Source organism: Polyodon spathula, chromosome 6 (genome assembly GCF_017654505.1).
Source record: "Polyodon spathula isolate WHYD16114869_AA chromosome 6, ASM1765450v1, whole genome shotgun sequence".
Classification (NCBI taxonomy): domain Eukaryota; kingdom Metazoa; phylum Chordata; class Actinopteri; order Acipenseriformes; family Polyodontidae; genus Polyodon; species Polyodon spathula.
This window is the reverse complement of record NC_054539.1, coordinates 7,742,109-7,792,704: the sequence shown is the minus strand read 5'-3', so window position 1 is coordinate 7,792,704 and position 50,596 is coordinate 7,742,109. Positions and strand designations below refer to the sequence as shown.

The 50,596-nt window shown below is 38.4% G+C and overlaps 1 protein-coding gene across 3 annotated transcripts; it reads right to left on the bottom strand.

The window, feature by feature from the left end:
• Nucleotides 1-5,354: 5,354 nt before the first annotated feature.
• Nucleotides 5,355-40,929, bottom strand: LOC121316755 (ras guanyl-releasing protein 3-like). 3 transcript variants are annotated; one of them, XM_041251910.1, is made up of 17 exons: nt 40,718-40,925; nt 24,090-24,281; nt 23,548-23,650; nt 23,148-23,210; nt 21,986-22,117; nt 21,265-21,412; nt 20,410-20,583; nt 19,490-19,606; nt 18,405-18,680; nt 16,423-16,503; nt 15,660-15,773; nt 14,889-15,004; nt 13,953-14,100; nt 12,607-12,643; nt 10,352-10,501; nt 9,127-9,482; nt 5,355-8,560 (listed from the first exon to the last, which is right to left on the bottom strand). In XM_041251910.1, exons 2-17 carry the CDS (start codon nt 24,157-24,159, stop codon nt 8,552-8,554), a joined length of 2,094 nt encoding a protein of 697 aa, XP_041107844.1. In that variant the 5' UTR covers nt 24,160-24,281; nt 40,718-40,925; the 3' UTR covers nt 5,355-8,551. The 3 variants fall into 3 exon arrangements, with proteins under 3 accessions (XP_041107844.1, XP_041107843.1, XP_041107845.1); XM_041251909.1 differs by having other exon boundaries at nt 5,356-8,560; nt 9,106-9,482; nt 40,718-40,923; XM_041251911.1 differs by lacking the exon at nt 5,355-8,560 and adding an exon at nt 9,880-9,986 and having other exon boundaries at nt 9,367-9,482; nt 40,718-40,929.
• Nucleotides 40,930-50,596: the final 9,667 nt, after the last annotated feature.

The following is a 50,596-nucleotide window of genomic DNA, read 5'->3' as shown; positions in this document are numbered from 1 at the left end:
TGTTATTGCATTAGTACTGTTTTTTTTTTATTGTACCTGTGGTTATTGCTTAACTGTGGAATTTATCCGTTTATATAACAATAGTACATATATATATTATATATAATCATATATTATATAAATATCCAAAAAATGTATAACGATAATAATACATATAAAGATTGAAGGCATGCATGCTATTGCTTTTAAATACTCCTTATGATTTCATTTTAAGCTTTGGTCAATCCACAAACAAGATCTGATCGTTCCCATAGCTTGCTGCTTTACCACTGAAGTATTATATGTTAATTTCGTATCAATTTCTTTAGAAGTCATCACATCCAAGCTAGTTTGCCAATTCAGCTGTCCCCCTGGATGTATGAAATATATTATTAAGGAATACCACCTAGAACAACTAATATTCCTTCTATTGCATTGCATTGGGGTATGTATTTTTTTTTTTATCATTGATGTGTTAAATATGTGCATAAACTGCAGGGATTGACACAGCTGTTGTTAGTTGCAAAAAGAGATTATGTAACTGCTCTGTTATACTTGCTTGAAGTGGGAGAATAAAAGTGCCAGACAATGCAAAATAAGATGAAAATGCATTACAGCCTTATTCTTTTTTCCTTGAGCAATATATTGATCAACAAGCCCTGCACTTATACTTCCACAAGGGGGAGTGTTGAACTTTTTTTTTGTCTTTTTTTTTTTATTTGAAAAACCCACCCTACAAATTGCTAAGAAAGTCACTCTGTGTGCCTGCCCTGGGCCCTTTCTGCCTTTGTAAAGAACTAAAGCAACATAACATTTTGTAGTAATACAATGACTGTTTCATGCTGTGTTTGCGGTGTCTTGGTAACAAGAAAGTTGGATGTCTGATCTTATTCAAAGCGTTACTGTTTAATTGATTGCCTGACTGTTTCATAGAAATTTCTTAAGCTATAGTCTTCAGCATCATCGTGAAGGGTTGAATTTGAAAATCCACCACTACTACAACTGTTAATATCTCATAAACTGTTTGAGCTAGCAACTTCATATTTTCAGTGTTTTGGGAACTTACCCTTCACTTTGACCTGTGACCCAGCCACTCTATTAGGGTCATATAACCCTTTGCTCTCCGGATGATAAAAAACGTGGCTTCATACTCGGGACACAGCAATATTTTGTTATTCTTGCAGTATGAAGTTATTTTGTAAAGCCTTGTATCTCAGAAACCATTTGAGGTAGTGACTTCATATTTGTAAGATTATATAAAATGTGTTGCTGGCCATGACGTTGATTTACCATGGCTGTGACTTTGTAGGTTTCTGCCGTAGAGACGATTATCTTTGAGTTATTGTCTTCATGTTTGGTACATTACATATTGAACTGTTTTCTTAGATTGTCTTTCTTTTATGTTAAGGCAGGTGTGTCCAGTTGAAATGAACTGTTTCAATCTGATATGACATCCCCCTTTGTATATATCCCGGGGAGGCTTTGTTTTTGTTCACAAAAAAACTCAACAGTTATTATGATTTCCATTACATGAGAGTAGATGTTGAACTTCATGCTGATTTGAACTCTGCTCTCGCCAAGATAAGCACCAACTTAGACATAGCTTTGCAGTAAACTAATGTGATCCATATGCATCTCCATCCATTTGCGTTGTTTTCCATCTGATGATGTAGATATCCTTCTGTCTGGTGTTGATTGTTGAAGTATAATGCTGGCTCCAGGGATCAAAACCCAGTCTGGTCTCCCCAGCGCATCAGCATGATAACCGTCTGGATTGAGCTAAGTAGGGTACACCTCTGGGGTCTTCAAGTGGGCACCTTCCATCCTCTGTGTTTCGTTGACTAGCCCACGACACCTCAAGAGGGCTCAACAGTGATTCTGGCGACCCAGCATCACCCCTCCATCCCCCACTCAGCTCAGCCCAGTTATACGTTATATTGGTTGCTTTTATATTAAATTGTTCTATTTACAATTGGTGTCATGTCATCGTGGATGTAAATAAACTGGTTGTAACTAGGGTTTCTGCAAAGGAAATTATTAAGAAAGTTTCTTATAGATGGTATATATATTTTTGTTTGTAGAGAAGCATGCAGCTGTTTGAATGTTGAGATGATTGCCAGGTGCTGAACACAGATACACAAAGTGTACAGATTTAAACCCTTTATTTCCTGGCTGTAAAACAGTTTGCACAGCGAGGGTGCCAGTTTAACATTTTTCTAGCATAGGAAATTGCCGATAGCAATGTGAGGGGCTGTACAGATGCTACAACATGTCTTGTGAATTTAGTCATGTTTTTTATGGAACAAGGAACACAGTATTTGTGGAGGTAACTGAATAAAGGGAGTATTCTGCATGTGACAGTCATGATGACTTTGCGGCTCTCTCATGACTTCGCAGCAGACTTCTGTTCAGAAGGAATATGGGAAAGGGTTATTCTGGGATTCTTAAATCATAATATGTTTTGGAGGCCCAAACATGGGTTTATATACAGTGATGGCTTCTTGAAAAACAATTGCAATATTTACTCTCTCTCATTCTGTATAATATATATATATATATATATATATATATATATATATATATATATATATATATATATATATATATATATATATATATATATATATATATATAGAGATAGAGATGGACCGCTTCACAGAGCCTGATTAACTCTAATCTTGGATTACTTTACCTAAAATAGTTGACAGACTTAACTCTGCATTTGACAGTATATTAATGTTACAGCTCAGGGTTGTTCATTTTAAGTGTCTGTTTAAGCCCGCTCTGACCACCACGTAACTGCTTATGCCATATGGCTCTCTGGAGCTATTTTGGACAGAGACATACAATTGTCATAGAACTGTGTTCTATCGTGAGTTTTCCAATCTATATTTGTGTTACTCTCACTCACCCAGTCATAAAAAACTTTAACTGTCCAGTTGGTTTGTCATTTCGTGGATGCTTCATTTCTGTCAGATTCAATCTTGTCTAGTCCTTCAGAGTTGATCTCCAGCATGGCTGTAACCATCCATGAGGACACCTCGGTTGTGTCCTTGGTTGTTTTTATTTGCATCAGAAATGCTGATGTTCATGTAAAAATTCTGGTAAAGTACAAAAGACTCCTTAATTTTCTCTGTTGGGTTTGCGTGTAACATAGATTAGGAGGTTGAATAGTAAATACCAAGCAGTCATATAAATACTGCAGCTAGAGCTTGAATCCTTATTTTGACCTCGTAGAACGTCTCTGGTTACGATTTCCAGGTTTCTCATGAGAGGTGCTGTTTGGTTTCCTGGCTGCTCTGTGTTTGAAGACTATTTGCCAAATGAAGTTTCCACAGTTGTCATGTTCTTTAAGGTAAAATTCACTTCAGGAATTGTGTAATTTATTCTGTGTTATTGACAGTTTTGGCAGATTGATGTGTCTCTCTAGGTTTTCAGTGAGGAGGTTACCAGTACTGGTATAACATCATGGGTCTTGCGCAAGGATGACCAATCAGAGCTCAGAAATACTTCCTGCCATTGTATAATGTAAACTATCATGTGCTGGTTGAATTAAAAACCTGGACTGCTGTGCCCACACGAACCAGAGGTGATAGGCCCTGCCTTAAGCAATGACAGCACACCAGCTGGAAATGTCACTTTGGGATGGTCAGCCCTTGGCATCTCTGTGTTAGCCACACTATGTTAAACCTGCATTGGCCATTGGTGTATAATAACTTGTGAAACAACACTCTATCCAGTCTCAGGCCAACATTGAGTCTTGTGTTTAGCTCAAAGAATGGGCTCTAGTTAAATAAATCTACTAGCAATGCTAATTACTTTTAAGAATACTGGTATAAATTAGACCAAAACAAAAAAACACTGCGCTTTCATAATTTTATTGTGTAACAATTGGGATGATTCATACAATGAACTGAGAGATCAAGTACAAAAAAAGGTGGTCAGAAATAGCATATTCTTAAAATTTTTACAAAAAAAGCCCTTTCTGCCACAGTGAAGCTCTGGCTTTGGCAGGAAGGTAAAGAAGAGCACAAAGATACAAGCCAGGAACCACAGTGATGAGGGCATGGGAGATGGACCGGTAAAGGAACTGGGATACTGGCTGATCAGTAAATGCCTGTTATGCATATTAAATATATTTCCATAGTATTTTTGTGTAGTACATCAGTTCCCCTCTAGGATATGCTGTCAACCAATTTGTCTACATTGACCTCAGCTTGCTGCTACCACCCTTGCCTGACTCGGGAGTGGTGAAGACGAACACATGCTGTCCTTCAACCGCTTCTGTAGAGACTGCAGATTCACAATGCAGCCTCGGAGCATTGGAGGACAATGCAGCTCCCAGGCAGCTCCCAGGCAACTCACAGGCAGCTGGTCAGACTACAGGGGTCCCTGGTGAGCCAATTGAGTGCTGCCTCCTGGGAACTCCTGTCCACGGTTGGCTGTGGAATAATCCAGACTCGATCCAGCGACGTCCAGGCTATGGGGCTCATCCTGCACTCATGCAGAGCGCCTTTACTGGATGCGCCACTTGGGAGCCCGAGCAGTTGGAGCTCACTTTTAAGTCAATAACAAAATATCTCTCTGGTAACGCGGCCTGTTGAGGCCATTACAAAAAACAAAAACAACAAAAAAACCATTGTTATGTCCAGATCACAAGATAATTTATCTCAGGATCTCTAAAAAATTGAAGTAATTACTTCCGTTTTTTCGAGATCATGAGATGAATTATCTTGTGATCAGAAGACAACGGAATGGATTTCTCGAGATCAAAAGATCAATTATCCTATGACCTGGACATCAAAAAAAAAAAAAAAAAAAAGTTTTTTTTTTTTTTTTTTTTTTGATGGTCTCAATGAGCAGCTGTACTTCTCCCAGTTCATTTACAAAAGCAGTGCCATGTGGTCACAATATCTTCAGCCCTCAATAGATTTAGTTCCCATGTTAAGTCCCATCACAAATGCCTTCTAATTGTTTTATTTGTTCTGTATGTTTTACTTTCCATACAATTTCATAGAGTACAGAACATTTTTGTTCTTTTTTCAGAAACAAACACCATCAAATTAGACATATTGTCATAATTAGACTATTGCTTATTTCACACATTTTTAATTAAGTTAAATCACATAAAATACCTTGAATAAATACAGTATGTGTGTATGAACACGTTAATTTTTTTGTGGACATATTACAAGAGCTGTAGTGCATTACCTGGATGCAAAACCAGCGATCCCAGGCTGTCCAGAATACATAATAATAAACAGAACAACTTCAAGCATATACATATAAATTAAAGATATGATTGTAACAGAACATTACAATGTGTAATCAATAATAACAACAATAATAATAATAAAAAAATAATAATAATAATAATAATAATCTACCTCTTCTATAAAAATACAGAAAAGACTTCTTATATAAATAATCTGCTTCTAAAAAACTTTAGTCATAAGAAATATTCTTACTAGCCAGAGTAAAAAGACATTCAGAGCCCTGATCACCCAGCTCAAGGCAGAAATATTAATATATTTCTTATTCTGCCAGCGCTGATATTAATAATAAAGACCCCTCTCTTTTAGTGACTAGTCACGTATGTAAAGGAGCTTAGAAGCAGGACTTTGTAATCCACTTATTAGCATTTACACTTAACAAACAACAAAAGATCTTCAATACAAGGAAGCAAATGACCAGCAATGAAATGCTGCTAGTGTGATGAACAGGAAAGAAAATGGATTTACAGTGCTGTTTATCACACTTTTAATCCAGAGATCATGTGGGACAATATGACAATGCCCCTGTTCAGTAGGCAGTCTTGTGAGTGAGTGATTATTTCTCTGCCCTTCATATAAGATTATTAGCAACTACAGAGTCCATCCATCTCAGAGAAAATAGAAAGATTGACCATTAACAGCACAGCCAGTGACCCAGATCCGTGCATGTTAATTACAAATCTATAAACTAGAAGCAGAATTCCCTACATCATTTACACATCTCTAACAATGCAGGTTTTTTTTAAAGGTGCTACTGACATACGCTCTTTAACAACCATTTATATTTAGTTATCATTTTTTTCAAAAGGAAAGAAAATTGTAACAAAACAAACACATAACAAAAATCGGTTTTCAAGTAGACCAGCTAAATAAAAAAATTTAAAAAAATGCATACTGGCGAGTGGTGGCCCTCAAACACATACTCAGCCTGGCCCCTTGCACCTGCTGAAGTGCTTTTAACTCTGCAATTGTGCATCCTTGAATCTCAAATACACAATGTGTTCTATATACAGAAAGGACCTTGAACACACACACTGCTTTTGATGCTTTAAACCTGCTCTTCCATTCCAGTCCAGTTCCAACCATGTTGCCCACCCTGGTCCTTAATGGTTTCATTTAATCTGCAGTAACAGGCTCATTTAAATAAGCAAGGACCTGGTAAAACCAACTGCTGAACTGGAAGGGGACTGAAAGAAACACCACTGTTTAAAAATAAGTTACACTTATTTGAAATTGGATCAAGAACATTGCTGCTGACAACACACACACATTTTTAATACGCTGCAAATGATGACTTCCCGAAAATATTCTGGACAGTGTTATCTAAATAGTAGCATGCCTGTAAATGAGAAGAATTCACATATCGGCACACTAATGCACAACTAATGTATTACAGTGTGTATACAGCCTTTTAGCACTAGCTACTGTGAGTCCTGACATTATAGGCAACACACTCCCTATAGACACCACCTTTTCAAGTCTCAGATAGTTCTGTTTTAATATAAAACATTTATTTATACAGGCCACAAGTTCAGGGCCACTTCCCAGCCCCTAGTATGGCCAATATAGTTGTCCTTTCAGCAAGTTCTCTTTATATGCATTGCCAATGGAACCATGCCTTATCTGCTCTGTTTTATTGGTAGGGGTAGGGGATAACAAAACTGGAAAGTGGTCTGTGAGGGGTGCTGGGGCTTAAGCTGTACACTTCGGTGTGTCTTCCTGTAGTAGCCTCCTTGTTTAGAGAAAAGCAGATGGATTTGATTTAGCTAACATCCAGCAGTCTAGAAGCAAACTGTTGCTTAAAAACTATGAATACCCCTAATGCTGCCCTCCTGTGCCTTTGAGCTGCGTAGTTTATTCAATTGATTTAAACAGCCGCAGTACTGAGTCTCCTCCCCACCTTCGTAAAAAACATTTAATGGAAAAACAAAAAGGCTTTGAAAAAATCTCAAAATCTTCAAAAGTTCTCGACATAAGTAGCAATAGTACAGCTAATCGATACCTCCATTGTTTAGATGAATCGAGCAGCCTGGTATATTTTGTGAAGGATAGTAATTGCTACATGAGGGCACATGTCTGCTACCATTGCCGCATCATCCCCCAAAAAATTCAAGCTTACGCATCATGTCATGGTGGTCTGATTTATACAGTATTTTAGAGACGATTTGTAATGCTGTAGTGTTTAATATTTCTATCCCTGAAAAAAATCTAAAAGAAATATGAAATAACATCATTCCAGTTTACGGATTTGTTGTTTTATAGTAGGGACTGCACTTCTCTAACCCTACCGAATTGTTTCTTTATGTTCCACATCACTTGGATATTGTCTCACTGGAATACAACAGAAACAGTACCTCTTCAACATTCAGCAGAAACTATTGAATTACTTGGAGCTTAACTTACAAACAGTACATAGTGCTCCACTTTAATAATACTGTAGTTGAATAGACTGAGCTATTTTTGTCTTATAATGAAAATGTATTGGAATGACCTACTGAATTGTACCCTTTCCTGTGTTATGAATGAGTAGCATTTTAGGATGGTTAGTTCAATACTTGTCAACAGCACATGCCTTTTTCACATAATTACTTCTGTGTTTCCAATACTTACATACATCTGATCATCTTTACATACCTGTGTCATCACCTACACATCACCTTTTAAATTCTCTGAACTTTGTGTTTTATAGCTTTCCTTAGTCTTTCATTGCTTGCTTTCACTTCCCCTCATATCTCTTGCCATTGAAAACACTTTATAAAATAGAAACCTACAAACAAACCTGGTCAAACCACTAGAATTGTTCCCTTGTTACACATTTGAATTGGAACGTCTTCGTTTTAAAGGTAAACCAATGAAAGGAATTTAAAACCTCTGGTCTACTCCTCTCTTCAGTACGTTTGTGAATATTGCATACTGCATACAACTGTGGGTTTATAAGAGGATATGTGCAGATATGAAAAAGTGGTTTATGGTCTACAGTGGAGAAACATTTCCTAGCGTATCTAAGGGAATGAGATGGGATATCCATAAGAGTTCGAGTTAAAACTCCCCCATCGAGCTAATGCACGTCGTCTGTGAAACTATACCCATCCCCCAAGACATAGCATAAACTTCTTGTTTACATGTTATGCCCCTCCCCCCTCCTTGGCAATATCACTGTGATGGGAATGAGGCTGTTCTATCGCTGTTCCACAAGGGAAAGGTCTTTGTTACCCAGCATATCCCACCAAGTCCAGAGAGCCTTCAAAGTTTGCTTGTCATTACCATGGGTCCTTTCCTTATTCCTTAATGGCAGTAAGTCAGCTATCCTGTAAATACAAATGCAAATACAATTACTCATGGCACTGTAAAATGATGAGATTTATAAAAACAAAAACAAAACGCTTTATATATATATAAAATCTTCATTTATTGTCTCTGGTATTTAGAATTGGAGTTCTGTGAGAGGGTGGGTTATGATTATTATTATCATTGTTATTAATATTATTATCTTTTGACAAACTAAACAGATAATTACATGCTTAAATTGTTATTTTGGTGTGTTGCTCAACTCAAGGTACCGGAACGCCCCGAAAATATTGACTTTCTTAAACAAGAATTATTATATGAATTCCCATTTTATTTGTATACTGAACTTCTAGTAACACAGGTAGTGCATTTATCTAATTGACTCAAGTATTTCCACAAAGTATCTTTCTCCATCTTGTCAGAATGCTTTACTTTACATGTCCGTGTATCAGTGGCTTTGTTTGTGGTCACATAAAATAGCCTCTAGAAAATAGTACTGGAATGGAGCTCCCGTGTGTTCCGGCGTGTTCCAGCTTAATTACACCACTGCTGCTCCCCCACTCACCTCCGAGGGCTCTGGTCTCACCTCCTCCTGCACGTCCATTCCGTTCTGCTCTGCTATGCTGACTGTGATGCCTTTCTCCTTCGTCTGGGGCTTGGCCTGCGGAGCCGCGTTCTCCCAGCGTGCGAAGCCCTTGTTCTTGGAACTCTTGCTGTGGAGCTTGTACCTCATCTTGGGGAAGGTGTGTGAGCCGCTGTCGCCGGCGCCCCCCCAGCCTTGCCCGTGCCACAGCGGCTCCGTCTGCGTGGCCTGGCTGGCTGTGGCTCTCTGGAGCTTCACGGAGATCTTCCGAGCTGAGCCCGTCATCAGAGTGATCGACCGCCCGTCCAGGTCCTGCCTCTTGCCCGTCACGGCAGGGAACTCAAACACCTCATCTTGAACTGCGTTGGCGATAGAAACACCTCTCTTTAATTATTTACTTTCCTAACAAACTGTGCGGAGATCAATGATTTAATTACAAAAAAAAGTACCCAGTGAGCAGTTGAAGCCCATATCACATCATTTGCAATGATGTCGGCAAGTGTTACTAAGCTGAATGGATGAGCTTAAGCCTCAAACACACAGCTTTATAGTTGCTCATACTAGATAACCATGTGCACAGATGGGCTTCACAGAACTCACTTTAGGAATTTATTTGTTGCATTCGTAAGTCCAACAGTGATAAATAACATAGAGAGAAAGGTCTGGAGCAGCATGACACACTGGGTTTATTTTCAGTTCTCTCCCAAAACAACAAACAAAATACTTCCTCAAAACAGTTTAACTGAAGTCTAATACCTTTCCCTCAGACTGCACAATGCTTTGAGGACAGCAAGCCTTTACAGCAGATCTTGTCCAACGTACTTGCTGTTTTGATACAGGGTTTAAACGGTCTAATGTTGATTCTGTAAACACATTAAAATTTACTTTGGCAGATCAAGTGAATTGTCTTCTTCGACAACACCTTTTTAATATTCCTTTGTTGTCATACACAAGCAACGCTTAGTCAGGACTGTCTAGGTGGGAGAATTTTGACATAGCAACAGTATCACAATATTAGGAACAAGCAGCACTGACAGTCTGCTGCAGTACTACACCTGTGCAGTCACATCAGGAGCGCTGTTTAGGATTTGTTCCAAATGAACAGTTTTGCCATTGCTGGTAATGCTTGTGCTCTGTTTGTGATTGTGGTGTTATCCCAGTGTGTTGAAAGGACACACAGCCTGGAAGCACAGTTTAAGCGTGATATGTTTTGCGAGCTGTTTCTTACCAGCACATGGTGGCAGGGAGGGACTGCTGGGCAGCGAGCCGTGGCTGCAGGAGGAGGGGGATGTGCTCCCCAGGGAGGTGCCTCTGGACAGCTTTCTGCAGGCCAGCACAAGCAGCTCCTTGCATTGCTTATGGCAGTTCACACCACAGTCTGCAACAAAGAGTGTTAAACTTGTGACAGGAGAATCAGAGCAATGACAAGCCACTACGCTAGACCGAGAACCTCAAGTGCAAAAAGTGGTCAAGTTACCGACATCAGTAATATCATACTTTTGCGTTAAACCTGTGTTGTGTTAATTACTTTATTTGTCTCTTACTGCCCTCCTGTATTTGGATGCATGCACCTGACTGATATGCAGTCTCAGCTTTTGCTGTAGGCTTTTTTTTTTCTTTTTTAAATAAATGTAGTGGTTGCCAATTCTTTTTTGTTATTTTCACCCAATTTGAAAAGGCCAATTTAGTATTTAGGCTCAGCTCACTGCTACCACCCCTGCGCTGACTCGGGAGAGGCGAAGACGAGCACACGCTGTCCTCTGAAGTGTGTGCTGTCAGCCGACCGCTTCTTTACACACTGCGGATTCACCATGCAGCTGCCCAGGAGCTACAGTGTTGGAGACAAGTCTGCAGGCGCCCGGCCAGACTACAGGGGTCGCTGGTGCGTGGGTGAGCCGAGGACACCCTGGCAGACAAAGGCCCTCCTCCCCGGTGACTCTCAGCTGATTGAGCACTGCCTGGGAACTCCTGTCCATGGCTGGCTGTGGAATAGCCCAGACAAGAACTGGTGATGTCCCGGCTATAGAGTGCATCCTGCACTCATGCAGAGCGCCTTTACTAGATGTGCCACTCGGGAGCCCCTTTGCTTTAGGCTTTCAATTCACAAAATACTAATGAATTAATTTGAATTATATGCCTAATACATAAATAGTCACTGCAAGGCATGCTTCAATTGGATGGTCCTTGTTTTTTAATGGATGGCATGGTTTACCTCCCTTTTGAAACAGACAGCAGGCTTGCACCTGTGCAGGATGCTTCTTTTTATACACCATTCTGCTGATGTTAGTCTGTGGTTTTATGATTGCATGAATTATACAGTGCTTAAGCTTTGTTTACTGGGTGATTAAAATGTTTAAAAAAGACTTTAAGAGGCCACGGCATATGTGGATCACAATACTTTGTTTTTTCCCCCCAACAACTGTTAATACATGTATTTAGCTGTCATACAATAAAATAGACTGTAGCTTCCCCCTTTTCTGTTCTCGGTGAACTGCCAAACCAGTCGAACTATTTCATTAAGAGCATGTTTAACAAGATCTCACACAGCGAACATTTACCTTAATAATTAGAGACATTTAAGCCTTTCATGCATATGAAAAGTATATTTACTCTGTGTCCAAAACTGCTTTTTTTCAGCTATTTTAAAAAAAAAACATATTTCATGCATGAAAGTCTTAAAAGAAACATGGCTATAGAATAAAGCATTTCAGCATCCAAAGGTATAAACTTTCAAGAAAGACTTCTAGTTTAAATGCCTGCCATGGGACTGTATCAGTTTCTTTTAGTATTAATATAAACATATAGAAACAACTCCAGAGGCAGTACATGGTTGCTGGATTGTCTTATGCTGCTTGTTTTTAGTGTGTTAATGAACTTTGTCATCTGGTAGTTGAGTTTTACATCATATTACCGACACGTTCCTAATATTTCATTTCTTTTTGTTTAATATCCTATTATGTGTGCTCTATTGTTCCTCTGTGTTTTCTTTCCTGCTTAGATCATTGCTACATTTCTATATGTTTTATGTGGGGGTGGGGTGTGGAAAGTACTGAGTGTTCTCCTCATTAGTCACGTACTGCAGTGTATTAGAAAATGCTGCTATTGTTAAAGAACTTAAGGCTCATCTATCTTGTTGTGAGTCACATGTAGTGTGGACCTCCCCACTACTTCCTGTAAATGTTAATAGTCACTAGAAATGTACCATGTGCAGTAACCTTATTGGTCAGAATGTTCTGGAACCCTCAGAACAGCAAGTTACATGTGGAAAAGTGACCCTAGAGATTTTTATGCTGAGAATGTGGAACAGCTGATCATTATGTGTTAAAACATATTTTTTTTCTAATAAAGAAAACTCTTTCTTATGGAAAATCCACTCAGCTCTTCTGTGCTGTAGATACAGCATGCACCGTTGTGGCATGTCCTCTCACAGTTTGGTGTGCTTTGTGTTCATCAACAGATGCTTCACTTCGAAGTGACACTTACCTTTACACTTGTATCCTTGTTTGATTATGCCCCAGAGCTACAAAGGAGAAAAGACAAAGGAATGTCAGAGAGTGTGGTGAGGAAAGCCGTCAGGAAATGGATTTCGTGGAGAGGGAAGCAGTGATGGCTGTTGCTGCTGCACAAACAGGATGTAGCTGCTCGCAAACACCCTTCCTGTCCACTACACACGAGCCAGTAAGCTGCCAGTAACAGAGCCAGCAACACGTTCCCTCTGCGTACCTGCGACCTGGGAGGGGTGCAGTGGTGCGGCAATGCGCTGCAGGGCTCCAAAGGGTTTGTTTTGTTATCAATTATCAGTCCCCTCCCCAGCCATGCATTAACACAGTACAGTAACTCTGCATTATAGAATATCGCCTGCATGCACAACATTTGCTTTTTAATAGGATCAGTTGAATTTGATGTCTAAATCACAGATTCACAAGTTTATACATCCACAGAAGATTAAAATGGTGATAACACGACCTTTTTCTTGCCAATAACCAGCATAAACATATTCTCAGAAGTCCCTGAGATCTTGACGTCGGTGAAGCCTATTTATCACAATATAACACTTTCGAATACCTTCAAAAGACCCCGATTAGCTCTAATATTGGATTACTTTACCTAAACGAACACTGAGTAGTCTAAGATTAGTGCTAATCTGAGTCAGTGAAACTAGCCTTATAAATGTACTTCTTGTGTTACAGGGAATAGGGCCCCACCAGAGCCTCACACTTGCATTCTAAAATACCCATAGGACACTGCAGTACGTGGGGGTCAGGTGGGGTCAGATCACTGTGATGTAATGAATTGCACGAAAATGTGCTTAAAGCCTTGAGATTGCCTTTTGTTACTGCAATTGTTGCACATGTGAACTTCTGTCCAAGTTTTGTGTTGTTTTTTTATTTTCTGGACTACTTGATGAATATGGATTTATTTTTATTTTTTACTTTACGTCACTCAAGCTTTGTTCTCTTGGATTTATGTGTCACTAGAACCCCTCAATGGAACTACAGCCTTGCTATGTGCAGTTGGGTGTTACATTATACCATTTATTGTTATTCTTGTTATCAAATCACCTCACTTCAGAAATTCTTCATTGAAAATTGAAAAAATTAAAATTTTTGTTGGAACAGTACAATGTACTGCATAGTAAATATGAGATTCAACTATTATGCAAGAATGTGCTGTATGTATAGTCTAATATAGTGTGCATTAAGTACATTGGAATCCAAGACAACTAAAAGCAACTTAAAAAATAATGGTGTACATTCTTTTTGTGTCTGCATGTAATAACTTAGTCATATAAAACCTCAAAACAAACAAACAATAAAAGCAGTACGTACAAATCCTGAACATTGCTCACAGAATGTGGGCTTGAGATACGTCATCTCCTGAAAGTTGTGGATGAAGCCAGGTCCCATTTTATACTGCAGCGGGGAGTTGCCTCTCACGAAGAAGGCCATCATTTCATCTTTACTAATTAGACCATCCCTGTCAAAAACAGAAAGATGTGTGAACATTACTGAACACTCGAAACATCCCTGTCACAACAGAGATGTGTGAACATTACTGAACACTCGAAACATCCCTGTCACAACAGAGATGTGTGAACATTACTGAGCACTCGAAACATCCCTGTCACAACAGAGATGTGTAAACATTACTGAACACTCGAAACATCCCTGTCACAACAGAGATGTGTAAACATTACTGAACACTCGAAACATCCCTGTCACAACAGAGATGTGTAAACATTACTGAGCACTTGATACATGCCTGTTGAAACATACTGCCAGGAGAGCCTTTAATTCCTTCCGAGGAATTTGTTTGCTATCAGAGTCTGTACCCTATTTTGGCCATTGTGACTGAAACTGATTTGCAATAGGGACATGCAGCTGGTATATATTACAGAATACATGTCAGGGATGTCATTTGTAATACAAATTATTATTATTATTATTATTATTATTATTATTATTATTATTATTATTATTATGTTCTAACGTTGAATGATCTTACTTGTATGTGCCTTTGCTTTTGGTTCCAACAACTCCTATGCAGCCAGGGAACCTGACCCACAATTAAACCCTGGTAATTCAAATGACTAAACAGGCTCATTTAAAACATGGTTTTGCCCTAAGAAAGATGACACACAAGCTATGTCCTCTCACATGACATATTTCTTGTCATAAGGTCATATTTCCAAAACAATGTCTTTAGGCCTAATAGGGTTTTAAACAGTGATTATTTTAATGAAGTTGGGAAGAGTTAAAACTCACTGGTCCTTGTCCAAGACACAGAACGAATCCAAGAAAGGGAAGTTGGTAGCGATGCTTTCAAAATCCTCTTGAGAGATGAAGCCATCATGGTCGTGGTCATAGTTCCTAAACACAGACTATATAAAAAAAAAAAAATATATATATATATACACACACACACACACACACACACACACACACACACACACACATACACACAAAATAGCCAACTATACAGTATATACCGTATTCCCATTAAGCTAAATATTGAGGCCATTCAAGAAGGACATTTTACCAAAGAAGCAGTTCTGTTGATCATATTTCATGAGATTATTTATTATATAACACACACACACACATATATATATACATTTTTACAAACATCATGAAGAAACTTCCTAAGACCATTCTTTAGTACAACTTGTTATGTTTATCGGAATATAGGGGTGTATGGTATGGAGGTGTCCTGCCTGTCCGTATGTCGCACATATTAAGAACTACTTATGCAATTATGAAGAAAACATGCTTGTACATTTTTTAGTTACTGCGGTATATGGAGACATATGTAAGACTTACTTTACATTTGTACATGTGTATAGCTGTAGCTATAGGCCAATGTGATCTACTTAGTTATGTTCCTCATAGCTCTGATTTTGTATTAACAGATATGTCAGGGAAATCACAATAGAACTGTGAGAATCAGCAGAGCGCATTTAATTGGACCTTGCTATACAGTATGGACACCTTAATGGGACTTGAATATAAACTGGAAACAATAGCATACACACTTACATCCACTACTTTTCTGATGTGCTTGTTGATGACGGTGGGGTCTTGCTTGGGGGCCACTCCAGATGCCCAGTCCAGCGGGACCACAGGTTTGTTGGGAGTTGTTGGAGAGGTAGGCTGTTGAACACAACAATAGCAGATGTGTGACAAACATCTCCTGAGAAGTAATTTCATGTTCCCTTTTGTTGGTATTACACCCACAGAGCCAGACTGACACGAGACTCTTTTAGTTATCAGACTGACACGAGACTCTTTTAGTTATCAGACTGACACAAGACTCTTTTAGTTATCAGACTGACATGAAACTCTTTTAGTTATCAGACTGACACGAAACTCTTTTAGTTATCAGACTGACACGAGACTCTTTTAGTTATCAGACTGACACAAGACTCTTTTAGTTATCAGACTGACATGAAACTCTTTTAGTTATCAGACTGACACGAAACTCTTTTAGTTATCAGACTGACACGAGACTCTTTTAGTTATCAGACTGACACGAAACTCTTTTAGTTATCAGACTGACACGAGACTCTTTTAGTTATCAGACTGACATGAGACTCTTTTAGTTATCAGACTGACACGAGACTCTTTTAGTTATCAGACTGACACGAGACTCTTTTAGTTATCAGACTGACACAAGTTATAACTCGACATACAGTAGGCCTTTGTATAAGTGTCCAATGTACTGTAAACTAGGCCAAAACACTCCCTCAGCATCATATACAATAAACAGCATGCACTCGTGGAGACAAGAAGCAGAACTCACCTGGGATTTAGGATTGCGAGGCTCTCGAAGTAAGGACAGTTCATAAATCTCATCTTCAGTATAATACAGATCTAAAGAAAGCTAAGAAGATTAAATTCTCTATAGAATCACTGCATAAATGCAAAAAGGCAGGTTCAGAAAGACATGTTTATCTGAAAGAAGGGGCAGAGTCCGATAGGTAGACTTTTAAGCAACCTAGTGGGGCTTTTTAATATGGAATTGATCATAACAAATGAAGAGTTTCCTTATAGATCCACATTGATCACTGCATGTAACATCAAGGATGGAAATAAGAATCCTGTTGCATAGCAGTTTCCCCCATTCCAGGTTTTACTATGAGCTTGATTAGCTACAATGTCTAGGTAACAAGCTCAGGTGTGTCTTTACACTTATAGTAAAACCAGAAATTGATCAAACTGCTATGAAATGGGAGTCTCGTTTTTTTCCCTGAGTATATAATTGTAACATATTAAGTTTCCTATCTGTAATCTACAGGGCAATTTCTCTTACCCTATAAACACATTCTTAAAATTAAATAAAAAAAATTCTGACATTAGGGGATATACGACTTCTCTTCAAGTTATCCACAGCTCCTGTATTCCTGTTCATTGCTCTCTTGTAATTTCAGAACTGTATATAAAGTGTGTTTGAGGAGGTATATATATACAGTGCTCCCTCGCTATAAGGCTCTCAGTTATAACACACCTTGGGAATTATGCTCCTACAGCATGTCCCCCAATTCCCTATACTAGTGATTCATGCAATACTTCTACAGTAAATACAATATTCAAACAGTAAACAACTTCTCAGTGTAACTTCTGTTTCTGCCTCTCCCTTTTGATACAGCATCTGAACTGAAGAAAAGTTGCAGTGGCACTTTATAGCACAGACATCTTATTCAGCATTGGTTTCATAACTAAATAAATATTAAGCCTATTACGTGGTTATCATTCCTAATGCGTTTACTTTTTCTCTGGGAGATGAGATGCTTCAGCCCCACTCCGGCAGGCAAATCTGGGGTGAGCCCATTCCTTCTTCCCCTCTCCCAACCCACTCTCCTTCTCACACTTGGTTTGCTTGTCTGTCGCTTCGAACTGAACTCCCGAATGTCGTTTAGCCTGGCTATTTATTGTTTAAAAACTGCTAATTAAAATGGTCCATGAGTGTGAATGTTAAATTTATTTTTTTTTAAATGCAGCGTTGATTACATGGTGCTTTATGCATGGTTAATTCACAGAAAGTTACATTTTTGCTTCACTATATGTGCATTATAGAAAGGGAGTTATTTTATTTTTGTATTTTAGTCAGATGTGTGTTGTTGTGTTCCGTGACGCCCCCCACCCCCCCCCCTGTTTATAACGCTCTTTGGTTATAACACGCTTATTGTGTGTCCCATGAAACCCGCGTTAAAGCAAGGGAGCACTGTATATATGTGTGTGTGTGTGTATATATATATATATATATATATATATATATATATATATATATATATATATATATATACACACACACACACACACACACACACACACACACACACACACATATATATATATATATATATATATATATATATATATATATATATATATATATATACATATATTATATATTATAGATTCTCAATCGTTAGAATCTTACCCGGGCCAGTGGTACTATAAAATAATTTTATTTATTTTATATACTTTTCTGCAACTAGGGGTAATCAAACACATCTTCCCCACCTGCTTAAGCTTGTTCTCAAGGGTAACCATGCACTTATCTACGATCCAGTACCAATCAAATAAAAAACATGTCAAGGTATATAATTAGGCAATGACTACACGTGTAGGAGGAGATAACAGCCTTCTGAGAGGATGAAAGAGACATTTTGCTTGATCACTTGGAACACAATGCTCCCTGCCTTGTGCCTGTTGTCCATCTGTAATATTCTGAACTACCATGTTCTAGAGCTGGAGATTTAGATCTCTGAACAAACTTACTGTCAGCAGGTAGATGAAGTCCATGTTTGGCTCCACTTGTGCACTGGTGCTCTGCAGCGACACCAGCTCGTTAAACGTGACGTAGAGCTGCTGCATTTTCACAATGTTCACTTCATGCTCATTTATCCAGTCGGGGAAGACCACGTGCACGGCTATCAAGTCTTTCAAGTGAACGCCTAGAATGGGAATCTTAAATCCTTCGCAGTCTGCAAAGGCCTTGCGGTAGGTGCTGTAATTCCCATTGGAGGTGACAAGCTCTGTCATTTCGTTCCATGTCTGCAGAAGAACAAAGAAACACGGAGAATAAACAGGATGGATTGCACACAGTGAAACCAGAATGAACTGTGGCTAATGGAGAAGAAGGACTGTTTATTCAGGATGCCTCTGTCATTTACTTGGTTTGCAAAATGCATCCATGTACAAAGTGGATACGCCATTATCGTTAATGGAGAGCTGTTGTTCCACTAGTGAGGTTGGATAGAAACCTGTGGGGCCCCAAAAGAGAAGAGCGGGAGCCCATGAGTAAAACAAACACAGCGCCCCATGAAGGTTCATTGGTTTATATACAAAGTATGATGTATGTAACTGAAAGTATGTTTAAAACAAAATTATGTTCCTTAAATCAAGCTCAGCACTACTTGGCAACGTGGAGTAATTTGGAACAGTGTGATTAGCCCAGTCACTCTGCAGTTGGGTTTGTACCATTAAAGGCTAGAACTCTCAGCACTTGTTGTATACATATGGAAGGCATTTCTTTTATGTCTGACCTGCAAACAGATTTTTTTTAATCTTGCAATTTCCTAACCCTAACCCTAAACTTTAGTCACTTTAGTGTTTTATTATGGTTTCATTCAGTGTTATCCAACATTGTCTGTTACATAACCCTAACCCTTCTTTACTAGAATTTTAACTTCTTCTGAATTGCTAAATGTGCTATCGTGTTGATGCTATTGTTGAAATGCTATAAATAGGAGGCACACAGCAAGGGTGCACCCCTGTGACTGCTCTCGTTGTAGCTGGCCAGAGCTGCTAGTAGTGATCCAGGTGTTGTTTAGTTCAAGATTTACCTGGGCACTGTTTCCTACCTTTGTAACTTCAGGTGAGACATGTGAGTGGGTCTCTTTTAGGCGTGAGATGGAACTGTGGCTCAGCCCACCCACCACCGCCATCAAGGTATTGAAATTTTGGAGCTGAAGCAGCTTCTGCAGTGAAATCAAAAACACATGGTGCAGAATTGATAAATGTGAATCGGTTAATTCAGCCATCTGGAAATTTCTGTGTTAAAACCATACAGAATTAAATCTACCTTCATTGTTACACTGTTTTACAAATTTCAGAGAAATTCTTGCAATATATATATAACAAGAATTCTCTCTCTCTCTCTCTCTCTCTCTCTCTCTCTCTCTCTCTCTCTATCTATATATATATATATATATATATATATTCACTTGGGTTACAGTATCTTGTGTATTTATTTAACAGTAAATTTTTTACAGTAAAAATTACAGTACATTGTACAAAAGTGAGAAACTTCCAATAATTATTTGTAACTGTAATTACGTGTTAAGTTATCTGATGACATCATAACATCAGGCAATATTTTTGTAATTACACACTTTTACACACTTTTTCTAGCTGTAGTTACAATGTAAGATCATGAACCCTTAACTGTTACCCATTTGTAACAATGTTATGTATGCCTGCGTAATCTAGAGTGCTATACCTATATACCAAACTACAGTATTTGTGCTAGGATAGTATACAATAGGTACACTTTACATAAGGGAAGCAGACCAAATCAGTCGAATACATTACATCCAGTGCACACAAACATCATATTCTGTAAATTACAGAACATTGACCTTTTGTATGGCTTGCACACTTCTATCACCTTGATATAACAGAGTTCCAAGTTAAAAGTTGTTATTTAAATCCAACATATATACCTTGTTTATGTCAGTGCCAACAAGTTATAGTGTTCATTTGTGTTGTGTAGTCTTCCTACCTGAGCCACATTGATGAATTTGGTGATGACCTCTGCTCTGTGCTGGGGAGTAGGTATGCTGAGCACCATCAGCTGCACCCATTGTGAAATCCCATTAAAAAGGGCGATGGACCTTTCCAGTGTAGCGTTATCCACCAGGCAGCCATGGATCACATAGCTTTGGTAATCTATAAACTAATGCCACACCACAGTGGTACATATACAGTCAGTGTTGCATTAAATATGCAGCGTGCAAGTACAGTATGAAATAGACAGTACATGTGATCTAATTAGACATGTTAAAAAAGTAAGGACCAAGTTAGGGAGTCAGGCATTTACAAAAGCAATATATAGGGTATCTGTTGCAAGTGTGGATTTCGTTCTACAGACTATATATAACTGCATCATGCCTGTGTGTAATGTTCTGTGCAGTAATGAGGCAGTGATCTGAGTGCGCTTGTGAATCGAGGCGAAGTATAATAACAATGCATGGTTCTATAACTATAACCCCTGAACAGCAGAACAAAGACTTTGCAATTTTTGTAATACATTTCTGTGCGACCCCCCCCCCCCAAAAAAAAACATGTTTTCTGTTTCTCCGCCTCTACCAATACAAAATTCAAAGAGGTGAAACCCTACTTGACTGGTTAGATGTTTGTGATTTTCTTCCCATAAGCAACAACACTTCACAGGGGTGTCCAACACAAAACCTTCTACACAAGATCCTTCAAACCCAGCTATGGTAAACCTATTCAACGGTCAGCTGTGGTGGGTGACACAGGGCATGCCCAGGCGGAACTAGAAGGGTTCAATGATAGCTAACCCAGTCTTTCTACTTGAAAGGCAGCTCTCCCATGAAGACTGATGAGGACTCACCGATATCCTTCTGAAAGACTTATACTCCAGGAAGGTGAGGTGCTCTGCTAGCTCCATGGGTTCCAGATGATCAAACAGCAGGGACGCTTTGCCTTTTTTGGACTGCTTTTTCCTCTGAGTCACCTTCCTCATCCAGTCATACGACGGGCTGCAATAGCAAGGGAGTTTTTATACAGTTACGCAATCAGAAAAAAACAAGCACTTTCTGTGTTTATTTCAGACTCTCGGACAGCTGATGTTGTTTCACTCGGAAGTGTCTTTGTGTTAACGCTACGAAATAGTCAGACAAAACACCATTGTAGTTATCCATCGAAGGAACCTTCAGATTTCAGAATGCAAGTTAAAATCTCAAAGGTCTGGTATTTTTTTCCATGCTGCAGAGCAACATTTAAATATTAAGACCTTTCTTAAACTTTCTCAGTTATGCAATGTTGATTTGAATAGCCTTTAATAATGTCGTATCCATTGTACTATAGTTTGAAAACAAATTCCAAAAGTACTGTAACCAAATTGTACAGATCCAGTTTTTTTCAATGCTTTAATCCTTTAAACCTGTATACCCATACCTACTGAATATATTCCCTTATGGACAAATTGCTGGCCAATTGTCCCCTCCATAATAAACATCATACATGTGCAATTTGCCCACAGTGCAAAATTTGGCTTGTAAAATTCAGGAGGGTTTGCCAGTAAACATGGACTCTGCCAAAGAGCTGCTTACATGCTGGAGATGTCAATCAGCTTGATGTGTTCATCATAGCCAAGCTGTGCTGCCACTTCCCTGAACTCCTCAGTCAGGCGAATCAATCCCAGATCCAGGTTGAACTCAGCAGGGAACTCCATTATCCAGTATCTGCCATGACAGATGGAGAGCAGGAGCCTTTTAAAAATGCTGTGCACGGGGCTCTTATGATTTATTGGAAAGGAAACGATATCAATCCCATTGAGTAAACTGTAAAAGTAAAGCTTGCTAAACTGAAATATTAGTTTTGATTTAAATAATGTCTTCTGAGACTAACACTGTTATTACATTGACATTTTGTCTGCTAGTACCCATTAAGCAAAAAGGTAGAGGCGAGCAGCTCAATCTAAATAGAGAATTCCAGTGTTGTGTGCAGCTGTAATTTCTGTCCCCCTGTAGCTGGGATTTTTTTCTATAGCTTTATATCTGAAGTGAATTCAAGTGGGCTTAGTAAAAAAACACCAGGGGCTGTGCAACTATACTTTCTGCCCCCTCTACAATAGTACCAACTGTGAGATTGTAAATGGAAATTCTTTACAAAATCACAGTTTTACAAGGGACAGAAATTACAGCTTACCTGTTCAAACCACCTCACTTTAGAAATGATCGGACCCAGTAAACATGTTAAGAGAATAGATCTGTGGTAGACGCCAATGAGCTTAATAAAAGAATACAAGGAGTGGGTAGGTTCAAATAAAATGGTATGCCGCAAACCATCCGGTTCAAAGACAAACTTCTTACCATTCATCCAAACAGTAAGCTCTGTAGTTTAGAGGTAAATACGGGTGTGATGCTGATATCAGTATTATTAACTCATCAGCCACAGGCCAGATAACCATTACATTGTGAACAATCTGTTTAAGGAACCATGCTGCCTTCTATCAAGCCAAGAACACTTTTTCTTCTTCCTTTTTTATTTAATTTTCCATGCCCTAAAACCTAATAACCTGTGTGTACCGTAGTACAAAAGCAGATTTTCTTCCTAGCAGTGTTCTCAAATAGATCAGTCTACTGGAACAAGAAGAATATAATGTACATATAATACGTGTCTGTGTGAATCTATAACATGAACAACGAGCAATCACTGAGCTCACTGACATTAGATACACTGCTTCTTTGTGTGTGTAACATTAGCACTTACCTTATGAAGTAGCAGATTTTGAGTCTTGTCTTTTTATAGTCTTCATCAACACAGTCCCGATACGTTTAAAATGTCAAGGAATGTTCGATAGGCTACCATTGATTATAAACATTTAACACTTGTAGTAATTTTGTGTTACTGCAATGGAAACCAGCCTCGCTGCTCTTAGGACTAGATTCATTAGGACTGGATTCATTAGGACTGGATTCATTAGGCCTGGATTCATAAAAGGTTGTCAGAGTAATACTTTAGCAACTACTGGCAACTCATGAACCAATTAAAAACCAAACAACCTTTACAAGACCTTAACCCATTTATCCAACATAGCAAGGATAAGTGACATACATGCTATGCAGTATTTTAGACCATTTTAATGTGCTGTCATGTCCTGAAAGGATATATTAGGAGGAGTTTTCCAGCCAGTTCAGTTGAAGTGAGGTACCAGCGATGCATTAACAACACTGTCCGTGGTAACTGGCTGCTGCTCAATTCACCGCTGTCATCTAGGGAAACAGAAAACAAATTTGCAAATTCAATACATTCAGGTTTCCAAAGCTGTCCTGCAGGTGCATGCAAGTGGGACAGATGGAGGGTGAGCGTGAGCCGTTACACAACCCTATTGCAGAGCCCTTAAACCCTGATCTCACAGGGGAGCATAAATTCTTTACTCTTTAGATGTACGGTCTAGATAGAACTGGAAAAAAAAAACATATTTAGCAAATTACAAATCAAAAGCAATATATGAGCTTCATACAGTTCATATATATTAATGAAAAATGTGCTTTAGCCATGTTTTGTGTTTCTTTCAGACCATTGTATGTCAGAAATCAAGATAAATAAAGATATTAAAAGTAAAAGAAATAGTCAGTATTACCTTACTGATGAACCTGTAACTTTATCTCCTGCAACAATGTCTCCAAATAATATGGCAGCTGCACTTACCAAAAGCCTCAATGCAGGCGTTTAACAGCTTATCCAGCGTGGCAGCTTTCCCCAGGGTTGATGATCCCATGATCCTTCAGCGGTTGTCAAAACACGAGAGTCATTTTCCCAACCAGAAGAACGCCTCTGCTCGTGTTACGAAATTAGCAGCACAAAGCAAGGTCTTCTCCACCAAATCCTTTCAAGCACACACTGCAACGAGAGGGAAAAGACAGGGTTTAATTTCTCCCTAAATTGTATCATAGAACTATAAATCCTTAGTATAAAAACATACAATAAGGCTGTAGACTGAAAGAACCAAGTAAAAATGAGTGAAGCAGTACATACTGCAAAGTTGCAAGAGAGACTTCTCAATAACTTGCTTTGCTGAGTTATTTGACCTTGGTTGCTGCAACCGGTCTGAGACATTGCTGTGATTTCCAGGCACTGTGGGCTGATTGAGGTCAGCTGTATTGGCATATAACTGGAAGGCTGTGTATTTTGGGACTAATTCTATATGATGCCACTATACCTGAATAAGCCTCCCTCACAGTTAAAGATATGTAACAATATCCCCTTCTCAAGGAGACTTCATCGGCTTTGTATGCTTTTAGGAAGAATTATGCAAACTGTAGTAAACTGGCATTGAAATGAATAGAGAGGCAAGGGCTGGGCATGAACCCATAACTTTACCATTCATTGATGAACGTCTTACTACTCAACTCAATTCCAAACCTGTTTAAAACATGTGCAGTGCATGGGATTCTCTACTGATTTTTTTGTTTTTCTTAGGTTATTATTTGCCATGCCATTGTGTCTGAAATGACTTATGACTGTGGGGAAGTGAGGAGGAGAAGCATATTAGCATTGAGCACTGAAGCCCATAGGCTAAGCATTGCGCACTGAAACCTGTGCCACACTGAAATGCTTCCCCACCTCGCTTCCTCACAAGCAGCTCTGATGAATCTTTTCAGACGCGATGCTGGGATAGTTAGTAAACATGGGAAATAATTTACACAGAAGCAAAAATAGAATCACATACAACACACATAAAAGGATATTAAACAGCTGTAAGGAAATTCAATATTAGGAAATAATACATGATACTGTATATCCTCGCCCCCTCTGATTTTTAACTCTTATACTCACAGGGAATTTTAGATTCCCCCTCTGGACTGTATGTCTCCTAAAGACACAAAGATGCCTCTAGGAGTCAGTAACCATAATCTACTAATCATTCAGTAATAATAGTAATAGAAAACTCTGTGCTAAAGGCAGGAGAGGTTAAAGCAGCATTGTTACCTATGAGTATTGCCAGTGGTATGTTAAAAAAGTTTTTTTTTTTACAGTAACTATGCTTAAAAATAAAAATCAGGCCAAAGTGTCCCCACAAGTTGACCCCTCATGATCATCAGCTATGACTCTAAACCAGTGTACAAAGCATTCTGGGTAGTAGGTCCCAGTCACTGTTGTTTCATGCAACACTGAGAACACTATTTGACATCTTTAGTTTCCCACACCCATGTCTTATTTAAGAGTCAAACAAGATTCCTGGTTGACTGTTTACAGCATTATCCCAGAGTTTAGCCTCATGCACACTCTGCTTTATCAACACGCAGGCCTTGATATCTTGCCAGTTTGTTTACATCGTCGTCTTTGACTCTCCGATGCTCTATGAACCAAACATACAGGCTCATGATAAAAATAGTTTTCAGTGAGTTCAAGGAAGGAAGTCTTAAACAAAACACGGTAGTAAAAGCGACACCCTTGTATGAGACATTGCTACAGTGCATACAATTCCTCTGTAAACTGGCTCCAAACAAACATTTTAATAGCCGTCATTTTAACACTATATATCGCTGCTGTTATATACAAAAATAATTTCCTAAAAAATTCCTACATCAGTACTTTTACAATACTGAAGTGCAGTGTATCATATACTGAAGTTAATGGTGCAGCAACTGTCTGAAGATTGGTTGTTGTATACTGTAAGCATTTTCCTTCTTAGGCTCCTTAGTTTTCCATGAACTCTCCCTCCTACTTCTCTTTATTTTGATAGCCTTTTTTTTTAGTGGCCCTTCTGGGTGTCTTGTTTCCACTGATCTTAATATCTGAACATCATCCAAAGAGCTTCCTTCCGTGATGGCGTTTATTCTTTTCAAGTGCAGTTTAAAAATAGTTAAAAAGCATTATGTGTCAATGTCCTGAACCCTCAAAGTCTGATCTTGGTAAATATGCTTTTCTTGCGTTTCTTGGCCTATACTATGCACTAACTGTGATCAACTTTTTTCCACCAATGGTTTTCTAGAACCAAAACAATAATAACAAAAGAAACAGGAATGGATATAACATGACACAATAATAATAATAATAATAATAATAATAATAATAATGTTTCGACTACTACTACTACTGCTGCTGCTAATCATAATAATACATGATGAGCCTCTTTCCCATGGGACTCCTAGCAAATACATTCACCTGTCCATCAAAACACAGCAGTAAATAACAGCAGTCATATGAATTATTGACAACTGTTGGCCCACTTTTCTAATCATCTTCACCAGTTTGTTCCCATTTGTTCTGCAATAATATCTTTCTGAAAAGAAAGTTTACTCAGCTTTGGGCTGGCAAAAGAGTTTAACCACCACAGCTGCATTAATAATACCGGCATTATATTGCACACTGAAACCTTTTTAAGTCTCTAAAGCTACCTTCAGGGGACTCAACAGATTATACCTGCATTCTAGATTATTTTTAACCAGCCAGTCCTGCTTTCATCACATGAAACCCCTGCTTTTATCTTGTATAAGGAAATTAGTTTAGCCAGTATCTCCTTAAAATGCATACTTTATTGTGGATTTAATGTGCTTCAATATGCTTTGTTAGTATTATCTGGGCTCTAATATGTTTTCACTTTCAGTGGCTACACTTTTACTATGGTAGACTGCATAGTAAGCTCAGTAGAGTACCTAATGCTCTGTTGTGTAACCCAGTGAACAAATGAAAGTCTTCAGTCTAGAAGTCAATCAATGCAATTTCATAACCACATTATGCAACATCCAACTTGGGGTGGGAGAATGCCCCTTTTCAGTTTTCCAGTTTCCTCCACTGTAAATCCCTTGTTTTCTTGAAAACCGGAACATTCATAGGAATGTGCAACAAGACCATTTTAGCAGTGCTGTATGTTATTTATAATTAGATCCAAATAAATCATATCATATACATTCCAAGCTGCTCAGAATCTCCTAGAGTCTGATTCAAACACTGCACTTAACATAGCGTAGGGTTCAGCAACATTTTATCATTCTATTTTTTTTGTAACTGTTGATGACTTGCATTTTGGCAAATATTACATCCTCTCATTTTCCACATGATGGGGACAACGGGGTGAAAGATCACTTCATGTGTAACCTATCTGGCTTCTTCAGGTGGTCTACTGTCCACTGAGGGATAAGCTGAGACTACCAATTCATTTCAGGAGTGGTCTGAGTCACACTGGAACGCTCATAGGGTTCAGGTCAGTGGAATAAGACACCTACTGTTCTCATTGTTCTTATCATTTTTCCATGAAAAAAATAATCCATAATGTTTTGGAGCAATGTTTGTTTTTGTGCACATGTACAGATCCCACCCTGTCTGGAAGCCTGGCTGCACACTCCAGTAAAGTGAAACATTTCCAGGGAACACCCTTTCAAAGCTAGGGCTCCCGGATACCATGCATTCACTATACAACGAGGCTGGCAGGACATATAATAACCTCATAAGAGAAGTAGCTGGTATTAAATTCAACAGGGGATCACTGAGACCATACAGCCAGGTGCATACAGCCAACATATATGATGCTAGGTGTCCGGGTGCCCCATTGTTGAAATATGACCTAACAGTAGTACACATTCAGTGTCAAAAGTATATACAGAAAAAACAATTCTCCCCAACCATGCACATTTACAATTTTGCTGGGCCATCTAGGACTAGGTTGTCCCTCTATAAGGTTTCAGATTTTGTTTGTATGGTGCACCTGTTTGACTCGACAGTCTGGTTGCGATCTTTCTTAGGTGTGCCAGGTCTGGTAACAATGGCTGTATAACCTTTGTCGCTTCACTCGTTCCACATGGTAGTTTTTCTATTGTGACTATTGTGGCACCTGATTATCAGAAAGTGTATCAGATGTGACTCAAACTCTTAGACCTGCTGCTGTCGGTAATTTGCATTAATGCTCTGTACACTTTTTCCAGGGAGCTGTGTTCCTTATAAAAGTTTCACATAGTAAAATCATAGAAAAGTGTAATAAAGCACAGTGAAAGCATGGTAAAGCATAGGTAAGTATTGTAAAGCACAGAGAGGTATGGTAAATCATATAAAAAACCATGGCAAACCAGGGTAAACTATGGCAAATACATAGTATAACCATGGGAAGAAAAGTGAGAACGCGCAAAAATGCTGTGGTAAACTTTTATAAGTGATTATACAATGCAGACATCTGATATCTCAAAATAGATTTCCATATTTAAATGTTCTACTGGCTGCCAAAGTGTGTGGTTACTGATTTATACTTCATTTAATACTCGTCAAATATGTTTGCATGCAGCTCAGGTCTTACTTAAATTCTTCTTACAAAACCCATTAATAAAGGGGCACAAGTTGTATAATCTTGTCATTAACCAGAGAACAGAAAATAAGATTTTCAATCAATATATTTACACAACCACCTTATACGACATATTAAATTTAAAAAGTAGTCTACCATGACTTTCATTCGCAGCGTTTGGAATAGCATTTCATAAATAAATCAAAAAACAACTGAAAAAGCAGTTCTGAAGTTACCATGAAGTCTGAACATGATGTTAGTACAGGTAAAGGTAAATGCTTCTGAATGGCCTTCATTAGCCCAGTCAACCAAAGACCAGCTAATAATGTCATCATGATGGTGATTCTGATAGAACCCGTACAGCTGCAGCCTCAGTGGAAGATTATTACAGCTGAAACAAGCAGCTGGGCCAAGCTGAAAGCACTGAGTCGAGGGTTCAGGATACTTAGCATTGAAACGGTAGCTCTGCAATCACACTATAGATTTTGATCCCACTTAACCACAATTTACGTATTAGGGTACATGTTTTTCGAAGATAGGCAGCATTATGGAAACCAAAGGGATTTTTTTTGTTTGTTTTTGTCGACGAAGCAGCATTTGTTCATGTCTTTTCTGGAACAGGCAAACGTTTGACAACAAAGGCATGCCCATGTCAACAAACTGAGTTAACAGCAGACAAAAAGACTTGCGATTTATTGGTCTTATTAACAAAATAAAGATTACACAAAACAGCTGGAAAATCAGTGTCCGTCAGTCGGATGCTGACTAGAATAATCATTCTGCACAATCAGATGCTGTTACCCTTTTGGTGCAGGGACATCATGCCACTGTTAACATTAGAAATAGAACTGATTACACCTGCTGTGTAAATGTGATGTATCCTTGTTTTCCCAGAAGGCAATTAAATGTTAACGTCAGAATCACAGATCTGCAAGTGTTGTCTTTCCTTTATTGTCCCTGCTGATTTAAAAAAAAAAAACAACACATCTTTAATAATACAGACTTACTGTAAGAAAATGTGCCTATTACGGGCTAATGCCTTTACATCTGTTCTTGTTTAAACTTACAACGATGTCTTGTCTCTAATTCAGTAGTAGACAGTCTCGGGGGGGGGTTCAATCTTGCCCATTACCATTTAAAGACACTTTTTGGTTATGAGTAGCTAGCCATGTCCCCCAAAAGTGATTCAACTGCTACCAGAAGAAACTAAAACCTCACTATAAACTCAAACCTCATTATCTTCATAATTAGGTACAACATTTTGTCTTAGACCTTCTTTAGATAGCATGGTAGAAATAGCTAGGTAGACTGATGTTGTGTGTGTGTGTGTGTTTATACACACATGAGAGGAAAATGGTCCTGTAGCTTTTCCTTATTGGTGGCAGCACTTACTGGCACACGAGGGCCATGTATTTATACTGAAAAGTGCTCAATCAGCTACTACATGAGTAAAAACGGTGTTGACCAATGAGAGATGCTTCTGTGATCACGTGTTGTTCCAGACAGTATTTGCATAAGCAGCGAGTGTCTCACAAGTTAGAAGTGGGAATAAGGCTATTCATGCACACACTTGTTTATTTCATCGTTCATTATTTTGTTCATTTTGAAATTAAAATTCAGCAAAAAGGAATTTAGAAAGAATGGGTTAGGGTCAGGGTATGTAAAACAATACTGTACTGACTACAATGAAGCCGGTAAGGCTGGATTTCAAACCAGCCCTCGCAGTGCAAACATAACCATAGAATTACTTTTTCTAGGAGCTAGAGTGTGCAGAATATTGTGTATCAAAGAGACAGGCAAATGATTTCAATTAAAAAAGAGCAACTATCCCTGGTGGATGTTTTAAGAAATCTCTATTAACACCAAATACTTTTACCAAGCTCTCTGTGAACCATAGACAAAGTGCTTCTTTGCACCCAGCAATGCCCACCTTGATGGGCAGCAGCAAACTCTACTGCTCCTGGCTCTTCAACACAGAGAACAGATTACAGCTCAGTTTCTGCAGAAACACACTTTTTCAGGTCTGAAGAAATGTACAAGGACTGCCAGAAAATGAGAAAGGAATTTTGAAATGAATCAGGTTGTTCTGAAGCAGTGGAGTTTTAAAGAAAAAAAGGCTGGCATACTTCGAACAGTCCCAAGAATTCCTAGAATCTGAGAAAGTAGTTTCTGTGTTCACACTTAATTTTTTTTTAAAACAATACCGATGCTAAAAAAGTCTGCTCATGCACAATAAAGGAGGAGGAATATTGAATAAAGAAAAGTCCTGCATACACCAACAAATTAGAACAATTTGTAATTAGAATTGGACTGCAGATGTCATGGTTGTCAAGTTTAATAAGTCTCAGTGCAAATGTGCTTTGCTTTACATTTTTGGTACAGTTTTTGAATATCTTTGTAAATTGTTTAAAATGGGATATTACACATTCCACTACCCTTAATGACAAAATGTCGTACCAACTCATATTAAATATGATTGAGCTTACACTATTGAAATAGTACTAATAGTATTTCATAACATATTTAATTAATAATTGGGCAGCTAAAACAATGTGTAAACCGTAGTGAATATTTCAAATCTAAGTCTAAGGACTAAATCAAATCCTTAACACTTTGACAGAGTGATAAACAATTGTGCTCTCCATGACCTATCGTCACACTAACTTATTAACTGGGAAGCTGTATAGATGGTACAGTACATCACACCTATAGTAAATACTAGATAATAGTTATTATGAGCTCTGCCCCAGTCTGTGCTTGGCAATGTCTACTCTTGGTTCACTCATAACCGCTGCACACAGGACCCAGCCCAGCAGAGCAGTGGTATACCTTCCAAAGGTCAAGGCTACACACAATAGAGCATTCATATGCACACCAACTAAGCCAACAATTAACAGTTTGCATAGTTTAAAAGCTGTAGGTGTGTCATTGTTACATATACCATATTATACTGGCATTGAATATCTCTTTACATGTTCCAAACACTTGACAATAAAAAAATTTTGCTTTGCTATTGCACTCCGAACTTAAACCCTTTTTATTTGCAGACCTGGTTTGTTATTGCATAGCATAACCCAAGCTGCCATCAACAGCAATTCTCAAAACGGATCTTTCAAATGTTCTTAGAGGGCAGAACATCTTCCAACTTACCTCAGGCTTTATTGTTTATAAACACAGCATCTGCGACAAGCAAGATCAAGAGTGAACACAACACTTCGGAGAAGCATGTGATGTGTGAAGTGAAAACAAACAAAAAGGAATCCAAGAAATCCTCAATACAGACTAGTAAAACTAAAAGTCTACCCTGGCTTTAAAGCAAAATGAAATCAAAACACCCAGGACCCAGGCTGGACTGGACTGCAAACAGGAAGGCTCGCTCTCCCCGCAGATACACGCCAAGCAAACATCAGCATTCCTTGTACAGCTGCTAGCAGCTCCAGCTTCAAGTGAGCAGCAGCTGGCTTCACAGCTTAACTAGTCACATGCCCCTTGTCTGATAAATCTCACTGCACTGCCAGTAGGTCCACATCTCTCTTAAGTTCATTATTCTCCCTGTGTTGAGGCCTGCAGTCACTCCAGCAGACTGTAGAAAAAGAGAGATATAGTTGCAGCATATGCAATATTAGTAAGGGTTAATGCACTCTATTTACCCCTGGAGGCCTGGGTTCAAATCAGGTAGGAACTTTAATCAGCTGGTGTTAGACCTCCATGGACTGTAGCCTTCATCTCAAAATCGACATGATTCTGCCCAATCTGTCACTTAACGACTTTGCATTCTGAACTGCTCGCTCACCACCAAACAGAAACGCACATCTCACCGTGGAACAATTCGACAATAAAAGTGAATTGAAAGGAATGCTAATGTAATTCAGACTGATAATCTACACATTGATCGCCGTGTTCCAACACGTCCTTTCAATGTTGAAGCTAGTGCAAAGTTTCTCTTTATTTACTTTTGTAAAGTGCGTGAAGAGGGATGTATAACTCCATTGATTTTCTCTGCAGGAGACTGTGGGGCCAATGACAGGGTTTGCTGGGATTGTGATAAAGAAGAGCATTTTAAAAAGCTCTATTAAATATGTTACTGTTAGTTTGGGTATAAGTAAATTCAGTGTTTATTTAGTGTCAGTAGATGGCAGCATTGGATTCATTTCAACAATTGTTTTTAATAAAATAATTACTATAGCTATACATTTCTACAATATCTGTGTGTTATATAGATAACATTAAAATAAGTGTTAATTTATTTTCTTAAATTCAGTTTGTTTCTTTTGTATTGTTGCCACTTTTTATGAATGTGTGCAAATTCTGTGCACAGATTGTGAAGGTGAATAAACTAATAAAATGCTTGTTCTTGGGGCACATTTCTGCTCCAGAGGTAGATGCCAACCAAGGTACATATTAATTCCATAGTGCACTCAAACATAGACATGTTACAAAACAACTGGGACATAATAAAGAACGTTAGCTTTCAAAAGGAAGATACGACAGTATTATTGTATGTAATATGCATTGTCTTCCATAATGAACAGAACTTTTGATGGATCAGTAGAATTAAATCCCTTCTCTTTTTTTTTCTTTAGCCCAACAATGCGTTGTGCATTTGCCAAATGAACATCCAGTCTTCCAATTGCACATCAGTCCGAAATGATTGACAGTGCTGTGCTTGGCTGCTGTTCAACATTCCACAACTTTGCCAACTGATTGGTGACTGGTGCGAAACATGCGCATGCGCTGGTGTGCGTTCTAGATGCCAACACCAAAAACAATTCATACAAATGTTTTGCTTGACACCTGTACAGTATTTTTAACTGAAAAATAGAAGGAATATCTTACTGTCACACTGTAGCTGTTGTTTCTACAGTTCTATGGTATCTGTACCATTAGTGCTGCTTTTGTTTTCCTTTGTATAAACTTATGTGAACGCTGCAAAAAAGAAAAGGCAACCCAGGGCCGGCTTAGTTAGGCCGCCGTTTCGATGTGGCCCAGGCCTGCAATCTGAGACCAGGGCTGGCCTTATGTATGAACGCAAAGCAGACCAGGGCTGGCCTTTTTATATCACATGACCATGTGGTTGCATAGCTCCTTAGACACTCTCATACTCCGAAAGGTAAATAGAGAAAGGTGACAGCTCTGCTAGCCAAGATGGCAGTGAATCAATATTGAATCTTAATTATTTCTACATCATACAACTTTAATTCTAAAAATATTAAATAAAAAAAAAAATCTAGCGGGTTAACGTTCAGGTTGTTTCTTTCACATAAATTACAAGCTGCAGTGCATTCATAATTATGCTTAACTTGTCACAATTACCTTTTCTTCCTGTTATTTAGTAACTAAGTGATAAATATAAAAACTGCAGGATTGTGGTTCTCACTATGGATCAGTAATGCTGGCGACTTTTTCAGCTACCGCTGTTTATTTTGCATGAAACAATATATTTAGCTACAGAAGTGTGGGTGTTTACATTAAAAAAAAACAAAAATGATCATTTCTTTAGCTGCTTGCTTTTACACACACAGAATACTGCTCTCATCCACAAATATTAAGATCGTTGATGCACCATGTGAGGGCGAGCCCCTCACTGTAATATTTCAATGCCTGTTATCGTGATTATTATTGTTAATGTCATTCTACTGGCGATAGAGCAGTAGTTTATATGTATCGTGCATGTTGTTGAGCAAAGTGTATTTGATATAATATGACGGTGTATTGGTGTATTTAGATTAGGGCGTTTCCCTCAGTGAAGTGGTAATGGTTAGGGGCTAGAGAATAATAATGACAATGATAATAACAACGAGTAAACAATAGAATAGTTTAACGATCGTTTTTGTAAACAAAGACGGTATTCATGCAGGTCAAACAAATACGTATAACTGAGAAGAAACGTGTGTAATGTATTTAATGCTGTGTCTTTTCTTTGGGAGCAGTAGTATTATGACCTGATAGTCATTTGCAATCTGAGTGAAGTATCGGTTATGAAGATAAATATATATACCTGGCAACACTAGCAAGTTGCTGTTTCCCACTTTCTAAATACCTCTGTGTCCTTGAAAGAATAATGTGATTGTGGACGGGGCTAAGCTCAGACCGTCACTCCGTTGCACACCATAACATTAAGTCAAAATAGTCAATAATATACGTTTTTTTTTAATATATACCGTACAATTGCTACTGTGCTGCATTGAAAAAAAATCTATATTAATAAGAAACATCTGCTACAAACCAAACATTACTGTATATCCTAGTAGCTCTTCCATTCTGAGTGCAGGCCACATTTTAGGCCTGCTTTTCAGTCTATGTGTGAACGTGCAAAGGCAATAAAACAGCAAAGGGGGGGTTGCAGAGCTAAATCCAAGGCGGTCCTGGGCCAGCACAGTAGTGTGAACGGGGTCTAGTACTGAAGCGTTGCCGTTGGAAGGTGGGTGCTGTGACGTGCAGAGGTTTAATCGAGACATCTTAACCAAGAACACTACTCAGGGCCATTAACAAAGATTACAGGCATCATTACCACCCACAGGGCATCATTACCACCCACAGGGCATCATTACCACTCACAGTGCATCAATACCACCCACATGGCCATTTTCCACCATGAGATTAGGAAAGGTGAATTTCAAAACAGACACAATCCTGAATATCAAAATAACTTTTGCAAAAAACCCAATTCCAACACTATGAAGAATGTTATTCAAATCAAGTGGGTACCTAATTAGCATACCCACCCCCCTGTGCAAAAATCAAAAGGGGTGAAAAGATTGAGTATTTTCCATCTAAAGTGGCTCGCGATCCGCCTGTTTCAAAGAGTCCTAATGGAAGTGGGAACCTTTCAAACAGGTTCCGTGCTAAAATAATAAAGGTCTGCTGTGGGTGGAGTGACTCTTTGACTAATGGTGATGGTGCCCAGTGTGCTTTTAGGGTAGGATGACCATACATCCCTGATTTCTGGGGACAGTCCCCGGATGAGAGACTGTCTCTGAAAGAGTATCCCTGAAAGAGTCCCCAGTTCACAAAACCCGTCCCTGAATACCCTTACTTTTAATTTCTTGTGTTGGTTAAAATGTCGGATCCATAAATGCATTGGAGAGAACTGTCCAGACCGTTTAACAAAATATGGTCACCTTATATTAGGAATTGCTGCAATTTTAGAGGATGAAAGGGATAATGTAGCTGCCCTCCCAGTATAGAATCACAGCCGAAACTATACCGCACTGGTGTATCGTCAAAGGGCCACCTGTTTGACCTTACAGAAGAGTAAGTGCTACGGAGATACTGAATGGATAAAGCTATGATATTGTAACGATGTGATGACCTTAAAGAGGATTTAGAGTCAAGCACCTTGAGGGGTAATGCATTGCCTGTATCACTCACAGCCCGGTCATTCTTTACAGTAAAGCACCCTGAGGGGCAATGCATTGCCAGTATGACTCACAGCCCTGTCATTCTTTACAGTAAAGCACCCTGAGGGGTAATGCATTGCCAGTATGACTCACAGCCCAGTCATTCTTTACAGTAAAGCACCCTGAGGGGTAATGCATTGCCAGTATGACTCACAGCCCTGTCATTCTTTACAGTAAAGCACCCTGAGGGGTAATGCATTGCCAGTATCACTCACAGCCCGGTCATTCTTTACAGTAAAGCACCCTGAGGGGTAATGCATTGCCAGTATCACTCACAGCCCAGTCATTCTTTTCAGTAAAGCACCCTGAGGGGTAATGCATTTCCAGTATCCCTCACAGCCCGGTCATTCTTTACAGTAAAGCACCCTGTGGGGTAATGCATTGCCAGTATCACTCACATCCCGGTCATTCTTTACAGTAAAGCACCCTGAGGAGTAATGCATTGCCAGTATCACTCACAGCCCGGTCATTCTTTGCCACGGGTTGTTTGTATGATATCCTATTATACACTCACATATTATTAAATTTCATAATGTGCAACAGCGGTACGGAGGATATTTAATGCCAAAATAAATAAAAAAATGCATAAACACATTTGTCTATGGCATGGCAATTCACAAAGCAATACGGTAACGCATGACAAATGCATCATATGGGAACTCCATGGTAATCTGCAAAATCTCAGTGCAGGCGTACCAATATAAACTATGCCAAGGGATAAAATGGCAATTAATCATTGTTTTGTCTGGAACTTACTTGAAACTTGGATTTGGAGGGGAATAAGTGAAATATCATGAAGATTTAGCTCAAAAGAATATAGCTAAGAAATTACAAATCATGCAGGTATACAGAAGGCAAATTAGCTCATATATGTACAATTTTAAACAACACACATTTTCTTATTAACATATTTTAGTTGCATTGCTTTGAATAATATTTTTCAGCACAGAGCTAGGAGTGCGTGAATTACATGCTGATGAAACACATTATTATTATTATTATTATTATTATTATTATTATTATTATTATTATTATTATTATTATTATTATTATTATGTTAATGCTAATGGAATCAGTGTTCGTGCAACTACAGGCTTGAAACAATTTAAAATGTTCATGGTATCTACATGAAACAGATTTTTAAAAAAAGCTGAGAGTAATAAATGCGTGGAATAGTTTATCATGTAAGACACTGTGATCCTTCAAGAAATACTTAGATACTGCCTTGGGGGGGTCACAGTGTGATAGCAAGGGATAAGTTTGATGGGCTGAATTGTTTTTTCTTATTCTTTCTATCTATCTATCTATCTATCTATCTATCTATCTATCTATCTATCTATCTATCTATACAGGGATACAAGGGTTACAGTATTTCATTGATGTTATACTTGAATCCCTTTAGGAAGGGGTCTAAATTACACCACCCATCCCCACCTCATGCTCCTAAACGAACCATGGTCTCAAAATAGATGTCTTCTGATTATGGATGACCAGATATTCAAATAATCTAAATTAACCCTATCTGTGCTAACCTGCCTAACAGCAGGTACTAAATGTTTCGGTTCTCTAACGCCGTGTCTCGCAAGCAGCATTCCTGTATGAAAGGAAAGTCTGTTTTCCATCAGATAAAACCATGGTAAACTCTAGTAAATGCATAACTATGTGAAAAAGCATGGGAAAGGTGAAAGATTACCTTGTGAAAATGCTGTGGTAAATGTTTATAAGGACATAAACCTGTCTGGGATAAGCCAGCCACAGCTGGATTGTATTGTAACATTTTCCAGCATCCTGGACTGCATCAACAACCCTATTGCATCAGCTGGATTGCCTCAACAACGTGAAAAACCTATATGTAGTTTTCTCGGGATCACCCTTTATAAGGCAGATGAGAAATAAAATCCATCTGCGGTTTATAAATTGATCAAAATGACCACTAACAAACTTAATTTAAGGTGTGACCTCTTTCAAAGTAACTTATAGACAATAACGTAGGCAGGGTTATGCTAGGAGCTAAACCATGTAACGCACGCTACTTATTCCATTTTTGACCGTACAGAAAGGGAGAGCAGTACACGTTTAAATAATTGGACAGGATAGTTGTAGCCCGTCGATTGTAACTGCAGTTGGTAACTCAATGAGTGCTGCGTCATGCTGCATCTTTGCTGTCTAATGTCCCTGTGGTTGGCTTTCATGCAGTAATACAAGACACAGTATATTTATTATGACGGCAATGCTAATGTGTCATCGCAACTGGAGGCTACAAACCCATTTAAAAGCCTATTTTTTTACACAGATAGTATTGCATGCGTGAAATAGGTTCTGTCTAAAACACTGGGATCATTATCATTCAAGAAACAGATCACTGCTTGCCAGGAGCTAACGATGTGCTGGCAAAGAAACAGCGTCACTGGGCTGAGTGGGTTATTTCGGGATCTTTCGGGTCGCTGCTTACTGGTAAGGGAAAAGAATAAACGTCCCCAGTATTTTTCTCTTGGTCCTAAGAGGGAAAAGTTAAATAAGTTTGGTTATGCAGCATCAAAGAAGCAATATTTTGGCATGAGCTTTGGTTCTTTGACTGTGGCTTTTGTTTTCTTCTTGTGCAACTCAAAAAGCACAAAACTGGCTTGGTGACCCTGGTCGTGCGACTGCAGCTGTGTTGAAAATAGTTACTGCAGGACATGTGTGTAAGTGTAATCCCTGCCAGCACCACGTTAAACTTCCGCAGTTGGATAGGGTTCAGTTCTTTGACTGTCTCCCTGAAACAGCACGCAGGTGTGCTGGATCTGCTTCTGAGGACCCCCCCTGTTTATGAAACAGAGGGGCATGGCTGGAAAGGGTAGGAATAATAACACACATATGGACTTCATCACCAACCCTTAGGCACGTTTCCCATAGTAAAAACATAGCAAAGTGTAACAAAGCACAGTGAAAGCACGGTAAAGCATAGGTAAGTACTGTAAAGCACAGAGACCTATGGTAAAGCATATGAAAAAAACATAGCAAACCAGGGTAAACTACGGTAAATGTGGTATAACCTTGGGGAAAACCTACCAAAATAATGTGCAATAATACCGTGATAAGCTTCTCCTTTTATGTGTCCAATTTGGAATAAAAACACTTAATAACATTTTTTTTTAAATAAAGATGATAAGCTTTGGATTAGCTCTAATATAAGGTCTGGTAAATTGATAACGGCAACATATAAGCCTCCACCAAAGCAAAAAAAAATGCCGTTCTTGGAATGCACACCAGCATTTCAGCGCTAATTTTAAAAATGATTAGAAAAGTTCAAACTGTAATAACAATTTGATGCAGTTACTGTAATTCTTATTCTAGGTAAAGACGGCTGCTGTATGATGAAAATACCAAGAACCCTGCATTTTCGACTAAACTGATTAAGCGGAGTGTTATCCTTAAATACCATTTGATCGCCGTGCATCAGGTTCCCACGGCAACAAGAGGGTCACACACGTCAGCAATGTTTTTTTATTTTTTTATTACCAGGGTATTGTGGTTTTCTGGTACAGTATTCATGGTATGCTAATGAAGAGGGACAGAACACCCAAGCATAAACTAAAACATTAAACTCATTAATCTGTGACCAGTGGCAAAATTGAACTTCTCCTGTAAATTTATGAAACTGATTATAAAGTACTTCACTCTACGGTTTACGATAGTGGTGGCTTAAATGTGCCAGCCGTAGGTCTAAAAACACAACTAAAGCTAAACTAAAAAAAAAAAAAAAAAAAAAAAAAAAAAGTTTGAACAAAAGTTAAATAACTTTTTAAATACTGCATTCTTGTTTTTCATGTATGGTTTTGTAATCCTATCACACTATTTAAAAAAAAAAAAAAAAGAACTGTTCCTTTAAATTTTAATTCCGTTGATAAATTTCCATAACAACGTTCTTTATTTTTGAAAGATTAGCACCACTCTGCCACCCAGTCTCTGGTGCATCCAGATATAACAGCTACAGCATGGAGTCCTTTGAAATGTGTGCGGAGTAAACAAAGCACTGCAGCCAGCAACTTTAAATCCCTGCTTTCGGTAGTGGGGTGGGGGTTGTTACAAGGGCCATAACACAGCAGACATAGTCACTGAGGGTGTACACAAAGGGAGACGGATGGGATCGTTCACCTGTACAGCCCTGCTACTGTGCCACGGCAATGCCAGAATCAATGATCCGTTCACACTAATTCCCATGTAAACTCCACATTACTTCTGCCTGTGATCAGAACACAGCAAGTGACTTCTAGATCACCTTCAAAAAGAAAGCAGCTGACTTAGGAAACACTGCTTTTGTAGTATGCGCTTACCAATGAAGCATTTGCTAAGGCATGCTGTTTTTTATATGCACCAGTAGAAGAACATTGAATACTCTAGAAACATCCAAAGCACTATCTGTAGACTTCTGAAACTCGACACACCATGGTAAAAGCATGTAAAGCATAGTAAAAGCTCACAAAAACATGATGAATTGCTGGGGAGTACAGTAAAGCATGTTAAAATCTTTATTTTCCCATAGTAGAGCAGGGTAGCAATATCCTGAGAAAAGCATGATCATCATGCTGTGCAAATACACAGTGCCTTAGAAAACTAGTATGTGGATAACACACAGTTGAATTAAAGTACACATCCTGTAGCTTGTTTGAACTCACCTAGCCCTTGTCCTTCTCAGTACCAGCATGCTGTCAGTCTCAATGCCAGGGAGAAATGATAAAGATCCCAGCTTACTTTGCACTCTTCTTTTCAGGGGTCAACATCACTGTATTCCTTTAGCTTGTTTGCTGTAGCTCTGGTGCCTCCAACTGCTCACCCTCTATTAGCTCCAGATTGTTTGCCTAACTGGCAGTCAGACTTCCTCCTATTCTTTCCCAGCTTAGTTTTTCCTGCCTGCATTAGAGTGGTTTTCCTTTTCTTGCACTATAAATAGGACCAACACACGGCATGCAGCAAAGGAACAGACAGGAAATGTGTCACAATATCAAGGGGAACATTTTTCTTTGGTTGTGTGTAAGTGTGTGTGTGTTTGCATGTATTTGTTATTTTACAAGTTGAAGCTTTGTTTTTCTTTTTATTCATTGCACAGTGTAATAACAGGCAAGAGTTTACATGCGCGGTGCTGTTATGGCAGCTGACAGGTGCAGGGGTTGCTTACCAAAACAGAAATATATTTTTGTGTCTAAGCTTTGTATGTGTGGGTGTCTAACTTGCCATAATTCATTTTGGACATAGCCTGGCAGATGTGACACAGCTGTTCCTGCATCAGCAGCAGTCAGTAGGGAAAGGAATAAGATAGCTCTGGAAGTCAATCATAGCTGCAGGATTATCAAGCTGAGTGAAACATCAAAGACTTCACCACATTTCTATTGTGTTGGTCCAAAACTGAACAATAATTAAAGTTATCTCTATGCACTAAGATAGTGGACAGTGCAGTGGTGTACTATGGGTGGGAGATTTGCTGCCTTTTTTTTTTTTTACCCCATTTAGACCGCTTACTACATTTCTGAATAGAAAGTTTTCAACTTTTTAATTGCATGTGAACCATTTTAATGAGGAAGCATTCTCACTAGCACATTGTTCATTCTTTCAGTGACATATGAACATTTGTGATCTCATAAGCATCTACACATAAACCTAATCCAAACTTGAAATCATTACAAGATCGCAGCAGTACACCTGAAATATTACTCCCTATAGAGCATATATTCAGAGCATGCATGTTCCCAGAGATGAACAGAAAATCTGTCTAGCTAGGAATGTGGTAGCTCAAAATCTATTTGCTAGGAATGCAGAAGACTGGAGCACTTGTTGTCCATTTTCATCCACTCAGAATTCTTGCTCACCAGATACCTGGGGATCCCCATCATCTTTAAATACAAAAAAAAAAAAAAGATTTTAAGAATCCACAAGTGAGGGATACCCTCAAAATTATCGTTTTTTTTTCTTCGTTTTACTTCTGTAACGGTGACTGACCAAAAAAAAAAAGAAAATAATGCCGGACCGATTATCGAGGTCTCTGCCGCAAACCCTTTTAAACAAACCTCGCCAACACTGTCCAGGTCTGAGAGTGACCACTTGGTGTAATATTGCTTTTTTGGTTTATTTTGTTTTTTAAAAGCTTAAGAGTGTGATTTAGCAATTATTTCTCACAGCTCATCTTGTGCGTTGAAAACACAAGGAAAAATACGCACTCAGTTTCCATAATTTTATACATTATTTTATTTTAGAAAAGGGCATGGTGGAGTGGATTACACACAACACGGTTGATGATTTCTGGACATTTACCACATAAATACAGTACCATATAGCACAACAGTTTTCATGTTTACGGTTCTTACACCAGGCTATCAATAACGTAACTTTTTGAAGGCGTTATAGTAGAATTCTTCACTGGTCCAAATTAATCTACCCGACCCGACTCGACGTAAAATTCTTGTGATTAGACCCAGATCTGACCCGGCCCAAAAAACAGTGGAACGTTTTTTCCAAGCTTAGTATATGCATGCTTGTTAAGGGAGCTAAAACCAATTCCAAAATGTTTTTCAAATATTGCAACAGCAAGCGAATGTTCAAAGAGGAGATTAAATGTTTAAGAGATACAAATGGCAAAATCGTAGATGAAGAAAAAAAAAATAGCAAATATATTAAATGATTACTTTTCACAAGTTTTTACAAAGGAAGATACTGACAACATGCCCCACATGTCATCCAGTTCCTATCCAGTTTTAAATAACTTTAGCATAACTGAGGCAGAAGTGTTAAAGGGACAAGGAGCTCTTAAAATAAACAAATCCCCTGGGCTGGATGAGATCCTCCCAGTAGTACTCAAAGAAATGAAAGAAGTAATTTACAAACCGCTAACCAAGATCATGCAGCAGTCTCTTGACACAGGGGTGGTACCGACAGACTGGAAAATTGCAAACGTAATACCGATCCACAAAAAGGGAAACAAAACTGAACCAGGTAACTACAGACCAGTAAGCCTGACTTCTATTATATGCAAACTTATGGAAACTATAATAAGATCCAAAATGGAAAATTACCTATATGGTAACAGGGTCCTGGGAGACAGTCAACATGGTTTTAGGAAAGGGAGATCGTGTCTAACTAACTTGCTTGATTTTTTTGAGGATGCAACATCGATAATGAATAATTGCAAAGCATATGACATGGTTTATTTAGATTTCCAGAAAGCTTTTGACAAAGTCCCGCACAAAAGATTAATTCTCAAACTGAACGCAGTTGGGATTCAAGGAAACACATTTGTACACTGTTGTAGCAGCAAAGGTCATTCAAAATGATCTAGACAAGATTCAGAACTGGGCAGACACATGGCAAATGACATTTAATAGAAAAAAGTGTAAGGTACTGCACGCAGGAAATAAAAATGTACATTATAAATATCATATGGGAGATACTGAAATTGGAGAAGGAATCTATGAAAAAGACCTAGGAGTTTTTGTTGACTCAGAAATGTCTTCATCTAGACAATGTGGGGAAGCTATAAAAAAGGCTAACAAGATGCTCGGATACATTGTGAAAAGTGTTGAATTTAAATCAAGGGAAGTAATGTTAAAACTGTACAATGCACTAGTAAGACCTCATCTTGAATATTGTGTGCAGTTCTGGTCACCTCGCTATAAAAAAGATATTGCTGCTCTAGAAAGAGTGCAAAGAAGAGCGACCAGAATTATTCCGGGCTTAAAAGGCATGTCATATGCAGACAGGCTAAAAGAATTAAATCTGCAGTCTTGAACAAAGAAGACTACGTGGCGACCTAATTCAAGCATTCAAAATTCTAAAAGGTATTGACAGTGTCGACCCAAGGGACTTTTTCAGCCTGAAAAAAGAAACAAGGACCAGGGGTCACAAATGGAGATTAGACAAAAGGGCATTCAGAACAAAAAATAGGAGGCACTTTTTTACACAGAGAATTGTGAGGGTCTGGAATCAACTCCCCAATAATTTTATTGAAGCTGACACCCTGGGATCCTTCAAGAAGCTGCTTGATGAGATTTTGGGATCAATAAGCTACTAACAACCACTTTCTTATGTTCTTATGCTCTTATGTATTAAGCAGTGTTTTTTGCCAGTCAACCTGGAAATCTCGCTGAAGTTCATACAGTGTTTATTCCATCATGAACCTACACTTAGGACTGTAAAATGATATTAAATATAAATACATTATCTGAAAATCAAATGAACTTAAGTACGATCTCGTAAATGCGTGATTGTATTACAGACTTCACACAAGAGCAAATGGAACTGAGATGTAAAATTTGTGTTTTGCAAAACTTGTTTTCCTTCTTTGTCCACAATAACAACAAAGGATTCCCACGCAACTTTCACGTCCTTCATAAACAAATCCGTTACTCTGACTTTTAACAACTACCCTTCGAGATGGGTCACGTGTCTGTTGCTGTGCTCTGCAAGCCATGTCACGTGCTACTGGGGGAAGCCAATCCAGGCAACAGGAATTATAAACAATTATTTTTAGTTAAGTGACCAAGACAGTCCTGATTTTCCAGGGACAAACCCCTTTTTAGGGAGCACGTCCCGGTGTCCTCACAGGTTTAGTAAAATGTTATTTAACGCGCCCACTGTTATTTGATTACCGCTTGTCACCATGACGATGTCAGGTAGCTTGCACGCAGCTGCTGTTGTAGAAGCTCTGCGGCCCGAATAAAATTAAGGAGGTGAGCGTAGTTTGTTTATCGAAAGAACACCCCAAATATATAACAAAGGGTTTTTAAAAAATGTACACAAAAAGATATATATATATATATTTTTTTTTTCAGGACGTTTCGGGCAAAAGTCCTTCTTCAGCTGTTTAAAAAGAAAAGCAGTGCAGTAAACTTTTGTTCAAGAATTGTAATTATACAAAAAATTCTGTGGATGGTGTCATGATTATTAGAATAGAATGTTCATTCCCAGAGGTTCCAAAGTTCACAGTTTGAAGATTAACTCTCCTTCCTTTTGTTTCAGAGCAACATTTGTTCCACAGCACTGATTGATCACACAGACTGTGATGTCGTCAGCACTGTGATTATCACTGTTGAAGTGATGGGATACTGGAAATGCACGGCAAATCCACAAAATACTCAAACACCCACACAACAACAGGACATAAAAAAGAAGCTCTTACCTAAACAATTCATGTATGATACCTTTTACCCATTAGTGTTAAAGTTTAACAATTGTTTTACCATGCTTTTTTTGCAATATACTTCTCTGTGCTTTACCATGTTGCCTAGTTTACAACACTAGACAGCTTTTCCACATACACTGTAAATCATCAGAAAGTCCTTCTAAATAAATTAAATCAAGTTCCATTAACTAAAAATTCAAATTTTAACACTCATCCATTTTAAGTTGTTGAACATTCAAATTTACTTTAGTTGTTCAAACGTGAATGGTTGAAGTAGAATCAGGAGACTAGATTCCCATCAGCCCTTGCGGGGCTTGTACAATTTATTTTTGGAATTGTTTGTTGTTTATTGTGTTGTTGTTTTGTGTATGTGGGGTTGCACACACGTGTTGTGTTTGCTTGTCTCTTGTGCCCCCACCTGCTCCCTTACATGTTTTCTTCTTGTGTTATATGTGGCCACCCCCATTCAGTCTGCGGATGTGACCTCCCTCCCTCCCTCTCTCTACATCTCTACCTGGTTCCAGCACTTGTAAATACTGCACTGGCAGCTAATAAAACAGCTTGTTGATTGCACATTCTGTTGCTTCATCTAACTTTTTATTGTTTAAAGAAAATGAAAATGTTCAAACTAACTTGATTATTAAAAAGTAAATCTATCTCAACTGGATTAAGTTATGTGTTATGAGTTTAGTCAGCCTCAGAGAAAGTTGTTGTACCAAAAACTAAATGAGTAGCTAAACTTAATTACATTAAGGCAATGAGTTTTTTTTTTTGAGTAAACGTGACTTATCGGGGTTTAAAGTGTCGCTCAAGGTGAACTGCTTGTTAACGTAACCAGACACAGCTGTGTTGAAGTCTAGCCTTGTGAAGTTATCAAAAAACAAAAAAAACAACACAAATGTAGGACTACTAAGCCATGCTTCATGGGCTTGGAGGCAATTTAAAACGCCTCACTTTCCATGCCATTGCCAGTAATTATTATCATTCTAATTTGTGTGAACAAGTGGACTAGCCCAGAGTACCTATGGAGCCCTTAGTCAGAGTGATCCATGCTTGGGAACTGAGCAAACAGCCTCCTGCTTCCATCAAACCTGTGCTTAACCACAGCACCATTTCTTTAGCGATGCCACAACAGCAACACATTTAAACTGTGACAATATGTTAATGCAAAAAAAATTAGGAAGCCAGTTATTTAAAATAAAAGTCAAAGGCAGCATGCACTCAAAAATAAAGACAGTCAGATTAACCCCTTAAACCTCCTGTCTGTTTTAACATTGTTGTCTTTCCAGAACTGAGCAGAAACAATGCATATTATAAGTCAGCAAAGTTTTCATTAAAAACCTACTGCACCACGTTTCATACAGACTATAGGTCTCAAAACCATAAAGAGATGCAAAGTATCAGGCAGGAAATTGCCAACATGATCGGATATTGAGATAAACAGGTAACTCCATTTAGGTTCAATTATGTCAAACTTCAACTGGTGTCAGCTACCAATAGCAATCAATTTAGGCAATCAGCACACCCCACAATAGCCCTTTAAACCAGTGAATCCCACAATATCCCTTTAAACCAGCGAATCCCACAATATCCCTTTAAATCAGCGAATCCCACAATATCCCTTTAAATCAGCAAATCCCACAATATCTCTTTAAATCAGCGAATCCCACAATATCCCTTTAAACCAGCGAATCCCACAATATCCCTTTAAACCAGCGAATCCCACAATATCCCTTTAAACCAGCAAATCCCACAATATCCCTTTAAACCAGCGAATCCCACAATATCCCTTTAAACCAGCGAATCCCACAATATCCCTTTAAATCAGCGAATCCCACAATATCCCTTTAAATCAGCGAATCCCACAATATCCCTTTAAATCAGCGAATCCCACAATATCCCTTTAAATCAGCGAATCCCACAATATCCCTTTAAACCAGCGAATCCCACAAAAACCCTTTAAACCAGCGAATCCCACAATATCCTTCCAATAAAAAGCAAAGCAAAACAAAAGGAGCATGCTGAACTGGGATTAAATGCTGCTCTGTTGTAACTTGAGCAAGCAGGCAGTCTGATAGAGCCCAACATGCTGCTCAAGCAGGATATGCAGCACCTGGTTCTGAAGCTGCCCAAGTGTTGGCTGTCTAGGGTGTTGGCACGTACTGGAAGAAAACTGATGAGAGAGCTATTGTCCATAACTTCTCTTCTGACTCCTCCACTGCCACGGTTACATTCATAAACTCATGGTAAAACTAAGCCAAGCAGACAACTGTTTCAGCCTGTTCATTGGTGTTCACTGATGAAGGCGCTAGCTGCTACTTGACTTTACCTTGTATTTTGATTGAGGGTTTTCAAGTTAAAGAGGAAATATAAATAGATCATCCATGCACAAAGTATGTTTTCTAGAAAGTCTTACTCTTTAAAAGATTGCAGTAGACATTCATTGGTTCTATAATAGAAGTAATTCAGATTCCTATATACTCATACAATTGAATTCTTTGTTTTCTTAAGCTTTTAGTTTAAATTGCGTTGCAATTATTATAGGTTATGGATATATTTTAAAATGTCAAGCCTCAACTTTATCATACAAGACATTTCCCTTGCCCATTGAATTAGTTGGATGAAATGCTCAACGAAAGTCACTTGCTGGCTCTTGCATTCGGCAGTGTAGGCTCAGGGAGCTCCCATCCATGTTAATATACAGGAGGAGCTCCAGCTGCATGACGTTCCAATCAGCTGTTTAACATGAAGCTCTGCCTTTAACATCTGTGTCTTCATACTTCAGGAAAGCATTGGTTAAACACGCCAGGGAGGCAAAACCACAAGAATGTCCTCAACTGTGAGACTGGAGCCAATTTTGAGTAAGACTTCATGCTTTATGGGAAATCATACCCTACAGTATTACAGAGGCTGGGAATATGGAATTCCCCACACATACTCTAAAGTGTCAGAAATTCAAATGAAATTAAAGATGTTTTTTTTTTAAAGCTTTTTTTTTTTCTTTCTGACGAGTACAATTAGTTTTTAATGTTTGCATTTCTAATGAAAATTTAGATCTGGTCCCGGTAGCTATACAGTACAGCTGTTATAAAAGAGGTGTGGAAATATTTGAAATAAATAACATATTTTTAAACAGGGATGAAAAGTATGTCATATTAGTTAAAAAAAAAGAGTAATTTCAAGTAAGTTGATCTAAAAGTATGTATGAAATAATATAATTCCCAAAGAAAGGTATATTTCTGGTCAGATAGCACATAATAAATACTTAATTCATATTATTACTGCTGCAGTATCTGTCTACAAACAGCAGGGCACTATATTAACAAGTTTGCACTGAGATTGATACATTTATATCAGGATACCACAAATGCTTATGTTGTTTCTTGTTGGATACCAGTAAAAAACAGATAATGTAACCTTTGAATAAATATTGTAAAGTATCAGATATTCTGTACTAAGCTAGTATAACAGGGTGGAGGCTGGGGGTGACAAACCAGCATACACACACACCTCAAGCGGACACCTTAACCACTGTGCAAAATATACAACAGTGAATAGCTGTTTCATTTGGTCGACTAGTGAATGCTGAACTTTAAAAGTTATGACCTCACAATTAAAGAAATCTCTATATATACAATTCATCAGAAAGGCATATGAGCAGCTATGTTGTTATTTAATTTAAAGTTTTCTAAATAAGTCTCAAGTGCTTTAACCCTGTGCTATTAGAAGCTCTTCAAGAGATCCACCAAACTTCTGAATTATGACAACAGCCAGTCCCTATGCTTCACATTGCCCTCTAGTAAATCATGCCACCTTCAGGCCTCACCTCATGCAAGTACTCTAGCAAGGACCCTTCTCACCACGCTCCAGCAGTTCAACTGCTGTCACCCTGGATCGCACACCCTCTGAGCCTTGCAGTTCCATTCAAAAGCAACTTTAAAAACCAAACACTGCATGTTCATTTCCCCAGCCTCCAGCATAGCATAGCAACATTACAGGAGGAAATAAACAACATGACACAGCACACACCTATCACATCTCTTTAAAACCTTAACCCTATGTAGAAACTAAATACCTTCTTATGAAATACCTTGTGTTTCAATGGCAGCTCTTGCCCTCTCTGACTGTCTTGCATAGGGAACGATAGGGGAGCAATATCCTGGCGGTACCAGTGAACCTCAACTATAAATAGCCTCAAGTTTAGTGGAAACAGTGCTAACAGTTCTGCAAATAACAATCTGTGAGAGAGAGAGAGAGAGCGAGAGAGAGAGGTGGCTGAGTGGAAGGGTGCAGGGGAGCAAAAAAAACACCTTGTGAGCAGAGAGAGAGAGTAGCAGGGATTGCTCTTCTCTATGATCACCAAATGGGATTTTCTGGAAATAATTAGCTAATATACTGTGGGTTAAGGTTGCCATGAGAAAAAAAGAGGAATGAAAACCCTGATATGAGTTAATACATAGACAGTGAGTCTTTTGTGGAGCCGCACAGAGGTAGTTCATAAAAGTTAATCTTAAAAAAAAAAAAAAAAAGCTGCAGTTGCTGTGCTGTACTAGTTTGGAAACTGTGTTTTTTTAATGTAGATAGTTTAGTTGATTTTGCATTGGCATTTACAATTTTTTTTTTTGATCCCCTAACCCCCACAAAAAATGTAATAATAATGCTAATTTAATTTTTTGTTTTAAGGGCCACTTTTTTAGCTTATTAACTGTTAACTAGCTTACTAACACATTAACAAATGTTGTTCATTTTTCTGTCGATGGTTAGATAATATAGTAACCTATTTCTGAACTACAGTAAAAAAAAAAACAAGGCCAGTTAAAAAAGATCCACAACATCAGATCCCTACATCACTTGGGGAATATCAACTGCAAATCAATCAGATCATTGAAACGAGAGTAGGTACTTTTTCATATTATATATATATATATATATATATATATATATATATATATATATATATATATATATATATATATATAACTTACACAAAATGAGCCACTAATTCTCAAGAGCTGAATGTAGGCGGGCACTTGATAGTAATTTGAGTGATAAAGTGCATGCTTTGAAGCAAACAATTAGGAAATAAACTAAGAAAATAGAGAAGGAAGACCCTTGATAGGATTGTGTTACCAAAGCAACAGGTAAATAAATAAGTTACAGCCTCAAACATTATCATACATAATGACATCATGGAGGAGGGATTTAGTGATCACTAAGATATATCACTATATATATATATAATATATATATATATATATATATATATATATATATATATATATATACATATATACACACACACACACACACACACACACACACACACACACACACACACACACACACAATCACTTAGTTTGTCCCCATGTTTCTCCTCAATGTACGT

Excerpts from the sequence above, each read along its gene's own strand:
- LOC121316755 (XM_041251909.1), bottom strand. The coding sequence starts at position 24,159 with ATGGGATCATCAACCCTGGGGAAAGCTGCCACGCTGGATAAGCTGTTA. Across the intron at positions 19,607-20,409 it reads AATTCATCAATGTGGCTCAG|AAGCTGCTTCAGCTCCAAAA; the intron begins GTAGGAAGACTA and ends ATTTCACTGCAG. Across the intron at positions 14,101-14,888 it reads TGTGTCTTGGACAAGGACCA|GGATGGTCTAATTAGTAAAG; the intron begins GTGAGTTTTAAC and ends TGTTTTTGACAG.